Consider the following 72,089-nt stretch of genomic DNA (forward strand, 5'->3'; position numbering starts at 1 on the left):
TTGCACACCTGGATTGTACTGTCTCAGCATGAACCGCCACATCTGTGCAAGGAATCTTGGTTTCACAAGTGCAAGCTAGAAAAACTCACAATAGTTCTTTAAGTAGTTAAACCAGCTTTTAAAACCATTTGACCTAGTTGAAAATCATCAGTAAAGAAGCTAACCTGGTGGGGAAGTGGAAGGCACATCATAAATCCCATTGCTTGTGCTTTAGGCAAGAATCTAAAACCAGACATACAGTCATCTCCAGACACAGAGACAGAGCTTTTCCGTGCTAGCTGTAAGCTGTCCCTCTTCTGGTAGCCAGCCCTATATTCTGGACCCTTTGATAAACTTCATCAGTGAGGTGAACCTGCATCTGAAGAGTTGCTAAAACTAAATAATCTCTATGTTTACACACTTGAGAATTCCTGGTCTAAGCATGGAAAAACCTTGGCTCACCTAGATAGCAGAGGGAGAGAGACATGTAAGTGTATCTTATGAATCTGATAGGACTAACTGATTTTGGCTTACCAGATTTCAAACATGCATCACACAGGTATACCCCACTATGACTCTAAAATTTCATGAGGGCTTAGATTTGATAAGTCAATTAGATATATATACAATCCTATTGAAGCAGAAAGGTAAGAAATACTATCTTTGAGATGTGTTAGAAAATAAATTTGGCTGAAATTCTGAATCCCCCATTCAACTTCCCAAGAAAAATCCCAGAAATAAGTTCAAACATTTAAAATGTCATCAACTCCCTGCTTTGTGAATTTTATCCTTCTATTTTCAACTTTAACTTAAATATAGAGCCAGTGAAATTTTCATTTCAGTGCTCATGTTGGTCAAAAGCCAGTGTGACTCTAAAACTCAGAAGGAAATGCATATTTAAATGCAGTCCAAAAGAATACTTTTCCAAAGCTGTGAAGTTAATTGAACCAGGTTAAAATGGATAGTAATTTCATTGCTAATTTGAATAACTTTAAATTATAAGTCAGTCTTTCAAAAGGTTTTAATATATTGACATATATTTAAAGCAGATTCACAAACATTGGAGAAGAGAATAACAGATATGGACAGGGAAAAAGTTGGATAAACTTTTGTGTGGTGAGCATTGAAGGAATCACACACACACACACACACCACAAATATATACACACATACAAACACATATATGGGGAAGTTAGGACAATGGTATGAGAGGGAGAGATAAGCATATTTATTAACACTAATTGCTATAATCAAATCTTTAGCATAATAATAAGAGATGACTTTTTATTTAAGTTCCAAATGGGTGTTTCTATATTCTAAGTAATGATTCAGATTCCAAATGTCTTCCATGCAATAGCTTTTTCATGTCCTAAGAAACAACTTATTCTTCTGGTCCCAAATATCTCACTCCTATACCCACATATAGAACACATTCACCTTGCCCCAACAGTCAGTCCAACATACAATCTAGTCATTGCCTCCAGCTCAAAGTCCTGAATCTTCATGTGATATATAGTCCTTTCCTTTTCCAACTACTTAAATCCCCTAAATTTTGAATTTTCTTTATTCCTTACTTTCTGTTTATAAATTGTCCAATTCTGGCCTGAGTTCATGGATTTCAAATTAAATATGTCTAAAATGGAAAGTAAAATCCAACGCACATTATCACTCCAATGACTTCTCTAGAACTATAGGCTCAGTGGACTGTCTTCTCACTCATGGCAGATAACAGTCTAATGAAGATTGTGGCACTGCATATGATGGTTTTCATCTCTTCAGCCTCCAGTTTATCTCCTTGTTGTTCTCTACTCAATTATAAAGCCAATTATGAAGATAGATATATACATATACATGCATGTATACATACAGACAGACATACTTAAAGATGTATGTGCATTGGTTGTTTCCTAGCTCTGTCTGCTGAGGAAGCCTTGAATCAATATAGATACATTGCTATATGATATAATGAGCAAACCTAGCACATAGATATTGGTTTTTAAATATCATTCTTCAGAGCTCCATGGAGAAAGTGTTGACATGAGGGATGGGGCAAGGAAAATATACTGTAATTTTGAAACACTGTCTTACTCCAGAAAGTTATGATATTCTCCAAGAATGATAGGGGCATGTCACAAGGGACATAAGGAAATAATATATACACCTTTAAGGAGCTTCTAGTGGAGAATTGTGAGTCAAGCTTAGCATTAAAATAAATCAAAATAGTAATGGATTATAACCCTTTTAGTAAAATAAAATTCTGTGCATCCAAACAGAAATGAATAAATAAATAAAAGGGAGAACATGAAGCTCTACCCTAGAGTAGAACACCAACTATTCAGTTTAAAAGGAATGATAGAATTAGAAAATCAACTGTTTTGCAGTCCTTATTGTAGTAATTAATTATAATGCATCATCAGTGGATATTTGGTGAGGATAGTATATGCAATCAGAAGAGCATAGCATCCTTTCTGTTGTATTATTATCAAACATGCACATAATTAAGGAAACATCAGATAAAAACAAATTGATAGACATTTGATAACTTACTGGAGTGTACTATTCAAAAACATCAGACATCAAAAACATCAAAAAAGGTGTGAATTGTTTACAATTGAAAGAAAAGGGATGTGCAAACTAAATGGAGCACATGATGTTGGATTGAATCATACTTTAAAAGGACATTATTAGAACAATCAAGGGCATTTGAATGTAGGTTGTGAATTTAATGATAATATGAGATTAATGCTAATTTCCTAATAGTGATATTTATATTCTGTTTATGTAGTATAATTTCCTTGTACTTAGAAAATATACACTGAAGCACTAGAGTATGGTAGGCTTCATGTCTGCAACTTCTTACCTGCTTCCAAATGTTAAAAATCGGAGAATCTAGGTTAAAGGTAGAATCTGTGTACTATTCTGTAATCTCATGTGTACTTGTAAGCATTTAAAATAAAAAGTCAAAAGCTTAGAAATTCAAACCTATGGAAATTTATCCAAATAAATTAATTTTTTGATAGGAAGCCAAATAAGATAGTACCTAAGTTAAAAGTTAATTTTGCAGTAGATACTGGAAGTGTTACTGGATTTTTCAGAGCAGCTCTATTGTGTTGCAAAATTCCTAGGGGAACCACTCGAGTAGATAATGTTATAAATGTTATACTTTGGAGTTAAACACAGCAGAGACTATATAGCTCTACCCAAAAAGAGCACTGAAGAAGGAAGACTTAAGAGAAGCCTTATGCAACACGTTCAGCTTGGCACAGGTCTCTCTTGACAAGTCTCAGAAAGAGCTATTTTTTATTGAATATCTACCTTGTACTAAACAACTATTTACTCCATTTAAAGCACATTTGAGTAAAGCACTCTCAAAAACAAATAAGAATTTATCTAATAAAGGAGGAAATAAAGAATCGAGAGGTTATGAGACTTAAAAAAAGTCAGAGGCTAATAAGTGTCAAAAATAGCATGGCATTCCCCTTTGAAGAAGTGAGACACCGATCAAGAATGTCTGGGTTAAAGATCCTAGGACCTGTCACTTAAAAATGATGTGATCTTGAACAAAACTCCAAACTACTGGATCTTAATTTCCCTGGTAATTAATCTGGATAACAATAATATCTACTTTACAGGTAGAGTTGTTCTGAAGAATTAAATGAGGTTATATATGTCAAGTACAAAATCCATAACCTGACATAGTGTGATAACTAAGTATTGATATTTTACTTTTAACATTATAATTATTACTATAGTCAGTGTTCCTACTATATGAAAACTTGTCTATCTAGCATCCACTTTCTGTGAAAAGAGAGAGAATTGAAGCAAGCATATCACCAATGATGAAATTACATCAACAAGTGGATTTTTAAAACTCGTGGTATGAATTGAGAAAAGTAGAAGCTGACCTAAATCAAACAGAGTGTGAAAATCTGAGAAGGGTGGCAAAAACATGGTTTGACAGATATACTGTGGTCAGATTATGCCAATATCTGAGATGTAGGACATATGAATTTTGGAAAAAAAACAATTATTGGAGAGTTTAGCTTCACATCAGTATGCAGGATGTTTTGGTATAGAGGAAAAAAGAATTGTCTCTGTCCTATATGGATAAAGACTAGTAACACAATACTTAATAAAAGCTAAGTTGTATTGAAAGTAAATATAATAATGTATTACAAAATCAAACTAATTGGAAGTGAATCAGAATAATAAAATAGAGAAGTGTCATAACTATAGAATAAATATATTTTGTTAAATTTAAGTTTATAGCAGCAACATATTAGCTTCAAATAAATGATTTCACATAGATGCCCTGCAGGAAGTGATTTTAATTGATATATGTGTATTACATAATCAATAGAAGTCCATTGTTTCATAAAAATAATTGATGTGCTACAAGTATTGTAAATTTGTTCTGCAAGGCATTTTTAATTGTTTCCTTTGGATTCCTTACCTATTAATTTACTTACTCATTTTATCAGATGAGTTACAAAGAAAAATATTCAGGAAAGCAAACACAGGTGTTTAACAATTATTCATTTAATTATTTCAATACAGTTTCATTTCAAATAGCTAGAGATGGCAATGCAATAGTCATTTTTATTTTGTTTTTCATCATTTTTCCTCTCCAATTTCTGCTGGCACAGTGCAAAGTCCAAAAATGTTAGGACAGGGGAAAAGGGAGAAAAAGTAAAGGTTAGAAATAATGAGCAAAATGGACAGTCACTCCTAAATAATTGAGAGTGAACTATATATCACTGTTGAAGTGAGGGGTAATATCATTATCCCTACAATCCTGAAAAAATATACATGGGATATTTAAAGGTATTGCTACTCTTATTTATTAAAGCATGGACTGCTGGTCTCTAGAAAAACATAGTTAAATTTGGGGTTTTAATGAAGGTTTAGATGGGAATGAAACTTACCAAACCTTGCATGTGAAACTTCACTTGACCCAAAGCACTACTACTAATTCTGCAAAGTCAATGAAAGGCAAGAGCAGGGAAAGAATACATTGCTGAACCTTAATGTGGTCCATTAGTTTTGACATTTCTCTGCTTTCCTATTTCAATATTCATTTTGAATTAGATGTCATGTCAAAAGTATTTGCTAGTTAAAAGATAGGGCAGTGGTCATATTCCCAAAAAGGACCATAAAAAAGTTAGGAGAAAAAAATATCTAACGTAATGACATAGAGCTGTTATAATAAAAATAGAGTCTTTTGGTAAAAAAATTAAAAAAAAATAGTTTTTCCATTACAAATTGGTGAGTCAGTAATATGTGTTTCTAAAGTATGGTTTTGGTGTCTTAAATATGGTGAAATTGTGATGTTCCCAAGTCTTAGTCTTTTCACTCTGCTGCATTCTCAGAAAAATGAAGTGGACCAAATTCCATAGCTCCAACCATCAATGCAAATGCAAGTTTGCCAGGGCATTTTCAACTGTCCTTACACCTATTCATAAACATTTGAATTCTGATCAGCATTGACATTACCACCTTTGTATGTGTATGTTTGTTTTTGTATGCCTGTGCCAGAGTACCTCCAGTTAAGATGATATAATTTATATAAAATACTAAGTCATTCCACACAGTTTACATCCAGTGTTGAACAGGTTTTCCTGTCATGTTTAATAAGAAATATTTAAAAAAATCTCCTGAACTATGAACGTATTTTGAAAATGGGAATTAGATACAGAGGGAATTTGCCTCAATCTGTGTTAAAAATTATTGAACAAAGCAATGGATATGATTTTGAAGAAGTGCTAAGAAATTCAATCTTAGAAAACAGCTTTTATAAACTCGGAAAGAAGTGAGATAAAAGAGCTCTGCTTCTAAGAATGTTTGCTATTTACTTTGTCATTTATTGAAACCCAACTCTTTTTGAAAGATTCTGCTCAATCTATGAACCCCATTCCATCCTACTTCAGCCCATTCCCTACTTTGTAATCCAGATACTGGGCTAGGCTTTGGAGTAAAAAGGCAAGGATAAACCCTTCTTTAAGGAAAAAAATGTAAAGTATTCTGAAAAGGAAACACTACAAAGAAGTTGGGTAAATGTGGTGATATTGGATACAGTGTGTCATGGAAGCATTGGAGCAAATATGTGGCACTGGGAGAACGATGGAAAACGTCAATGAGGGATGGCAGATCTGAAGCTTGGTGGGCAAGTAAAAGTCAAAAGAAGGGAAAGAGTGAACAACTCGAGACAGAATGTCCTGTGTGAAGAAATATATAGTTGTGAGAAAGTATGGTTTGTCGGAGACATTTAAAATGATTTTTCTTGGCTGAATGATGGAGTGTTTGTACATATATAATCTCAATGTGATTTACAAAATAACCTCATCACTCAGGAAGATTGTTATCTCAGTAATTGCTCTTATCTGAAGAGAGCTGCCTTCTCCAATGTTATACCCCTTTCCAGGAGTAGCTCACATACAATGACTAGTTGATGATGGATACAGACAGGATAAGTAACTTACCCAAGTTCACAAAGATACCAAATGGGAGAATAACATCATATTGTCAGATTCAAAGACCAAGAAATTTTCTTTCCCCATGTGGCCTCTGCTCTATATAAGCCTTTCAAGTCAAAGTGGGTGTTATTAAGGACTGATAGACTTATGCATGTTCACCGAATACAATTCTGAGATCCCCATCATTTCTATGTGCTTTCTTGCTGACAGCATGAATTCTTAGCTTGAGGGCACTGATCCATTAAACCAGATGTTATGACTAAAGTAGTAAACACTAACAGTCATGACTTGAATCCCTTGTGCAGTACTTGCATAGGTCAATGATAGTAAAAAGAGCTAATGCCAGTGAAGGTTATCTTTCATGATTCACTTAATAAAACTGTGCTTGCAGCAGCACTTTGCCCCTCAGTCAAGGGCACTTCACCACTGGACTCCAAATCTGAGGAAAGGTTTGTATAAGTCATAAAAGAGCAGATATATCAGATTTAACTTTGTATGCAAAGGAGCATCTTAATTAGTCAAGTAATATGAGTGAATAGCAAATCCTAAAATATTCATGATCTGCCCAATGGAATCATTCAGTTTGGAAATTTTAATATTGTGACATATTTATTTGATATATTCATTACATCCATATTTAAAATATTGAGTAAACTAACAAACACCCCCAAAGGTATTTAGCCTTTAAAATACTCTCTAATACTAACACTTAAAATTTTAAATTATGTTTTCTTAGGCATCTGACCTTAGAAAATACTACTTGTGTCATTATCATCCTTGAAACAAAATTGCATTGTTGAAAGCTTTGCTCTTATTGTTTGTGAAGAATGTGGAACATATACTGCAACTATCACTGGCCTTGTAGATGCTACTTACATAAATTGTCCTTGTTTTCATGCTGAGTTTGATTCTGGTGAGAGCTCTTCTTTAGAAGAGATAAGACTATCACATAATTAAATCAGTTATAGTTTCCTTGGCAGTGAAGTTGTATTTGCTATCAATCAACAAAAATGTATGCAGTTTGGACTGACCTTCATGGGAATTATACAAGGGCATGTGCTGGAAATGTACATCTTTGATTTATAGGTGCACATTGTCATATATAATATATCTTATATCTACATAATGCATTAAACAATTTTTTACCTAAATAACAATATCAAATAGCATTTACTGAAATGTTTGCAATGTGTTAGGCCCTAAATATTCTATATAAATTAACTTGTCTGATCATCACCGCAAATATGTGAAGTTGATACCATAATTTCCCTGTTTTATAGATAAGATCAAATCTATCTTGGGAAGGTTATGCAACTTGCCCTAATAACTAATAAGAGATGGAGTGGGAGTTGAATTATGGCATTCTCTCACTAGAGCCAGATCCTAACCCCCTATATTATGGTGCTCTATGGACCCTCTCATCTGAGATCAGGAGACTCAATTCTCATATTGTCTCTAATAAATTGATCTGTAGTTTCCTTGAACAAGTCATATAGACGATAAGGACTCAGGTCCATAGGATGTTAAACAAGGGCTTTCAACTGGATACTTTTACCATGTATTTTTTTCTCTTCCAATATTCTACATTTCATAAGCATATAAAGTTCTCTAATCATGTAATAATATGTATCTATAGCTAAGTATGCCACCAAAGTCACTATATTTCTAACCATATGTGCCAGTTTGAACATATTATGTCCCCCAGAAAAAGCCATGTACTTTGATGCAATTTTGTGGGGCAGATGTTTTAGTGCTGATTAGATTGGAATCCTTTGATTGGAGGATCCACCCAACTGTAGGTGAGACTTACCCAACTGTAGGTGAGAACTCTGATGAGATAATTTCCATGGAGGCATGGCCCCACCCATTCAGGGTGGGTCTTGATTACTGGAGCAGTATGTAAGCTCAAACAGGAGCCACCTTGCCAAAGCCAAGAGGGACTCTTTGAAGAATGCACAGGAGCTGCAGATGAGAGACAGTTTGAGGACAGCTGCTGAAAGCAGACTTTTGTTCCAGGGAAGCTAAGAGAGGAAAAACACTCCAAGAGCAACTAAGAGTGACATTTTTGAGGAACTGCAGCCTAGAGAGGAATGTCCTGGGAGAAAGCCATTTTGAAACCAGAACTTTGGAGCAGATGCCAGCCACATGCCTGCCCAGCTAATAGAGGTTTTCCACACACCATTGGCCATCTTCCGGTGAAGATACCCAATTGCTGATGTGTTACCTTGGATACTTTATGGCCTTAAGACTGTAACTGTGCAACCAAATAAACCCCCTTTATAAAAGCCAATCCATCTCTGATGTTTTGTATTCTGGCAGCATTAGCAAACTAGACCAGATTTTGGTACCAGAGAAGTGGGGTGCTTTTGCTGCTGAATTTGCAAACACCAAACATGTTGGAATGGCTTTTTAAATGGATAAGGGGAAGATTCTGGAAGAATTGTGAGGAGCTTGATAGAAAAGGCCTAAACTGCTTTGAAGACACTGTTTGTGGAAATATGGACTCTAAAGATACTTCTGATGAGACCTTGAACAGAAATGATGAGTGTGTTGTTGTGAACTGGAAGGAACATGATCCTTGTTTTAAAATGGCAGAGACTTTGGCAAAATTGAATCCTGGTGTCAGATGGAAGGAAGAATTTGAAAGCAACAACCTGGAATATTTAGCTGAGGAGATCTCCAGACTATGTGTGGAGGATGTACTCTGGCTTCTCCTTGCAGCTTATAGTAAAATGCGAGCAGAGAGAGATAAACTTAGAACTGAACTCTTGGGTTCAAAGAAACAAGAAGCTGATGTCTTGGAAAATTATGAGCTTCCAGGGGGTGGAATCCCAGAAGCTACAGCCCAATGTGAGGATGTAACCAAACATGGAACCCAGCCGCCATTTCAGTACAAGCCAAGATTGGAAAAGGAGTTAAGCAGAAAGGATTTGTGGAAAGTCCTATTGTCTGATGGCTTCGATCCCTGTGTGCCTCATGAGAAACCAACAGAATTTTTGCGAGATCTTTATAGACAGAGCCACTGCTGGTCTGGACTGGAGGAGACAGACAAGGAACAAATTGAAGGAAAAATTTCTTCAAAGACAGTGCCATGGAGGTTGAGGTCTGGAGTCAAGAGGCCTTGGACTGGGAGAGCGGAGTGGCTCACACACATGGAAAGGTTGAGTTTGCCCCAGAGGTTGAGGGTGGGCCTTCCACCTAAATGCTCTGGAAGAGTTTTGCCACCCCAAGCCCCAAAGAGGGTGAAGCACATTCCCTGGGAATTGGGGAGAGCCTGGCTGCCACCCCACTGTTCTGAAGGGGTTGAGCGTGTGCCCTGGAGATGGAAGGGAATCTGGGAGCTGCCCCAATGTTTGAGGAGGGTGGGGCCGAGAAGGTGGTCTCCCCAATGTGTGGATATGTTGGAGCACTCACCCAAGCATTTGGAGAGAAAACGGCTGCCAAAAAGGCCCTTGGGAAGGGTTAGGCTCCCGCTCTCTCAAGCCCCAAGGATGCAACATTGTTCTGTAAATGACTTTCAGACTTTGAAATCTAATGGAGTTTGTCCTGTGGGTTTTAGGAACTGTTTTGCTCCTGTTAACCCTGTTTTCCTTACTGTTTCTCCTTATGGCAATGGAAATGTTTATCCTATCAATGTCCCTCCTTTGTATATTGGAAGGATATAATTTGTTCTAAGTTCACAGATCCAAAGCTAAAGGAGAATTATGCCTTAGGGCCCACAATGCTTGTAATTGATTTGATGGGATCTTGTACTTAACTTTTGTTACTGAAATGATTTAAGTTTTTGTGATATTGTGATGGGATGAATGTATTTTGTATTTTGAAAGAATATGTTTTTCTGGGGTCCAGGGGGTGGAATGTGCCAGTTTGAAGGTATTATGTCCCACAAAAAAAGCCATGTACTTTGATGAAATCTTGTGGGGCAGATGTTTTAGTGCTGATTAATTGGAATCCTTTGAGTATTTCCATGGAGATGTGACCCACCCAACTGTAGGTGAAAATTCCGATGAGATAACTTCCATGGAGGCATGTGTTCTAGTTTGCTAATGCTGCCAGAATGCAAAATACCAGAGATGGATCGGCTTTTATAAAAGGGGGTTTATTTGGTTACACAGTTACAGTCCTAAGGCCATGAAGTGTCCAAGATAACACATCAGCAATCAGGTACCTTCACCGGAGGATGGCCGATGGTGTCCAGAAAACCTCTGTCAGCTGGAAAGGCACGTGGCTGGCATCTGCTCCAAAGTTCTCGTTTCAAAACGGCTTTCTCCCAGGAAGTTCCTCTCTAGGCTTCAGCTTCTCTCCAAAATGTCACTCTCAGTTGCTTTTGGGGTGTTTGTCCTCTCTTAGCTTCTCTAGAGCAAAAGTCTGCTTTCAAAGGCTGTCTCCAAAATGTCTGTGTAAGCTGAAGCTCCTCTCTCAGTTCCAGTGCGTTCTTCAAAGTGTCCCTCTTGGCTGTAGCTCCTCTTCAAACATCACTCACAGCTGCACTGAGCTCCTTCTGATATGTCAGCTCATTTATATGGCTCCACTGATCAACTTAGACCCACCCTGAATGGGTGGAGCAACACCTCCATGGAAATTATTCAATCAGAGTCATCACCCACAGCTGGGTGGGGCACATTCTAAAGAAACACTCAAAGAATTACAATCTAATCAACACTGATAACATCTGCCCACACAAGATTACATCAAAGATAATGGCTTTTGGGGGACACAATATATTCAAACTGGCACAGCATGGCCCCACTCATTCAGGGTGGGTCTTGATTACTGGAGCAGTATGTAAGCTCAGACAGAAGGAGCAAGCTTGTCAAAGCCAAGAGGGGCTCTTTGAAGAATGCACAGGATCTACAGATGAGAGACAGTTTGAGGACGGCTGTTGAAAGCAGACTTTTGCTCCAGGGAAGCTAAGAGAGGAAAAACACTCCAAGAGCAGCTAAGAGTTACATTTTTGAGGAACTCCAGCCTAAAGAGGAACGTCCTGGGAGAAAGCCATTTTGAAACCAGAACTTTGGAGCAGATGCCAGCCACGTGCCTTCCCAGCTGACAGAGGGTTTCTGGACTCCATTGGCTATCCTCCAGTGAAGGTATCCAACTGCTGATGTGTTACCTTGGACACTTTATGGCCTTAAGACTGTAACTTTGTAACCAAATAAACCCCCTTTTATAAAAGCCAATCCCTCTCTGTTGTTTTGCATTCCCGCAGCATTAGCAAACTAGAACATTGTGTAACACCTGAGACTCAGAGCCAGAGTTCAACAGCTGTGAATGTCAGCATTACCCCATACAATGTTAAAGAAGCTGAGAAAGGGATTAGACTTCAATTAGAAATGGACTTGATTAGAACTAAGGTATACCAGACTAAAAGGAAAAGGATGATATTGACTGTGTTTTAAAACCTTAACTTTTGTATGAGACCAAAGGAAAAAAAAAATGTTTATTTGGTGAAAAGTCTGTTTTCATACACACTATATAATTTAACTTGTATGGTCAGTTTATTCAAACACTGTAATTACATGGAACCTTGAATAAGCAGTGAGATCCTGTTGGTTTGTACAGGTTGGTGTGAAACGCTGACATACCAGAGTAATTTGGACAGAAAATAAAAAGTGTTTACAAAGCCCCCTTGAAGGACTGACAGAAAATGTGGAAATATTAAACTTCCCCACCTGGGAAATTCCTGAGATTTTCACAAGCATTAGGTACTACCACCGTAGCAGGCCATGCCCTTGATCTTGGGGCTTGCCCTTACGAAGCTTGTTACTGTAAAGCAGAGGCTAAGCCTACTTATAATTGTGCAAAAGGGTCACCCCCAGAGAACTTCTTTTGTTGTTTAGATGTGCCCTCTGTCTCTAAGCCCACTTGGTAGGTAAAATCACTACCCTCCTCCCACGTGGGACCTGACTCCCAGGGGTGTAAATCACCCTGGCAATGCAGAATATAACTCATGGGGTAAAGCCTGGATCTGCCATTGTGGGACTGAGAAACTCTTCTTGGCAGAAAGGGGGAAGCGAAATGAAACACAATAAAGTTTCAGTGACTGAGAGATTTCAAATGGAGTCAGTCATTCAGGAGTTTACTCTTATGCATTATATATTTAACTGTTTTTAGTTTTTAGTCTATTAGAATAGCTAGAAAGAAAAAGACAATTTTTATAAGCCATGTAAAATAGAACAGGAAATGTTTTATTTCACTGCAAGAGAAGAAACTTCAACTCATGCTCTTGTAATATGGCTTGTGAACTGTTGTTTGAATTAATCATATGACAGGAAAATTCAAACAATGGATGGGTCATTTAAAAAACAATGTTCAAGGTAGATTAACTTAAAAAAGGAGTTTGTAATGGTTAGTGCCTGATCACAAAATAATTGTTTTATTCATGGAAGAAATCTAAATAAAGAAGAGATGTGACAATTTTTGAAAATTTTAAAGAGATTAAATTTAAAGCCAAAAGAGATTGACAATATGGAGGGAAAAAAAAAAGCCTCCCTTCTGAATGAACTTTGCCTTCAGCCTTGTTAGCTCAAGAGCCACCTTTGCATTCTTTTTGACACTGTCATTTAACTGCAACAAATCATATTTGTCTGATAGTACTGCTTGACACGACCCATACGTAACTGCCAGGAGGCCTGGCTGCAGCTGTTGCCCCCCTATACCACAGCTGTGCTGTGTCATTTGAATTTGTGCTTCAATGCATCTTTAAAACATTTCTTCTGTGTAACCTGATTAGAGTTGTGTCCCTTCTGCTCACTCGACTGCTGATGCTTAAGAATCCTATCGTTGGAATCAGTCCACACATTTTAATTCCAGTAGAATTATTTTTCAGAAAGAAATACTTATGAAAATAGATTTTGCTTACAGCCTCATTCTGTTAGCCCCCATCATTTTTTAGCCAATATCCAAGCTCCTCTCTCCGTTTACTTCTGCTTAAAAATAGCCTAATTGCCAATAAAAACCCATCCTCTTAAGAAACTTTTCTCCATTATTTCTTTACTATACTCATCGTCTACCCTTATACACTCTGTAATATTTTAATTCACAATATTTGTATGGTCTTTAAAAGTATTCTTAGAGTGTTTCATGCACAGAGTGAATATATTCTCAAGCAGGCTGTAAAGTCCTTTAAGACAGATGAAATCATTCTCAAAATAGTTGGAGAGTTGGATATTTGGGGGGAACTCAGGAAATGATTTTGTCTAATATGTATCACCCACCTTTTCTATATATGAACTGATATAACTCCACAAGTTATTTTTACATTTATTATATTATATGCACTTGTTTAGTCTGGTAACCAAGTTGACCCTTACCTAATACATTAATGTTATCTCTGTGTTGTAGTAATGAGTGGCAGAACTAAATCTGATAGATATACACAGGAGACCAAATGGGTCAAATAATTTTTGGATAATGGTTCCTTAATAAAGTTATCATGCATTACATGGAAGATTCATATTTCATAGAAAACAGTATCTCAATTGAAAAACATCATGTCTCAACTCCAGTTTCACAATTCCTTATGTATTGGCCATTCTCTCTCATTCTTGCAAATAATAGTCCTTGTTTCCTTGGCCACCACCTGTATTTTTTTATTTCATTAGAAATTATTCTTATTTCTATTATGCTGAGAAATTTAATATATATATGTTTCAATTCACTCATTAAATTATGTTTCAATTCACTCATTAAATTATATTTTTGTAGGCTAACAAAGTGTTCTAATTCCTTGTGAAATAGCATATCATGAAATAGAGTATATATGTTCTTGGTAGCTAAAATAAGATTGTGTATGTCATGCCTGCTCTTTATGAGGTGTTGAAGTGATTTTTCAAATCTGCTGTTCTTTGAATTTTTTTTTTACTTTTTTTTTAATCTAATTTGAAGTTCTAGAAGATTGTTTTAAAGCATATATTTCAATGGCATCCTGAAATGAGAAAACAGGTTTAGAGAGCTTAAGTGACATACATAAACAAATAACACAATTAGTAACTATTAAAGGCAATGAAATAAGCAAAACCTTAATACCCATTGTAATATGATTACTTGTAGCTTAATATAGAAATAACAGTCTTAGTACCAGATGGCTATATCTTGAAAATCCCTTGGTAGAATAACTGAATAATGGTAAAATATGTTGGGGATTGAAACATGTCCCCCAAAAAAGACTTACTCCTGGTCCCATAGGACATTTGAAGTTATTATTAGGTAAGGTGTGGATTCATTGTAAATAGAATCTTCAGTGACTCTACTTAGATGAGGCCAAATGTAATCGATCAGTGTAGGTCATAATCTGTATGATTGGAGTTTAAATAAGCAGTAGAAATTCTGACAGCCAAAAAAGGCCAGAAGTCAGAATAAGCCAGAGAATGAGGCAGATTGCCATGTGGCAGAGGTGGATATGCCAGCCAAGCAACTACAAATATTGTAGCAAGCCTGCACCACAACACTGGATGAAACCATGTCCTGTGGACACTTTGATTTTCAATTTCTGGTCTCTAAAACAAGGAGCCAATGAATTCCTATTATTTAAGCAACCAATCAGTGGTCTTTACCATAGCAGCCCTGGAAAAGTAAGACATGCTGGAAAATATCTATTGAGTAGGGGAAAAGAGTGCATTATTATTTAGTCTTGAGGAGTCTGGGAAAGGACACATTGTGGAAGACCCCACAGGAGCGACATCTAGAGAAACAGTACTTCCCTTAAGGACTGCCAGTGACCTATCATAAATTAGGCTTAAGGCATTTATTGGAGCAAGTATAAGGTGGATAATTATTGTAACTGTGTGGATTAAAAAAGAAAGGGGAATGACAAATGCTTGGTTTGTCAAGAATAATGAGGTATGATTGAACATAACATTTTCTAAAATCCAGATAACTGAAAAATTGGAAAAGATCATAGCATTTGAGTTAAATTAGGTGAGTTGCTGACATTTAAGTTCTACCTGCAGTTCAAAGAATGGGTCAATCTACTAATAAAGACTGTATGCACAGAACAAAACTGTGGGGTAAATTCAAGCAAGCAACTCCATATTTGCTTTTCAAATTAATATTATCCACAAGGTGGTAGATATTTTCTTTCTTGAACACATAACAGGCATTAAAGTCATCCTGGAAAAAAAGAAACCAAAGATAAGTGGAATATAAATGCAGTAAAATAGTTGGCATAGGATTGGTGTCACAAATACGTAAAGAACAATTAGAATCAATAAAAAGGTTTTTAAAAACCCAGTCTAAATAAAATAAACCCATCTTTGGAAATGAAATCTGTATGACAAGTGAAAAAATAAAAACATGCTGGTTCTTTCTTCTATTTGGAGTAATGCCAATCAAAATGAACATACAATTGGCTAAAATTAATATCTTTTAACTCCAAGAACACATTTTCCAAGAATCAAATTCCAGAGATACTTAAAACAAGTTCCCAGAAAGGATGTTTATAGTAGCACTTTTTAAAATATTTAAAAGTGGAAGGAATATATCCCCTAGGAGCAAAATACATAAAGAGCTTTGTAATTTGTTCATAAGATGGAAAATTACATAGCAGTAAAGTGAACAAATTAGAGTTTCAGGCCTCAGAGTGGATTCATTTCCCAAGTAAGATGTTGGGAAAAAAACTAATTGTGAAAAGAATATATAATTATAATATATAAAATTCAAAAGATAAAATATATTGTACTGCTTATATTTGTATACATAGAAAATAAATGTTTTAAGACCTGAGAGAAATGATAGACACCAACTTCAGTAAAGTAATTATTTTGGAGATTGTAAGAGATGACAGTGGGTATCTTATCTGTGGATATTTTATTTCTATTTAAAAGGTATTGTAAAAATTTGTCAATATGTTACCATTTAGTTACCGTTGGTGGTAAGGTAGGCAGCAAATCACTAAATAAAAACACAAAGTTAGATTATGATAAATTCATTGAGAGAAAGTAAACAGAGCAAAGGGATAGAGTAATGTAATAGGTGGCTGCTATTTAAACAGGGAGTAGGAAGGTGGCATTTAGGCACTTACCAGAGTGGACTGGATATTTTGGGAAGAGCTTTTCAGTCAGGGGAAAGATGAAAGCTTTGCTTGAGGAACATCAAGTGTAGATATGTGAGCAAGCATGACACTAAGGCAAATAAAGACCTCTTACCTATAAGGGTTTGAGATTTTGTTCAAAATGTTTCTCTTTAAGTGAGTTTTAGTACTTTTTAACTTTCAAAAAAATATTCCATGTAAGTTATCAAATATGTGGGCAAATGTTTCTTCATAGTATTCCCTTGTCTTTTTTATATGAATTACTGCTTTTTCCAAAATTTCAAAATCTTATGCAAAAATATAAAGAATAAAACCAAACATTATCTCCAAATAAGTATTTCATTCTTAAGTTCTGTGCAAAGATTTGGCCAATAGCTTGATAGACAACCAAAACAAAACAAAACAAAAAAGAAACCTATTCTTTTTAACTTTTTTTTTCTTTGTTAGAAAAGTTGTTGGTTTACAGGACAGTCATGCATAAAAATACAGGATTCCCATTTACCACCCCATTCTTAACATCTTGCATTGGTGTGGAACATTTGTTACAATTGATGACAGCACATTTGTATAATTGTACTGTTAACTATATACATGGTTTAACTTAGAGTTCACTTTTTGTGTAGTGTAGGTCCATGGATTTTCTTTAAATCTTTATTCTGTTACCATATACACAATTTAATATTTCCCCTTTTAATCACATTCACATATGTATGTCAGTGCTGTTAATTACATTCACAATGTGCTACCATCTCCACCATCCTCTACTTAAACATTTTGATTGTTCTAAATAGGGATGTTGTACATTTTAAGCCTTAACTACATATTCCCTACACCCAAATTATCACCTGGTGATCTATATCTAGTTTCTGACTCTGTGAGTTTTGTTATTCTAATCATTTCAAATTCTAACTATTTCATATCAGTGAGATGACACAATATTTGTCCTTTCACATATGACTCTTTCACTCAATATGATGTCTTCAAGGTTCATTCATGTTGTCGCATGTATCAGGATATCATTCCATTTTATGAGTGAATAATATTCCATTGTATGTATATACCACATTTTATTTATCCATTCATCAGTTGATGGACACTTGGATTGCTTCCATTTTTTACCAGTTGTGAATATTACCACTGTGAACAACATTTTGCATTCATACACAAGTATCTGTTCAGTTCACTGCTTTCAATTCTTTTGGGTATATACCTAATAGTGCTGTGGTAGTCTGAAGATGTATGTATCCCAGAAAAGCATGTTCTTAAAGATAATCCATTCCTGTGGATGTAGACCTATAGTGGATGGGACTTTTGTTCAGGTTATTTCAGTTGACACATGCCCCAGGTGGGTCTTAATCCTCTAACTGAAGTCTTTTATAAGAAGATAAAAGAGAGAAGACACAGAAAAAAAAAAAAGGAGCTTAGAGAGAAAAGTCAGTGAAGCTTACACAGAAGGACATACATATGTTAAGAGAGATAGGAGCTAAAAGAGAGAAACATGCAGAAGCTCAGAAAGGAAGCCACTGAAGCCAGAAACTGGAAGCAATGAAACTGTGGAGAGAAGGGAGAGAACAGCAGAGGCACCATGTACTTTCCCATGTGAAGGAGTAGCTGAGGATGTCATCAACTATCTTCAGAGTCCAGGAATTATCCTGTTGATGCCTTCATTTGGACATTTTCACAGCCTCAAAACTGTGAAATTGTAAGTTAAATCCCCATTATAGCAGCCAACCCATTTCTAGTATATTGCATTCTTTCAGCTTTAGCAAATTAAAATAAGTGCACTTTCCAGGTCATATAGTAATTCTATATATAGCTTTCTGAGGAACTGCCAGTCTTCCACAGCAGCTGCAAAATTTTATGTTCCCACCCCCAAAGAATGAGTATTCCTCTTTCTCCACATCCTCTCCAACACCTATTTTCCATTTTTTTTTTTTTTAGTAGCAGACATCCTAATGGGTGTGAAATATTTTCTAGTCATCGTTCCAGTTTACATTTCCCTGATAGCTAATGATGTTGAACATCTTTTCATGTGCTTTCTGTCCATTTGTATACATTCTTTGGAGAGATGCCTATTCAAATCGTTTGTTCATTTTAAAATCAGTTTGTTTGTTCTTTTATTGTTAAATTGAAAGATTTCTTTACATATTTGGGATATTAAACCATTATCTGATATGTGGCTTCCAAATATTTTCTCCCATTGTGAAGGTTGTCATTTTATTTTCATTATAAAATCCTTTGCGGCACAAACATTTTTAATTTTAGTATGTTCCCATTTATCTATTTTTTTTTTCTCTTTTGTTGCTTGTGCTTGAGGTTTAAAGTCTAGGGATCCATTGCCTAACACAAGATCCTGAATATGCTTCCCTTAATTTTCCTGTACAAATTTCATAGTACTGACCCTTATATTTAGGTATTTCATCCATTTTGAGTTGATTGTTTATGAGGTAGGGGTAATCCTAATTTTTTTTGTGCAAATGGAGGTCCGGTTTTCCCAACACCATTTCTTGAAGAGACTATTCTTTCTCAACTGAATGGTCTTTGCCCCCTTGTCAAAAATCAGTTGATGTTAAACATAAGGGTTAATTTTGAGCCCTCAATTTGATTCCATTGATCTATATATCTGTCCTTGTGCCAGTACCACACAGTTCTGATTACTGTGGCTTTGTAAGAAGTTTTAAGGTCAAGGAATGTGACTACTCTGATATTAGTGTTCTTTTTCAAGATAGCTTTAGCTACTTCCAGCTTCTTACTTTTCCATATAAATTTGATGATTGGCTTTTCCATTTCTGCAATAAAAGTTGTTGGAATTTTGACTGAGATAGCATTTAATGTACTAAGAGTTTTGAGTGGGATTGACATCATAATGATATTTAGTCTTCCAATCCATGACCACGGAATGACCTTCCATTTCTTTAGGTCCTCTTTGATTTATTTTAGCAATGATTTTTTTAGTTTTCTGTTTTTTTTAGTGTACTTAGTTTTAGTTTTTAGGTACTTCCCATGATTGGTTAGATTTATTCCTATACATGTGATTCTTTTAGTTGCTGTTGTGATGGAATTTTTTAAAATTTCTTCTTCCAATTGTTCAGTGCTTATGTATATAAACATTAATAAGTTTTGATTGCTGATCTTGTACCCCACCAAATTTCTGAATCTATTTATTAGCTTTAGTAACTTTGTTTTTGATTTTTAGGATTTTCTGTATATAGGATCATGTCATCTGCAAATATGGAAAGTTTTTCTTCTTCCTTTCCAGTGTGGATCCCTTTTGTTTTTTCTTGTCTCATTGCACTGGGAAGAACCTCTAGGTCAATTTTGAATAGCAGAGGTGACAGTGGACATCTTTTCTTGTTCCTGATTTTTTAGGGAAATATTTCAGTCTATCACCATTCAGTAGAAGTTTAGCTGTGGGTTTTTCACATATGCCTCTGCCAGTTTGGATATATTATGTCCCCCAGAAAAAAACCATGCATCTTTGATGCAATCTTTTGGGGAAAGATGTATCAGTGTTGATTAGGTTGGAACCTTCTGATTGTTTCCATGGAGATGTTACCCACCCAGTGAATGACACCTTTGAGTAGGGTGTGACCTCTTGATTGAATGTTTCCATGGAAATATCATACCACCCATTCAGGGTGGGTCTTGATTAGTTCACTGAGTCGTATAAAAAGAGCTCACAAACAGAGGGACCTGAGAGCAACTAAGAGTGAATTTTGAAGAGGAGCTGAAGCTAAGAGAGGACAAAATGCCTCAAGAACCACATTTTGCAGAATGCCATTTTGAGATGCAACCTGGGAGCAAGTGGATGCCAGCCATGTGCCTTCTGAGCTAACAAAGGCTTTCCAGATGCCAATGGCCATCCTTCAGTGAATGTACCCTATGGTTGATGCCTTGCCTTGGACAGTTTATGGCCTTAAGACTGTAACTTTGAAACCAAATAAACCCCCTTCATAAAAGCCAATCCATTTCTGGTGTTTTGCAAAATGGCAGCATCAGCAAACTGGAACATGCCCTTTATCATGTAGAGTAAGTTTCCTTGTATTCCCAGAATATAAAGAAAAAGTCATGCATCTTTGATGCAATCTTTTGGGGAAAGATTGGGAAAGTTTTATATCAAGGAGTGCTAGATTTTATCATAGGCCTTTTCTGCATCAATTGAGATGATCATGTATTTTTCCCTTCATTCTGTTAATGTGATGTATTACATTAATTTATATTAATTTATCTTCTTATGTTAAACCATCCCTGCATACCAAGGATAAATCCCAATTGAGCATGGTGTATAATCATTTTAATACACCAATGGGTTTGGTTTGCTATTATTTTGGTGATTATTTTTGCATCTATATTCATAAGAGATATTGATCTTTAGTTTTCTGTTATTGTGGTATCTAATTGTTTGATATGAAGGTTATGTTGGTCTCATATAATGAATTAAGGGAGTGTTACCTCCTCTTTAATTATTTGGGAGAGTTTGAGAAGAATTGGAATTAAGTCTTTTTGTAATGTTTGGTAGAATTCATCTGTGAAGCCATTTGGTTCTGGTTTTTTCTTTGTTGGAAAGTTTTTGATTAGTGATTCCATCTCTTCACTAGTAATTGTTTTGTCAAGAGCTCCTGTTTCTCCTTGAGTCAATGTAGATGTTTATATGATTCTAAGAATTTGCCCATTTCAACTAGGTTAGTCACTTTACTGGCATTCATTAATTCATAGTATCTTCTTATAGTCCTCTTTATTTCAGCAGGGACAGTAGTATTGTCCCCCATTTCACTTCTGATTTTCATTATTTGTATCCTCTCTCTTTTTTTCTACATCAGTCTAGTTAAAAGTTTTTCAATTTTTTTTAATTTTCAAAGGAACAACTTTTGGTTTTGTTGATTCCCTCTATTGTTTTTCCTTGTTGTTTTCTGTTTCATTTATTGCCACTCTAATCTTAGTTAGTTCCTTACTTCTGCTTGCATTGGTTTAGTGTGTTCTTCTTTATCTAGTTCATCTAATTTTGTGGTTAGTTCTCTGATCTGAAGTCTTTCTTCTTTTTTAATGTGAGCACTTAAAGCCTAGATTTCCCTTACAGCACTGCCTCTCTGCATCCCATAAGTTTTGGTTTGCTGTATTTTCATTTTAATTTAACTCAATATATTTCCTAACTTCTCTTCTGATTTCCTCTTTAACCCATTAGTTGTTTAAGAGTATGTTGTTTAATTGCCAATATTTGTGAGGTCTCCATTACTCCCTTTGTTACTGATTTCTAGCTTAATTCCATTAAGGTTAGAGAACATACATTGTATGATTTCAATATTTTTTAAGTTGTTGAGACTTGTTTTGTGACCTAGCATATGGTCTATCCTTAAGAATTATCCACATGTACTCAAGAAGAATGTATATTCTGTTTTTGTTGGTAGAGGTATTCTATATATGTCTGTTAGGTCAAGTTAGCTGAGAGTATTGTTCAAGCCTTGTATTTCCTTATTGATCTGCTGACTAGGTATTCTATCTATTATTGAAAATGCTGTGCTAAGATCTCTTATTAATATAGAACCACCAATATCTCCCTTCATATCTGTCAGTGTTTCATCATATATTTTGGGGTTCTGCTGTTTGGTGCATATATATTTATAATTGTTATATCTTCTTGTGAATTGTCCCCTTTATCAGCATACAAGAACTGCCCCATGTAACTGATTTGACTTAAAGTATATTTTATCTGAAATTGGTATAACTACCTCAGCTTGTTTATGACTTCTATTTAGTTGGTAAAATTTTCCTACCCTTTCACTTTCAGCCTACTGGTATCTTTGAAAATAAGGTGAGTTTCTTGAAAGCTTATAGTTGGGACAGCCTTTCTTATCCATTCTGACAATAATTTGCCTTTTGACTGGAGAGTTTAATCCATTTAAAGTCACTACTGATAATACAGGACTTTCTTCTACCATTTTGCTATTTTGTCTTTTTATGTCATACCTTTTTGTCACTCAATTTTTGCATTAATGCCTACTTTGATATTTATTTGATTTCTGTGTTGTACCATACTATTGAGACCCTTCTCTTTTCTACCTGGATATATTTTTCATATATTGTCCTTGTGGTTATTATGGGATTAAAATTTAAAGTCCTAAGTATATGAGAATACTATTTGATTTTTCACCAACTTAACTTCAACATCATACACATATACTTTTCAAATACCTCCCTGTTGGTCCACCATTTTTTGTACTTGCTACCACTTATATCTTTCTAAATTTTATGCCCCAAACCACAGATTTATCATAACTCTTTTATGTATTTGCATATTAGCAATTGGAGTGAGTAAGAAGTAGAATTGCATATGAAACAATACGCTAGAATAATACTGGCATTTATAATTACCCAAATTGTTACCTTTACCACAGGTCTTTATTTCTTTATGCCACTTTGAAACACTGTCCAGTGTCCTTTCATTTCAGTCTGAAGAATGCCTGTTAACATTGTGTGCAGGGCAGGTGTAGAGGTTTGAACTCACTCACCTTTTGTTTATTTGGGAATTTCTTAATTCCTCTCTCATTTTTGAAAGAAAATCTCACTGTATATACAATTCTTGATTAGCATTTTTTTTTTCTTTCAGCAATTAAAAAAATTCAATCCACAGCTTTATTGCATCCATGGTTTCTGATGAGAAGTCAGCCCTCAATAGTTGGGACTCCCTTGTTTATAACATATTGATTTTCACTTGCAACTTTCAAAACTCTCTCCTCATCCTTTGCATTTGATAGTGTGATCAATATATGACAGGGTATATTTTTCTTCATGTTTGTCTTGTATGGTGTTCTCTGAGCTTCTTGGTTGTGCATATTCATGTCTTTTGCTGAGTTTAGAAAGTTCTCTTTCTTTATTTCTTTGAATATTCCTTCTGCCCCTTTCTCTCTTTCTTCTCCTTCTGGAACTCCTATAATACATGTATTTGTGCTCTTGTTGGTGTCCCAGAGGTGTCTTAGGCTATTTTCACTTTTTCTAATTATTTTTTTCTTTCTGTTTCTCAGCTTGTTTCATTTCAAGTGTCTTGTTTTCAACTTCACTAATTTTTTCTTCTGCCAGCTCCAATATGCTCTTGAAACCCTCCTGTGAATTTTTCACTTCAATTATTGTGGTCTTCAACTGTTTAAGTTCTATTTGGTTCCTTCTATCTCATTAATAAGATTCTCATATTACTCATTCATTGTTTTCTGATATACATTATTTCTTTCTTTGTATTTCCTTCATATCCTTGTGCATCTTTAAGATCATTTTTCTAAATACCTATGTTGGCATGTCCAAATTCTGGTATTAATTGCTGGTGTTTTGTGTATTTTTATCCTCATCCTTTGGATGAGCCATCATTTCCAGTTTCTTTGTCATTTAGTATTTTGTTGCATATTGCACTTTTTAATATTTTTAAATGTTAACTCTGTGATTTATTACCTGAGATTTACCTTGATTTTGTAATCATCTGGTGATAAGGCAGAAATTTTCTTAAGTTTCAGCCCTTCTAAAAGTTGCCCAAGGTAAATGCAGTGTGCAGTATTTTCCCTTTGTTTCTAAGCCTTTCTTGTCTTGGGCTTTTGCTTGTTAGTTGCACTGAAGTTCCTCTGTTTACTAGAATTTAATTGTCCTGTCTGCTTCCTGGGAGACAGTCCTCCCTCTCCTGAGTGTTTGAAGCTGGCAAGCTTTTTCTCCAGTTTGTCTACATCTATAGTTTTTTACACTTTGTTCATTGTCTCAAGCTGATTTTGCCTGTAAAGCAAATCCTGGAAGGAGGGGCACGCCAGAGAGGACTTTCCTATGTCAGTCTTTCCAAGTCAAAACAGGAGCAAGGTCCCCTGAATGGGATACAGACTTGCTCCAGTGCTCGGGGAGGCTATCAACAAGGGTACCCAGAGGTTTTTCCATGTCTCCCCAAAGCTTAGTTTTCTTGGTCTGTCCAACAAATGCAGATGTTCAACTAACTGCCCCCACAGCCCTGGGAAAGTATAACATCATTAAATCTCCTCTGCCTCAGCTGTTCAGGATGCATTGACACAATGTCTGCTGCTGCCTTTGTCCTGGATGGGTTGAAACAATGGCTCTCCTAAGAGCTTGGCCCCTAGTGATCTTAAGTTACTGATCAAAAGTTATGATCAGTGATTGACTATGCCCACCCCTGGTCTTGAGAGAGAGGATATTTATGTTCCTTTATGTCACCAGCAAGTCAGCCAAGAGTTGGACCCCATAGCAGCCTGTTGTGAGTGTGGGGAATGTGGACTGGTAGTTATCACATGGAGATAGCAGTTTACAGTTATTTACTATAATTTATCAGCCCCTTCCTCCTGCTCTTCCCTGGATGCAGTATAGTGTTTTTCTGGTCTCTGTCATTTAAAAACAGCATTGTTCCAGACAGTTGCTGTCTGTTTAATAACTGTTCTGATGGAATGACTGAGTCCTGGAGCTTTCTAATCTCCCATCTTCCCACAGTCCTCCCCCTTTTGTTTTTTATTTTTAATGTCTATGGAATCAGTGATGACATATCTTTCATTTCTGATATTAGTAACGTATGTCTTCTCTCTCCCTCTCCCTCCCTCTCTCTCTCTCTCTCTCTCTCTCTCTCTCTCTCTCTCTCTCTCTCTCTCTCTCTCTCTTTTTTTCCTTTTGGCCTGGGTAGAAGTTTATCATTTTTATTGATTTTTCCAAAGAATCCATTTTTCATCTTATTTGTTTTCTCTGCTGTTTTCCTGTTTTCAATAGCATTGATTTTTGCTTAAATTTTTATAGTTTTTTTCTTCTGCTTGTTTTAGATTCATTTTGATCTACTTTCTTTAGTTTCCTATGGTTGAATTTTAAGTTATGGGTTTTAGATCTTCTTTTCTCTTATAAGTATTTAATGCCTTTAATTTTCCTCAAAGTACAGCTTTAGCATTATTCCACAAATGATGTGATTTCATTTATATTTAGTTCAAAATAGTTTGTAAAATTTTTCTTGAGACTTTTTTGACCTATGGATTATTTAGATATATATTATTTAGTTTCCAAATATTTGGGAGGATTTCCTGCTATCTTTATGCTTCTAATTTCTTGTTTCATTCAATTGTGGTTTGATAATTTAACTTTATATGATTTATATTCTTTTAAATTTGTTAAGGTGGTTTTATGACCCAGAATGTAGTTTATCTTGGTGAAGGCTCCATGTGAGCTTGAGAATACTTTTTAATATGACTTTATTTGATGGAGTATTTTATAAAATAAATTAAATCAAGGTGATTGATAGTGCTATTCTGGTCATCCATATCCTTACCAATTTTCTGTTTCCGTAATTTATCAATTACTGAAAAAATTATTTTGACATCTATCCAGTTTGAATGTATTATGTCCTCCCAAATGCCATTATCTTTGATGTAATCTTGTGTGGGCAGACCTATCAGTGTTAATTAGATTGTTATTCTTTCAGTGTTTCCATGGAGATGTGCCCCATCCAACTGTGGGTGATGACTCTGATTGGATAATTTCCATGGAGGTGTTGGCCTGCCCATTCAAGGTGGGTCTAAATTAAATCATTGGAGCCATATAAATGAACTGGAAAACAGAAGGAACTCAGTGCAGCTGTGAGTGACATTTTGAAGAGGAGGTACAGCCAAGAGGGACACTTTGAAGAAAGCTCAGGAGCTGCAGATTAGAGACAATTTGAAGATGGCCACTGGAAGCAGACTAAGAGTGACATTTTTGAGGAACTGCAGCCTAGAGAGGAACATCCTGGAAGAAAGCCATTTTGAAACCAGAACTTTGGAGCAGACATCAGCCACATGCCTTCCCAGCTAACAGAGGTTTTCCAGATGCCATCGGCCATCCTCCAGTGAAGGTACCCTACTGTTGATGGACACTTTATGGCCTTAAGACTGTAACTTTGTAACCAAATAAACCCCCTTTATAAAAGCCAGTCCATTTCTGGTGTTTTGCATTCTGGCAGCATTAGCAAACTAGAGCAACATCTCTAACTATAATCGTAGTGTTTTCTATTTCTCCTTACAATTCTCAGTTTTTCCTTCATGTATTTTGAAACTATTTTGTTAGGCACATACAGATTTAGCATTTCTATGTCTTCTTGAGGAATTAACCTCTTTATCTTTATGTAATCCCCATTTTTATCACTGATAATCCTTGCTTTGAAGTCTATTTTGTCTGAAATTAACATAGCCCTGTGTTGGTTTGTATTTATTATGTCCCCCAGAAAAAGCCATATTCTTTAATGCAGTCTTGTGTGGGCAGATGTATTAGTGTTAATTAGGTTCGAATCTTCTGCTTGAGTGCTTCCATGGAGATGTGACACATACAACTGTGAGTGACACCTTTGAGTAGGGTGTGACCTCTTGATTGAATGTTTCCATGGAAACATGGCTCCACCCATTCAGAGTGGGTCATGATTAGTTCACTGTGTCCTATAAAAATAGCTCATAGAAGGACCTGAGAGCATCTGAGAGTGATATTTTGAAGAGAAGCTGCAGCTAAGAGAAGACAAAACACCCCAAGAGCACCATTTTGGAGAATACCATTTGGAAATGCAACTTGGGAGCAAGCAGACATGAGCCATATTCCTTCTGAACTAACAGAGGTTTTGGGGATGCTGATGGCCACCCTTCAGTGAAGGTACCCTACGGTTGATGTCTTATCTTGGGCACTTTACAGCCTTAAGATGTGATTTTGTAACCAAATAAACCTCCTTCATAAAAGCCTATCCATTTCTGGTGTTTTGCACAATGACAGCTTTAGCAAACCCGAACACACCCTAACAGTTTTCTTTTGGTTGGTTTTACCATGGTATACCTTTCTCCATTTCTCCTTCATTATTGGAAGATAATTTTCCTTAGGATTGAATTCTAGGTTGTTGATTTTCTTTTATCAACCCCTAAAACATTTAACTACACTCTTTTCTTGCTTGCATGGTCTTTGAGAAATCTCTTGGAATTCTTATCCTTGTACTTTTATACATAACAGGATTTTTCTTTTCTTGTTATCTTAATGATTTTCTCTTTGTCTTTGTATTTTTTATAGTTTGGATATGATATTCCTAAGTGATTTTTCATTTTCATTTTTTAAAAAATTTGTTATTTATCCTTTTGGTACTCTCTGAGATTCCAGGATCTGTGTTTTAATGTCTTTAATAATTTTGGAATTTCTTGACTACTATTACTTCAAATATTTCTTGTTTTCTGGTCTATTTTTCTTCTCTTTCTGGTAATATATTTAAACAAACTTAATGCTTTTTTATATTCCCCACAGTTCATGATGTTTTGTTCTTTTTTTCTTCTTTGTCTTCCATTTTGGGAAATTTTTATTGATTTATCTTCAAGACTGGTGTTTTTTTTCCTTTGCCATGTTCTTTATTTCTATTATTTTGTTTTTGAGTTCTAGCATTTCCTTTGAATCTTTCTGAATTTTCATTTCTCTGTTTACATTACCCACATTTTCTTGCTTATTGAATGCTTTTTCCATTAGAGTCCTTACTGTATTAACACAGTGATTTTAATTACCTATTTGGTAGTTCCATTATTTGTGTCATCTCTATGTCTAGTTCTGATGATTATTTTGTCCTGTCAGACAATGTTTTCTTTCTTTTTTGCATGTCATGTGATGTCAGACATGACATATCAGATATTAGGAACTAAGGTAGAGTTCAAGGATTTATGCCTACTGGCTAGGTCTTGGGCTGTGTTGAATGTTTGTTGTAGCTTCAAATACTCTATTGTCCTTGACCTTTTGTTGGTTATATGGCTCATGGAGACTAGGCTCTTGGAGAGTCTGCGTCTTGCAGCAAATTCAATTTTAGTATACTGTTCATATATTGGAACCAACTTCATGTAATGTTAGTGTTTGGAAGAACAAGAGCCTTCTAAAATTCTAAGTAAGTCCCAGTCATTAGGTAGGCCTGTGTTTCAGGGATGAGTCCTTAACACTACTGTCTTTCCTCCAGAAGTTAAACATTTTAACTCCTGTGTTCTACCCCTTCCCTATCTACTGTGTTACCAGTGTAGTTTCTTAGATTAGAATTCAGGATTGCATTCTGGTAAAGTTCCTTCCCTATAGTGAAGGCCTTTTTTATGGAGAAGGCTCTGTGGATTGTTTCACAATTGTTACTTTTGTGTTCTCACTCTCAAGATCATGAAATGGTCTTTCTCAGACTCACCATAAAAAACTCCAGGAGGAAAAATCCACACAAATGTGCTCCCCCACCAAAAACGAAAAACAAAAACAAAAACAAAAACAAACAAACAGCAACAACAAAAAGAAAGCTGTGAAAATCCAGGAATCTCTTGCTTTCTCACTAATTCACACTCAGACTTCAGCAATCTATAAAAATGACCATTTAATTCTTCCTACAAGTTGATGGCTCCAGTGGTTTCTGATACAGGCAAGCAGATCTCCATTGAAGCATCACTTTGTACATTCTTTTTTCTCAGTACCTTTGGATGACAATTTGCCCTGTCACTTCAGTTCCTGATAGGTCCAAGAAAAATCATTGATTTTCAGCTCTACATCTTAAGGTATTAGGCTCAATTATTTGTTATTTATTAAAATGAAAATGAGGTACTTTTTGAAACTATATTGTTCAAAGTAAGATTGAGGTGATCATGGGGCAATGGCTCATGAAGATGGGGAGGAGTAGGTGATATTGAATACTAAGAAGTTAAATGAAAGGAGTTTGGGGGTGCCAAGGGGATACATTAACAATCTCACATTTATACCTCCATTCATCCCTGGCAATGTGAAATGTGACACAATAATTAACAAGCATAATCTAATTAATCTGATTTATAATTGAAAAATAGCTCAAGTAATCAAATTATGTTAAAATACCTTTATAAGTGCAAAGGTTGTCTTATGATTTGCCAGAAAAATAAAGGTAGAGATAAGGCTAGTGTCAGAGCTTTCAGTTGGGGCATTGGGTCAATAGAGGTAAGTTAAAACCAAAAGAGTTAGGCAAATCAAATAACACATAAAACCAAAAACAAACAAACAAACAAACAAACAAACAAAAAAGTCACTAGGGAAGCAGATCTGAAGAGAGGTAGAAATAAAATAGAAAAAATATTGAGAATAGATCATGAAACAGTAAGGAAAATGGGAGATGATTAGGAAGATCCAATGTATCAGGGACAAAGCCATGAATCTGAGCTCCTGACAGAATGCAACTAATATTGGATGGTGCTGTTCCTGGCCTGTGATGAAAGTTAAAAGAAACACAAGAGCCCAAATGTCATCAAACAAGTCTCTGATGCTCAATATTAAAAATGAAAAGGGTAACCAAATTTGGGTGAGACAATTCCAATTTATATTCATTTCCTGAGTACTACCCAATTTAAGACGTATCACTATTTTCTATGTTTTAATTCAATACCATTAAAATAATCATTGTAATATTTTACATTAAAGAAAACTACATGGTTTGTTATAATTCCACTTTTTACCTTTATCTTTTACCATGTACTGTGGGAGAAAGGGTTCTCATTTTAGTGTAGTTAAAACAGTGGTGATTCAATGTCACTAATACTTTTCTAACTAGAACAGTAAATAGAGTATTGCTGACAAAATAGAATTGTTTGAATATGAGTGGCTATGAAAAGCTAATTCTTTCATTTATAGATAGTGGTGGGAGAAATCCTTAATGTGGCCAAAGAAAACTCTTAACACTTACATCTGCTGACCTTTTAGGCCACTTGGTGTTTAAGTCAGTTGTTCCATGACAAAATGTTACAGCCTGAGATGTCATGCTGCCTTCTTGTCACCAGTTAAGACAGTTGGTAGGAAATGTATGTAGAATATAGTTTATAGTTCATGTGTATATATATATATGAAATAAGTGTTGGAATTTATGATAGATCTCTCTTATACTGTATAGAAAATTATTCAGCTATTTCTGCTACATGACTTGGAATTTATAAAATATAAATATACAACTATTTTCATTTGGCAACACTTTAAAAATTGTAATGATTATTTTATATCAATTAGCTCAAATAATGAATACATATAGTTAATGGAAAGTTTAGAAGTGAATTTCTATTTCTAGTACAGTTTGCTATGAGCAAGTCAATTGAATAGTTTATTTGTTAACATTGTCATCTATTATGCAAAATGTGGTGATATCACCAATAACACAAAAATAGGAAGACACACATCTGCTAAAGAAACATCAAAAATATCTCCAAAGTCAGTATCTTCAAAAAAAGATAATGAAGATGTCCATTTGCTATAAATTAAATTTGCTCATTTTCAGTTCCAAGTTTTCTTGTACATATAGGAAAAGTGAGATAATAGTTATTAATGCATTGGCTCTGTTAACAGAAGAAAATCAAAACAGTTAAATAATGTCATAGGTTGTCATCAATTACCTCAAATATGAAGTCCTTAAGTTAATTCCAATAATGGTACAATTTTTTTCATATAATTTATAAATTAAAATAAAGCCTTTACAAATTGATTCTGTTGAAATAACTGACATTATTGTGAAAGTCATTATAAATTCAGTTGGATAGGTCAACATTGAAGATAAAATTATGTGTTTTTTCAGATTACTGCAAATGCAAATTTGAGTGAAGTTTAGTATCTCAGTTAATATTCTTACTGATTAAAGCATCTGTGGAGAAGAAATGTACTTTGAATTGGTAACAGTGAAAATATTATTCATAATTAGAATCTATAGTTGTCAAATTTTATATGTTTTTAAACATTCACAAAATAAGAGAAGTATATATATTTTCTCATGACAAGACTGATGTTGAATACAAAACATGCCTCAAAGTGGCAATATTCAATTTCTCTCTTCACTGAATATCAACTAAAGTTGTTTGAGTCTCATTTCATAAATCAGCATAAGTTCCCTACTATGAAATTGAACCTTCTTATAAATGAGCCCTGTTCATTTTGGTTATAGTTACAAAGTATTTGGAAATAGTTAATCAAAGGAATGATGAATCAATTAATAAAAAAAAAATCAGGTTTGAAGGTTTGTGGAAACTGGAATTAATTAAGACAAGTTCCACAAGCAGATGGATATGGAAATCTATTCTATCAAAATAAGGAAGGACCCAAACAAATTAAATAATGCTATGAATCAATAGTATACAGTATTTGATTTTAAAGTTTTACAATACATTTTTGGAACATCTTAACATTTGAAAACACTCTTTTGATGGATTACCTGTTGTCAATTTGATAACATTATACACTGTATCACATTGAAAAATATATTCTTCAGAATATGGTTAAAGTATGTGACAATATACTAAACATATTTTTCTTCTTATGTTATTGTTGAGACATCAACAAAAAGACTATTATTTTTACTTTAATATATGTGGATATTATTACTTCTACAAATATTTTTGAAATTAATTTTTGAATAGATTTTTTTTCACTCCCAATAAAATAAAACTAATTTGTCATTCAATAAATGAATATACAAAAATTTTGAATTTTAAATATTTTACTTCCCCCTCTCATGGTCAAATATTTGAACAATAAATAATATATGCTACTCTTTCTTCTTGTTAAGTTTCTTTCTGGCTACTCTGGCCTTCTATCTATTTCTCTAATTCTCAAAGTTCCAGTTTGATATTTGATGTATAGTTTATGTTGTTGGAATGTTTTTTCTGAATGCTTCCCTCTTTGGTTTTCCAGCATGTACTCTACTCAACCATAAAATCCCACATTATATGCCATATATTATATGCCATTTATTTCTAGAAGCCTTTCCTTAACCCCCTCAAAGGGTGAGGACATTCTGCATTCAGGTTACCCTGGAATTTTTTTCCAATTATAGTATTGCTCATTGTTTTCTATGTAATTTCCACAATTATTGACCCAATAAATGTCTATTTTAATGGATTATCGACAGAATGAAGGCATGACTATTACCTGTATTTTTCTTAATTCAATCACCAACATCTAGCATGGTTCTTCATACATTTGCAACAAATATTCGTTAAGTAAATGAAGGCATTTGAATTCTAAAGTATGAGCCAGACTAGTGAAGAGAGATGAATCAGTGTTCCAGAGAGAAAGAAGAACTGATGTCAAAGTTTCTGAAATGTGCACATCCAAAGATCTGGAGATATATTCCAGAGAGCATGCCTGAAGGTAGGCTGGAGTGTTAGTAAGGGACTCATTATTGATTTAATCCCATGCTAAGGAATTTGGATTTATCCTGAAGACAAAGAGGACTTAGTGACAAATTTTACAAGTTGGTAAATATTGTGTTTTAGAAAGATCTTAAGGTAACATGTGTATTAGAAAGTCTAAGATTTGAGCCACTGACAGGTGTTAGAAACTGAAAGGCACTGTATGGTAAAGATATGTAGAAAGGCCAAGATTATCCATGTGCTTCTGAACACATTTCTTTTCTTCTTGTAGGGATTTAAGGATTCCAGAGACCTGCATCATAAAACAATAAAAAGAGAATCAAAATATAAAATAAAAATAAAGATATACTTCCTTTGACACTTTTGGTGGTGTGGAACTGTATATATCACAGAAAATAATGTTCTTAAAGCTAATCCATTCTTGTGAGTGTAAACAGATTATAAGTAAGACCGTTTGATGTGGTTACATCAATTAAGGTATGGCCCAGAGTGGATCTTAATCCTCTTACCGGAGTCCTTCATATCAGAATGAAATTCAGGCATAGAGAGAGAAAGTCACGGGAAGCAAGAAGCTGAAATCAACAAAATCTGAAAGCAAAGAGAGAAACCAGCAGATGCTGCCATGTGCCTGGCCATGTGACAGAGGAGTCAAAGATTGCCAGAAGCCAGGCTTTAGGAAGAAAGCATTGTCTTAATGGCACTTTGATTTGGACATTTTTATTAGCCTCAAAACTGAAACCTAATAAATTCCAATTTTTAAAAGCCAACCCATTTTATGGTATGTTTTATCAGCAGCCTGGGAAACTAAAGCAATCCTAAATACCCGTTTATCTACAGACCTATTTCTCTCATCCAATTAACAGTCAATTTCATGCAAGATAATTATGTATTCTCACCATGCATTTTTCCATCAACTGATTTCAGTATGGTTCCACTAATGAAAATGCAGCTATCAAAGTCAGTAGCAATATCCTTATGCCAAATCCAATGAAAAGTTTTAATCCTCAACCTACTTCATTCAGGGCCTTTTGAAATTCTGAAAATCTTTACCATGGGACATGCAAAGGCAATTTTGCAAAGGCAAACTGCTGAAATTTCTGTTTCTCCTTTTAAGTCCTTCAAATGATTTGATGTCCCTTCTCCCATTGTGGATGGTAATGTCCTCTGTAGAGGACATCAACATACTGATGATGTAAATCCACAAAATATCCTCATAGAAACAATCAGGTCGGTGCTTGTTTGATCAAACAACTGGTTACCATAACCTAATCAAGTTGATGAATGAACTTAACCAGCAAAGTCAACATGGCACCCATGCACATTCTAAAACCATACTTAATCTCTAAAAAAGAAATAGCAATCATATTTTCATCTGACAATACTCAACTGACCTGTTTACAATTGGAAACAGACTTTTTCCCTAGAAGAGGATGCAAGTTCTTGAGTAATATCCACTCATACTTAGTGTCTTATAACTTCAACGCTATGACATAAAATTAATATAATTTATGTTATATGATACAGTGATATGCAAACATACTCATAAATATATAAGGAAGAAATATTCATAACCGTTACCATCCTCATTTCTGTAACTTGTCATGTGGTCAAAGCTCACATTTATAACTACCTTCTTCCACTATACATGCCATATTTCCTTTAATTTCAGCAAGCATCTCAGCTGGCCATGGTTCTTTACCTGGTGGGGTAAACAAACCTTCATTCCTGAAGTTTCTGAGCCATTAGTAGTCCTGCCTGGATTGGGCTGTTACACTTTTCCATTGACTTTAATCACAGGGCATGATAATACAAGGAGGTGTCCTAAGGGATCACCTGTATCCCAGTCAAACTCTCCTTTACCTCCACCATGTTGTAGCAGTCCTTTTGTGGGGCCTGGCCTCCTGGGTTTGTGGTGAGCCTGATCACCATACCAGTGCTCAGAGAGTGTGTGGCCTGTGCCCAGGTATTTGCAGAGAGTTCAAAAACCATCTGTATGCTTGGAGAGGTTAGGGCATACACCCCCAAGTTCAGGGAAAGCATGACAACTGTTCCAGTGGTTGCAAGGGGTTGGGCTGCTACTCCATCAGGTCCAGAAGAGAAAGCATTAATTCACAGATTACTCTCAAACCTTGAAATTTAATGCAATTTGCCCTACTGAGTTTCAGAATTTCTTGGGACCCATGACCCCTGTTTTCCTGCCAATTTCTCCCTCTAGAATGGGAATGTCTATCTTGTCTGTGACCTTTCATTCTATGTTGGAAGCAGACAGCTTGTCTAGATTTCACAGGTCCACAAAGGAGAATTGTGCCTCAGGATAGACCACACACCTAACTGATTTTGAAGGACTGTACTTGGCACTATTTCTAAAATGACAAAACTTTGCAGATGGAATGACAGTATGAATGTATTTTGCATGTGGAAAGAACATGTATTTTGGGGTTCAGAGTGTGGACAGTAGTGATTTGGAGCTATGTACTCCAGAAGAAAAACATGTTCTTAATCTTAATCCATCCCTGTGAGTGTGAGCCATTGTAAATAAAATATTTGATGAGGTTATGTCAGATAATTTGTGGCCCATGATGAGTCTTAATTCTATTACCAAAGTCTTATTGGGAAGGCTACAGAGAGAGCAGCCAGAATCTGAAAAGTCAATAGAACCTAAAAGAGAAGGGAGAAGCCAGGAGAGGTCACCATGAGAATTACTATGAAACAGGAGAATGCAGGACCAGGGATCACACAACCTCAGAATACTAGTTTTCAGGAAGAAAGCATCACCTTGATGATAACTTGATTGAGGCTTCTCCTAGCCTCGTAAGTGTTAGCCAATAAATTCACATTGTTTAAGCCAATCCATTGTATGGTATTTGCTTTAGCAATGGAGTAACTAAAACACCACCCAAGGAAACTAAAAGTTTCAAGAAGTTGGGGAAGGTCCACACTGTCAATTGCCATAATGAATGAATTTACTCCATTGGTAAACAGGGATGGGTCTGTTGAAGATGAGCAGGGGGATATACAGAAGGTGGATGAATTATTTTAGAAGCTTAGCTCTGGGTGTCAGTAATGGATATGGAGAAACTAGAGTTAATGAAAGACATATCATTATTATTACTACTAATAGTAGTATTACTGTTACTATTACAATAATACCATTAACATTATAGTAATACTATTGTAATAATAATATTGTAAATTTTATTTCTTGTCAAACAGAAAAGAAAAGATAGGATGGTAGTTGAAGGAATTCTCTGAGCAAGTAGAAGCAAATAGGGTGAGAGAAGAGATATAGTAACAGGCCTTCAGTGAGAGAAGGAACTCTGCTTCTGCTGGACTCTAAGCAAGGAAGCGTATTGATAGATATAGATAGTATTTTAAGATATATAAGGAAGTGATGTACAATTTCCCAGTATGCTAATTTCTAAGAGAAATACAGTATGAATATATGTTCTGAGATAAGTGTTATGTTGAATCATGAGAAGGCTGAGAGCTAAAAATATTTATGGAGAAAAGGAATTAATTAGGAACACATGAGAATTTCAAGTCACTGTTGAGATTTCACTGGAATTCAAAGTGTTTCATGTGCTTTTTAGTAGCATTAATCAGCCTTTTGCACACAAAAGTGAAGACATATGATGCTGCTGAGCACAGGCAAATGTTTTTCTACAGGGAAATAATAATAGAGTAAACATGGCTAAATTATGTATCACCAGGTCTAGGAAGGATAAAGAAAGACAAGAATAAAAAGCCTCCTTTTGCAAAGAAAAAATAGGTTAAGGAAAAAGCAATTTTATTCTCATCTGAAATCAGGATTTATGTGGAATGAGTGAACTAAAGAAGGCAAACTATAGAAACATGTCAAGAGTTGGATACTGAAGTTTATAATTTCTAAATTAAAGTAAACTCTGGGGGGGTGGGTTGAGAGGAGATTCCTGAAATATGGTAAAGATAGAAATCACTATATTTATAGAGGTCAAAACAAAAGAGACAATCATGTTACAAATATTATTCATATGGACATAACATGACCAGCTGATATATTTTATCAAATGGCAAACTTATTGATGAAAACGGACTAGTGTCCATAAATTAGTAGTTCACAGAGATCAGAATAAGTATAGCCTTACATCTACATTTAATTAGCATCCAGAAGTGTGAAAATTTTAGAGATGAATAAAAGCTTGCAGATAGGTACATGGAGACACTAAAGTGCCTCTGCTTAGTAGGACCTTGTACAAAGCAGTTTTCTTGTGATAGAGGAAGTGCTGAACTAGACAAGAAGATAAACAGAATATGCTAAGGAGAGGTTAACATGCATGGCAAAATTTTATCATAGAGTTTGTTTATCATACACTTGGTTAATGATACACAAGAATAATAATGGAAAAGGATTCAAATCAAGGAAAATGAAATGAAGCAGCAATAGGTTGAGAGAATGGCAGAGAACAGATGATTCTAAGTGATGCTTTTGTCTGTCAAGACCAAGCTCAATAGAAAGGTAAGGTTTGGAGGATGAAGTTAGCCTCAGGCTTCTAAAAGAAACTCTAAAGTAGGCTGATGTTAATGTTCTTATTGCTATTATTGGATACCTGGATATATAATATTTTTTTCACTTTGGCAGAAAGTAACAAATGGAATGCTTATGAGACATATCCTGTCTTTCAGAAAATTCTGACCTAGATTTAGATGAAGAGTTTTGTTGGTATTTTGGCTTTTACCTTTCATTGTATGGGACCTCAGGGTCTTCTATCTGGGTTTATTTTTATGTCCTCAAGTGAGTAAACAGCAAAATGTGTAGGTTCCTATGAGACTCACCTGCTTTTGCAAATATAGGCTACTCTAAGTGGCCAGAAGGATTTAGGAAAGAATAAGAATATATGGTTATTTTACAAATAAAAATAAATGTCTTTGACCTAAAATTTTGTTCTCCACTGTAAATCAATATGAGTTTTCACTAGAGATATAAACCAGGACTTAATTATGCAGGAGATTATTGGCTATGATGAAAATAAAATAAAATAAAATAAAATAAAATAAAATAAAACATATTCTTTAAGATCTGAGAAAATATTTTCTATGTGCTTTTAAGGAAATGTGTGACATAATGAGATATAAATTTTGAAAACATCAAGTACCACAATTACATGGAAACTTGAGTAGATGGTGAGCTCTGGTTTGTTTCTATAGGTTAGAGTGAAGCCCCAATACATCCTAGAGTAATTTGAGCAGAGGATAGAAAAGTATTTGAAAACCTCCTTGGGGTACTGGGGAAAATTAGAAATATTAAATTTACCAACCTGGGGGAATTCCTGATATTCTTGCAACCACTGGGGACTACCAATTTAGTAGGCTGAGCCCTCCATCTTGGGGCTTACCATTATGAAGCTAGTTATTGCAAAGGAGAAGCTAAGCCTACTTAAGATTGTGCCTAAGAGTCACCCCCAGAGAACTTTTGTTGCTCAGATGTGGCCTTTCTCTTTAAGCCAACTTGGCAGGTGGACCTGCTGCCCTCCACCCTAGGTGGGACATGACTCCCAGTGGTGTAAATCTCCCTGGCAATGTGGGACATGACTTCTGGGGATGAGTCTCAACCTGGCATCATGGGACTGAGAAAGCCTTGACCAAAAGGGTGAAAAGAAATGAAAACAGAATGAAGTTTCAGGGGCTGAGAGATTCAAATGGAGTTAAGAGGTCATTCTGGAGGTTATTCTTACACATTATAAATATACCCCTTTTTAGTGTTTAGTGTATTCAAATAGATAGAAGGAAATACCTGAAACTGTTGAACTGCAACCCAGTAGTCTTGATTCCCATAGATGAGTGGATAACCATATAGCTTACATGGTATGCCCCTGTGAATGTGAAAATCTTGTGGCTCATACTCCCTTTATCCAGTGTATGGATGGATGGGTAGTATAATGGGAACAAAAAAAGTGAATGAATCATGGAGGGTAGTGGTGGGAGAGACTGGTTGCCTGGGGTATTCTTTTTTTTTTTTGCTTTTATTTTTATTCCTATTTTTATTTTTTTTAACTTTTGTTATTTTCTTGGAGTAATGAAAATGTTCAAAGGTTAACTGTGGTGATGAATGCACAGCAATATGATGATACTGTGAACAACTGATTGTACGCTTAGGATGATTGTATGGTATGTGACTATACCTCAATAAAATTGCAAGGAAAAATTTTAAAAACAAAATTTGAGTTGTTACCTGGAGAATAGATACTTTGAAGATATGCAAAAGTGAATTTAGGAGACTGTTTAGGAGCTTTTACATATTTGTAGATCAAGTGTGCATATGCATATACATTTAAGATATGATGAGAACTTCAACTAGGATGTTCACAATGGAGATGGAAGGGAGGAACTGATTGAACAATTTTAACAAAACTTTATAATTTACTGGTTATTGGAGATAAAAGAAAAGAAATCAGGAGTCATTTCCTCTGTAAAGCTTGCCAGGACCTTCTAATCTAGATTTCTGCCCATTTATGTGCATTCTTTCTTGACATTTTCATATGGACATAACATGACCAGTTGAGTTTTCCCTGCAGGTTTTAGTAACTGTTTTGGTCCCTTAAACCCTGTTTTCCTTAGTCTTTCTCCTTATGGCAATAGGAATGTTTATCCTTTGAATATCCCTCCCTTGTACATTGGAAGCAGATAACTAGTTCTAAGTTCAACAGTTCCAGAGCAAGAGGGGAATTTTGCCTTAAGACACACCACACCTGTAACTGATTTTTGGTTGGATCTTGTACTTACCTATTGTTACTGAAATGATATAAGTTTCAGTGATGTGATGGAATGAATGTATATTTTATTTAGAAAAATATGGTTTTCTGGGGTCCAGGGGGTGAAATGTGTCAGTTTGAATATATTATGTCCCCCAGAAAAAGCCATATTCTTTAAAACATTGTTGTAGGGGCAGATGTATTAGTGTTGATTAACTTGGAATCTTTGGGTTAGGTTGTGTCCATGGAAATGTGACCCACCCAACTGTAGGTTATAACTCTGATTAGATAACTTCCATAGAGGCATGGCCCCACACATTCAGCATGGGCCTTGATTAGTTTACTTGAGCACTATATAAGCTTAGACAGAAGGAGCGAGCTTGCTGCAGCCATAAGGGATGCTTTGAAGAAAGCACAGGAGCTCAGAGAGGAGCTGAAATTCAACCTAGGAGCAGGCAGTTGCCAGCCACATGCCTTCTCACCTAACAGAGGTTTTCTGGATGCTATAGGCCATCCTTCAGTGAAGGTTCCTATTGTTGATGACTTATCTAGGACCCTTTATGGCCTTAAGACTGTAACTTTGTAACCATATAAACTCCCATTATAAAACCAATCCATTTCTGGTGTTTTGCAAAAGGGCAGCATTAGCAACTGAGAACATAATGTATCTTAGTTTAATTTCTGTATTTTCAATGTCAAACACAGTGCCTAAAACATTTTTTGTTAAAAAAATGTAAACAATTTTTATAGGATTATGGTGGTAGACATTTTGTAAACTCTGGGTAACCCTTGGCTTTCTGGTTCCTAATAAAAGACACCTTATTCCTTGCTTTGCCTGTGTTCCTGGGCAACTCTGTTTTAGACAGTCTGAATATACAGAAAATGAGAACAATTGTTTTAACCACACATGAATAGCTTAAGTTAAATTGACTCAGAAAAACTGTGGTCTTTGGTAGCTCATGTTTTGGGGTGGTTTGACTCAAATAATAATGATGATGGCTAACAGAAATGCCTTTATTGCAAAGAGTTCTAGATTCATATTCAATAAACTTTGGTCTGATGCTGACTAGTTGTGAGTTATTGGATTAAATGAGGTGATATTTGCATTGAAAAATGTCATTTTCTTTGCACTTCCCCATACATAAGTGTTCCAGTTTGCTGATGCTGCCAGGATGCAAGGTACCAGAAATGCATTGGCTTTTATAAAAGAGGGTTTATTTGGTTACATGGTTACAGTCTTAAGCCTATACAGTGTCCAAGGTAATGCATCAACAATTAGGTACCTTCACTGGAGGATGGCCAATGGCATCCAGAAAACCTCTGTTAGCTGAGAATGCACATGGCTGGCATCTGCTCCAGAGTTCTGGTTTCAATATGGCTTTCTGCCAGGACATTCCTCTCTGGGATGCAGCTCCTCAAAAATGTCACTCTCACTTTCTCTTGGGGCATTTGTCCTCTCTTAGCTTCTCCACAGCAAATGTCTGCTTTCAAGGGCCATCTCCAAAATGTCTCTGTAAGCTGCAGCTCCTTTCTCAGTTCCTGTGCATCCTTCAAAGTGTCCCTCTTGGCTTTAACAAGCTTGCTCCTTCTGTCTGAGCTTATATAGTGCTCTAATAAACTAATCAAGGCCCATTATAAATGGGCAAGGCCACACCTCCATGGAAATTTTCCAATCAGAGTTATCACATACAGTTGGGTGGGTTGCATCTCCATGGAAACATTCAATCAGAGAATTGCAATCTAATCACACTAATGCCTCTGCCTACACAAGATTGTATCAAAGGTAGTGTCATTTTGTAGGACATAATACATTCAAAGTGGCACATTCCACCCCCTGGACTGCAAAACGACATGATCTTTCCATATACAAATACATTCATCCCATTTCAATATCACAAAACTTAAATCATTTCAGTAACAATAGTTAAATACAAGATTCCATCAGAATCAGTTTCAGGTATGGTCTGTTGTAAGGTGTAATTCCCCTCTAGCTGTGGACTTGTGAAACTTAGAACAAGTTATGTACTGCCAATATACAAAGGAGGGACAGACATAGGATAAACATTCCCATTGCCATAAGGAAAAACTGAAAAGAAAACAGGGTTAACAGGACCAAAACAGTTCCTAAAACCTGCAGGGCAAACTCCATTAGACTTCAAAGTCTGAGAGTCATTTATAGAACTTTGCTTTTCCTTGGGGCTTCAGACAGTGGGAGTCCCATTTCCAAAGGCTTATGCAGCAGCCCTTTTCTCAACAAACACTGGGGTGAGTGCTCCAACATATCCACATATTGGGAAGACAGCCTTCTTCTTGGACCCACTCTCCTCAAACACTGGGGTGCCATCCAGACTCTGCTTCTCTGGGGCAAAGGCTCTACTTTTTCTGAACTGTGGGGTGATGGCCAGGATCTCCCAAATCCCTGGGGAATGTGCGCCACCCACTCTGAGGCCTAGGGTGGCAACACTCTTCCTGAGCATCAAGATGGAATGCCTGCCCTCAACCTCCAGGGCAAACTCACCCTTTCCACATGTGTAGGCTGCTCCCTTCTCCCTGCCCAAGACATTTTGACTTTAGACTTCAATCTCTGTGGATCTGTCTTTGAAGAAATATTTCCTTCAATTTGTCCCTTCTCCAGTCCAGACCAGCAATGTCTCTGTCTAAATATATCTCACAAAAAGCTTGTTGGCTTTGAATGAAGCACATAGGGATCAAAGCTATCAGGCAATAGGACTTTCCACAAATCCTTTCTGGATAACTCCATCTCCAATCTTGGCTTGTACTGAAATGGTGGTTGTGTTCCATGTTTGGTTAAATCCTCATGTGGGGCTGTAACTTCTGGGGTTCCACTCCCTGGAAGCCCAGAAGTTTCCAAACCATCAGTTTCTGGTTTCTTTGAACCCAAGAGTTCAGTTCTAAGTTTATCTCTCTCCACTCGCATTTTACTATAAGCCGAAAGGAGAAGCCATGCTATATCTACATTTATCTTCAAAATCTCATCAGCCAAGTATCCCAGCTTGTCGCTCTCAAATTTTTCCTCCATCTGACACCATGACTCAATTTTGCCAAATTCTGTGCCATTTTAAAATGAGGATTGCCTTTCTTCCAGTTTGCAACAACACATTCATCATTTCTGCTCAAGGCTTCATTAAAAGTATCATTAGAGTCCATAATTCCAAAAACAGTTTAGGCCTTTTCTATCAATCTCCTTACAATTCTTCCAGAATCTTCCCCTTATCCATTTAAAAAGTCATTCCAACATGTTTAGTATTTGCAATCTCAGAAGCTCCCAACTCCTTGTACCAAAATCTGTTCCTGTTTTCAAATGCTGCCAGGATGCAGAATACCAGAAATGGATTGACTTTTATAAAAGGGGGTTTAATTGGTTTCACATTTACAGTCTTAAGCCTATACAGTGTCCAAGGTAATGCATCAGCTGGGTACCTTCACTGGAGGATGGCCAATGGCATCCAGAAAACCTCTGTTAGCTGGGAAGGCACATGGCTGGCATCTGCTCCAGAGTTCTGGTTTCAATATGGCTTTCTTCCAGGACATTCCCTTCTGGGCTGCAGCTCCTCAAAAATGTCACTCTCAGTTGCTCTTGGGGCATTTGTCCTCTCTTAGCTTCTCCATAGCAAATGTCTGCTTTCCAGGGCCATCTCCAAAATATCTCTGTAAGCTGTAGCTCCTCGCTCAGCCCCTGTGTATTCTTCAAAGTGTCCCTCTTGGCTGTGGCAAGCTTGCTCCTTCTGTCTGAGCTTGTATGGTTCTTTAGTAAACTAACCAAAGCCCATGCTGAATGGGCAGGGCCACACATCCATGGAAATTATCCAGTCAGAATTATTACCTACAATTGGGTAGGTTGCATCTCCATGGAAACAATCAAGAAATACAATCTAATCAACACTAATGCCTCTGCCCGCACAAGATTGCATCAAAGATATTCACATTTTGGGGGACATAGTACATTCTAACTGGCACAATAATCAATTGTTCTGTCTCTCTCATTACTTTTCCTATTCCACCCATTCCTTTGGTTACATTCCACAGAGAGTTGCCAACACCTCCCAAACATTAATGAGATAATCTATTTAATACAGCCAGAGGAGTGAATTTAAAATCTTGGAAAGCAGCCAGTTCACCAGGTTTGAAGCAATATTTCCTGCATTGAAAATCTGCTCTACTGGGGCACGTGAAGAAGTGAAAACAGCAGGCCCCTTAGTAATGTTCAGAGTGCGGGGGTTCAGAGATCCCACCTCAGGCAGGATAGCTGCCAGATGTGTTTTTTCATTTTGTTTTGTTTTGTTATTTTTTAATTATTTTTTAATTTTATTTTGAAATAATTTCAAACTTACAGGAACAGTTGCAAAAACAATACAGACCCCATACACAGAACTCCAGCATATCCCGACCCCACTATCCTGATACCTGATCCACCAACTTTGACATCCTGTCACACCACTTCTTTCTTTCCCTCCCTCCCTCCCTCCCTATCATCCATCATCTATTGCTCTGTCTTCTGAACATATGAGAGCAAGCTGCACACATCCTTGAACAAATAACATAATTCACATATACATTTCCCATGCACAAGAACATTCTTTTATGAAATCCCATTAAGCGCAGTTAAGAAGTTCAAGAAATTCAGCATTGATACAAAGCTTACATTCTATATTTCCTTTTTTTTTTTTTTTTTTTCTTATGTCCTAACTGTGTCCCTTTGAGCCTCCTCTCCTCCATCCTCACATCCCATCCAGGATCATCCTTGTCATTCAATTGTCATTATCTATTTAGCTTGTCTTTTTTTTTTTTTTTCACTTGTGGAAACATACATACAGCCTAAATTTTCCCATTCCAACCCCTCCTTAGCATTCCATTAGAGGGTTTAGAATGTTGCAATATTATCACCTTCCCACCATCTGTTACTAGAAATTTCCCTTCACCCCAGACAGAAACCCTACACTCATTTCTTGACTCCCCTTTGCCCCTTCCCCCACTTCTCATAAACCATACTCTACTTTTCATCTCTTAGGTCGTATTCTCTGGTACTGTCTTTATGTTTACTGTGGGCTTAAATTTAACCTCTTAAATCTATAACAATCTTGTTTTTCTTTGATACCAACTTAACTTTAATAGGACACATAAACTATGTTCCTATACTCCGCCTTTCCCCCACCTTTATGTAGATCTTGTAAAAAATTACATATCTTACACTGAGTCCAAAACCACTGATTTATCATTACCCCTTATGTATTTTAGATCCTGTAGGAAGTAAATAGTGGAGATACAAATCAAAAATACAGTCATATTGGTATTTATATTTACCATTTGATCTTTCCTGGAAATCTTTATTTCCCCTTGTGGTTTCAGTCAATTGTTTAGTGCCCCTTCCTTTCAGCCTGCTCAATTCCCTTTAGCATTTCTTATAGGACTGATCTACTAGTGATGAAGTCCCTCAGCTTTTGATTATCCAGGAATGTTTTCATCTCCCCCCTCATTTTTACCCTCCAGTTGTTTGTGAATTTTCTAAGTTTCTGATGGTTATTGACTTCTATTTGCATTCCATTGTGGTCAGAGGATGTGCTTTGAATAAATTCAATTTAAAAAAAAATTTATTGAGGCTTATTTTATATTCCAGCACATGGTCTATTCTGCAGAAAGATCCATGATCACTAAGGAAGAATGTGTGTCCTGGTGATTTGGGATGTAGTGTTTTATATATGTCTGTTAAATTTCTCTGTCTCTCTCTCTCCTTTCTTTGTTTCTCTGTCGGTAGGATTCCCTTTAGTATCTGAAGTATGGCAGGTCTTTTATTAGCAAAATCTGTCAGCATTTGTTTGTCTGTGAAAAATTTAAGCTCTCCCTCAAATTTGAAGGAGAGTTTTGCTAGGTAAAGTATTCTTAGTTGGAAATTTTTCTCTCTCAGAATTTTAAATATGTCATGCCATTGCCTTCTTGCCTCCATGGTGGCTGCTAAGTAGTCACTACTTAGTCTTATGTTGTTTCCTTTGTATGCAGTGAATTGCTTTTCTCTTGCTGCTTTCAAAATTTCTCCTTCTCTTCAGTATTTGACACTGATCAGAATATGTCTTGGAGTGGGTTTATTTGGATTTATTCTATTTGGAGTTCATGGAACATTTATGCTTTGTGTATTTATATTTTGTAGAAGGTTTGGGAAGTTTTCCCCAACAATTTCTTTGAATACTCTTTCTAGACCTTTACTCTTCTCTTCCCCCTTCTGGGACAGCAATGAGTCTTAAATTTGGATGTTTCATTTTATCTATCATATCTCTGAGATCCATTTTGATTTTTTCGATTTTTTCCCCATTCTTTCTTTTGTCCTTTCATTTTCCATTCTGTGGTCCTTGAGGATGCTGAGTCATTGTTCAACTTCCTCTAATCTTGTGTTATGAGTATCCAGAGTCTTTTTAATTTGGCTAGCAGTTTCTTTTATTTCCATAAGATTTTCTATTTTTTTATTTACTCTTGCAATTTCTTCTTTATGCTCTTCTAGGGTTTTCTTTATGTCCTTTATGTCCTGTGCCATACTCTTCTTCATGTCCTTTATATCCTGTGCCATGCTTTCATTGTTTGTCTTTAGGTCTTTGATTAATTGCACCAAGTACTATGTCTCTTCTGATATTTTGATTTGGGTGTTTGGGTTCTCCATATCATCTGGTTTTATCATATGCTTTAGTATTTTCTGTTGTTTTTGGCCTCTTGGCATTTGCTTTACTTGACAGGGTTCTTTCAGGATAGAAAAAAAATACCGATCTCTAATTTGTCAGCTCTACAACTTGGTGGCATACACTTTCTCTAACTAACCAGCAGATGGCATCCGCAAGTCACCTATTCCCCTAAACTCAGTTCTCCCCAACTTTGTCTTTCTGGTGTGTGGGGATCTGATTCTTGTGGGGTTCAATTGGTGCACTAAGTTTGGGTGTGTTGTTGGTGCTGTCTGCCCTGAATGTGGGGCATGTGTCTGGGTGGTTAGGGAGGCAGGGCAGCTTGAATAATCAAACCTCCCAAGAGTTCCCAGAGATCTAAGGCTGTTGCAAGAGTCTAAGCCTTCATTTCAGTCTTGCCACTGACCCACAAGTCCTTGGTATTGGCATAGTGTCCCTGGGATTTCCAAGTGGGCCCCCCTTCTCATCTGTGCTTTTCCAGAACCTCTGCTGAGGGAAGGTTGTGCCATGTCACTAGTGCATGCCAGCCCTCCAGGGGAGCCCTGGGCCACAGGGCCATGCAGGGGCATACCCAGCCTGCTGGTAAAGATGGTTGAATGGGGTGTGTTAACTTCCTCCTGCCTTTCCAGCTCTGGGGCAATTAGCTGTAGGTGCACTAAAGGTCACTCTCCACGGCTGATATTGTGGTGTGTCTGTAGTGCTGCGGGAAACACTTCCCATCACACTGGGACCCTTGGCACGGCTCTGGGCTATAGCTCCCGCCCCGGGCAGGAGTGTCCCCAGCCCATTAGGGATACGGCTGCAAGGGGCACAGTTTCTTTCTCCTTTTGGTTCCCCTCTGCCACCGTGGCCCTGAGACAATCAGCAGAAGGCTACCCTCCATGCCACACACTGAGATGTTGGCCCAGCCCACTCCTGCTGTGCTTCACTGCGTGGTTCTCACCATCATAACTGCAGCCACTCCCAGTTTTTTTTTTTTTTTTGAAAGAACTAGTCCATCTCCAAATGCCAACCCATGGTTTCCCCACACCATAGCATGGCTGCCAGCTGGCTCACTTACTCGTTTCAGAATGCAGACTCCCGGTTTCACCAAATGCATGGTCCCTGTGGATTTAGCAGACCTTGTTTGGCTGGTGCATTGCTGGAACTGGTGTTCTGGGTCACTTTCTGGCTTTTATCTAGTATTTTTCATGGAGGTGTTTTTTTGCCCTGTCTCACCTAGCTGCCATCTTAGGTTCTCCTGTTGGATGTGTTTTTAAAGGTCCCAATGTACTTCTAAACATATGGCAAAGCTGTGGAATGCTGGGAAAAAGAAACAGCAGCAGAGCTACTTTCAGTGCACCAGTTAGAAATCCCATAACTTCCACATAATCTGAAAGGCTCAGAACAAACAATATTAGGCTAAGCAAAGCAAATGTAAAAAGTAATAGTTCCTATTTATTGAGGAATGTCAATGTGCTAGTTACTTCATTTTTTTCTTTCTGATTTGTTTTTATATACTTTAACTTAACTGTCTCTGTTATGAGTTCTGTGGACTAATCACAAAACAAGGAATGATCTTTTAAATAATCATATATGCAACAGGAAAGACAGTTAGCAATCTACCATATAAAATTAGGCTGCAATTTATGACAAGAAGTAGATACAGCTGTAAATATAATGGTCCATCTAATAAAAGTCTTATGTTTACATATTAGAGCTTCAATTTCAACCATGTTTATTTTGGCTGATTTTTCTTTTTTTTTTTTTTTTGTTTTTTTTTTTTTTAGTTTAATTCTTTCTGCAACCTGATTAGATTCTCCATCAGTAAAAACTGAAGTTATGCCTTGGAGTGAAATAAAGAGAAGTTCGAACACTTTTTGATAGTACTTGAATTTATATGGTCATGGAAGCTAAGTAACCAATGTTTGACTTAGTTCCAGGGCTGATTTGATACCTTTCTGGTTGATGATAAAACATAAGAGGTCTTGTTTTTTGTTTGTTTTTTTTTTTTCTTTTTTTTCAGTAGAAACTCTGTCATGATGTTTTAGAGCTTATGAATTCATCAGACATTCATCCAAGAGAACTAGGAAATCCTTATATAGCCCCCATCTGATTTTATGGACTTAAGTAGATCAACATTAGGCCCCGATCTTGTATAAACTCATATGGATGTAAACATTGCTCTGCTTTTCATATGGCCAATCTTGTTTCTTCTTTGGAGCAGGGAGTAAACATAAATCTATATTCTTTTCCGACATACAAAGCAAATGTAAGTTTTTTTTTCCATTTTTCTGAAGTCACACATCTGCTATCTAATCTAGAGAGAAATATCTCTTGACTTAGTAGAAATGCTCTCTTTCCAGGAAAACTAGGAAAACAAACAAACAAACAAACAAAAAAACTCTAAGAAATCCAAATTCATGATTTTTGTTAATGAAATCTATTCCAGAAACCAATAAGTAACACTAAAACTATGCATTCTAAGTATATGTCTTGAAAACTATGAGGAATATAGGGTGTAAGTTCTGGAACAATATATAGTCTTAAACTTGATATTTGTGCCAGTTTGAAATGGTTATGTATCCCAAGAAATCCATGCCCTTTTGAATTCCATTCTTGTGGGGGCAGATCTATTGTGAGTGGTCTATTTTTATTAGGTTTTTCCATGGAGAGGTGACCCTGCCCATTCAAGGTGGGACTTAATTAGTTTACTGGAGTCCTTAAGAGAGCTCAGGGAGGGAGAGAGAGCTCAGTACCAACACAGACCCAGACATTTGGAGATGTTATGCTAGGAGAGGAAGCCCAGAGTTTGTTCTGGAGAAGCTAAGTGAGAACCCACAGATGCTTAAGGAGAACCACTGGAATCAGAAGCTGAAAGCAATGCAACCTGGGAGCAAAGAATCAGTAGACACAAGCCACATGCCTTCTCAGCTGACAGAGGTGTTCCAGACACCATCAGTCTTTTCCTTAGAGAAGGTGTCTACCCCTTAGTGCCTTAATTTGGACATTTCCATGGTCTTAGAATTGTAAATTTGTGAGCTAATAAGACCCCACCATAAAAGCCAATCCTTTCTAATATATTGCTTTTCCAGATAATTTAGCATACCAGAACAATACCTTATAACTTAAATACTACAGCGTGAAGCTAATACAACTTAATGTTATATGATAAGAGGATAAAGGGGCTAAGATAGGGAAGAAAACAGAGATTTGCTTTATGTACATATACAAACATACTTATAAATAAAACAAGGAAGAAATATTCATAACCATAACTATCCTCAATTCTATAGCTGGTCACGTGGTTGTAGTTCATATTTATCATTACCTTCTTCCACACCCATTTCATATTCCCTTTACCCTCAGCATGCACCTCAGCTGGTCATTGTTCTTTGCCTGATGGGGTGACCTAAACCTTCATTCCTGAAGTCTACAGTCTATTGGTAGTTCTGCCTGTACTAGATTGATGCAGTTTTGCATTGTATTTAACCACTTAACCACAGGGCATCATAATACTAAGAGAAGTCCAAATCAAGGCATCAAGTGATGCTTTCTTTGCAAAGATCAGCTGCCATGATCCTGGACTTCTCTGTCACTTGGCAAGGACATGACAGGGTCTACCAGTCTCTTGCTCCTCTTCTGGGTTTTGTTGCTTTCAGCTTCTGGCTTCTGTAACTTTTTCTCTAAGCTTCTGTGGCTTTCTCTGTGGGCTTCTGTGTCTTTATCTTTCTCTGTGTGAAAAACAGAATTTCATTCTCTTATAAATGTCTTCAGTAAGAGGATCAAGATCTACCCTGAATGAAGTGTCAAGATCTACCCTGAATGAAGTGTGTCACATTTTAATTTAAGATCCTACTCATCAAAGATCCTACTTACAATAGATCCACATTCATAGGTATGGATTCACTTTAAGAAAATATTTTTTCTGTAGTCCATAAAGGCTCCACACCATCACACTCCACCCTCTGGACCCCAGAAAGACATGTTCTTTCCATGTGCAAACTACATTCATTCCATCACAATATCTCAAAAGGCTTAAATCACTTCAGTAACAATATTAAGTACCAAGGAAGGACAATCATAGGGAAAACATTCTCATTTTCATAGGGAGAAAGTGGAAAGAAAACTGGGGTCACAGGTCCCAAACAATTCAGAAAACTTACCAGACATACTTCATTAGAATTCAAAGTCTGAGAGTCATCTCTAGAAACATGCCTTCTCCTCAGTGCTTGATACAGTGGTAGCCCCAACCCTTCCAAGTGCTTGTGCAGTGACCATGCTCTCGGCTCCACCCTTATCAAGCCTCTGGTGATGGTTGAACTCTAGGGTTCACCCTCCTGAACACTGGGGTGGTGGCCATAACCTAGGTCCACCCTCAACCTTGAAGTTGTTGGCAAGCTCTCTGCAGTCTTTCAGGCACAGGACAGGCTCAACCCCCTCAGAAAAGTAGATTGATGGCCAGACTCTCCCCAATCCATGGAAAATGTGCTCCATACTCTGTGAAGACTGGGATGGCAGCCCTTTTCTTGAACAACAGGGTGGAAGGTCCACCCTCTGCAAGCTACAGGACATAACCAGCCTTTCTGCATATGTAGGTGGAAATGTATAGCTTCCTCTCTTGGCCCCCCAAAAATGTCATGACTCCAGACATCAGCATATGGTTCTGTCTTTGAAGTCATTTTTCCTTATATCTGTCCTTTTTCTGTCTCTTTTAATCTGGGTTGGCAGTGGTTCCGTTCATACAGAACTCACAAAAGTACTTTTTGGTTTTGCACATAGCACACAGGGGAACTGACCATCAGACATTAAGACTTTCCACAAATCCTTTTTGGATAACTGCATTTCCAATCCTGATTCACTGAAATTGCTGAATGGTTCCATGTTCAGTGAAATCCTCACATGGAGAACTATTCTCTGGAAACTCATTTTCTGGAAGCTCATAATTTTCCAAAACATCAGTTTCTTGTTTCTTTGCACCCAAGGGTTCAGTTCTCAGCTTATTCTCTTCCTCTCATATTTTACTATAAGCTTCAAGGAGAAGCAGGTTGCACTTTCCCCATTTAGCTTGGAAATCTCCTCACCTAAATATCCAAGCTCATCACTCTCAAATTCTGCCTTCCATCTAACATCAAGACTCAATTTTCCCAAATTCTCTGTCACTTTAAAACAAGGATTGCCTTTCTTCCTGTTATAAATGACACATTTATCATTTCTGTCCAATGTCCCCTTGGAAAAAAACTTTAGTGTCTGTATTTCTACCAACAGTCTCTTCAAAGCAATTTAGGCCTTTTCTATCATGCGTCTCACAGTTTTCCAGAATCTTCCCCTTAACAATTTATAATGCCTTTCCAATATTTTTGGTATTTGCAATCTCAGAACCCCCCTTTTCTAGGGTCCATAAACCCTCCAAACCATCACAGATTGGAAATTGACTTACAGCATACACAGCCTCCTGGAGGACAGTACTTAAGCTCTGCAAATTATTGCCACCTAGTTGTTGCCATAGTGGAGTCTTCAAGGTGCCATTTCACTGTTCTATCGTGCTATCTGCTTCAGGATGATGGGGAACATTGTAAGACCAGTCAATTGTGTGGGCATGTGTCCATTCCCACACATAATTTGCTGTGAAGTAGGTTTCTTGATCAGAAGCCATGCTGTGTGGAATACCGTGATGATGGATAAGGCATTCTGTAATTACATGGAAGCATTCCATGCAGCAAAGGCAAACCCATATCTGGAGTATGTGTCTATACCTGTTAGAACAAAACACAGCCCATTCCATAATGGAAGTGGTCCAATGTAATCAACCTGCCACCAGGTAGCAGGCTGAATACCCCAGGGAATTGTGCCATATCAGAGACTAGGAGGTTGGTCTCCACTGCTGGTAGATTGGGCACACAGCAGTGGCTATAGCCAAGTCTGCCTTTGTGAATGGAAGTCCATGTTGCTGAGCCCATGCATAACCTCCATTCCTTCCAACATCATCACTTCATTCATGAGCCCATTGGGCAATGACAGGAGTGGCTGGGAAAAAATGCTGAATGGTATTCACTGAACAAGTCATCTTCTCCGTTTAATTACTAAAAACTCCCTCAGCCTAAGTCACACTCTGATGAGCATTCATTTGGAACACAAATACCTTCATGGTTTTTGCCCACTCAGAAAGGTCCATCTACATATCTCTTCTCCAGACCTCTTTGTAACCAATTTTCCAATCAAGTTCCTTCCAAGTCTCTGACCATACAGCCAAATTTGACAGCCCATGGAACAGTATACAAATGAACCTCTGGACATTTCTCCTTCCAAGTAAGAACAAACACATGCACTGCTTGAAGTTCCAACCACTGGGAGGCTTTCCCTTCACTACTGTCTTTCAGGAATGTCCCAGAAAGGGACTGTAATTGCTGCAGCTGTCCACTTTTGGGTGGTACCTGTATATCATGCAGAACCATTGTAAATCAGGTGTGAATTTTCTCTTCCTCAGTTACTGAGCATAAAGAACTCCCCAAGAGGACATATATGTGGGCTGGAAAAGAGAAGGTAATGTGGCAGGAGTAGAGACCATGGGCAGTTGGTACTTATTTGTGCTTTGAGGATCTGCTCAAGCCTTGTCTTTTATATACCACTTCCATTTTATGATGGAGTACTGCTGTGCTTGCCCAACTTCATGGCTTGGTGGTCAGAAAATACCCCATTCATAATAAGCAACACAAGTTTCATGGTAACTTGGTGGAACATGGTCAAGCATTTGTCTCTACTAAGGCCCAGTAGCAGGCCAAAAGATGTTTCTCAAAAGGAGAGTAGTTATCTTCAGATGATATCAAGGCTTTGCTCCAAAATCCTAAGGCTCTGCATTGTGATTCTCTTACAGGGACCTGCAAAAGGCTCCAGACAGCATCTCTATTTCCTACTGACACTTCCAGAACCATTGGGTCTGCTAGATCATATGAACCAACTGGCAGAGCATCTTGTACAGTAGCCTGGACCTGTCACAGAGCTTCTACTTGTTTTTCTCTTCTCAAAATTAACATCTTTCTGGGTAACTTGGTAAATGAGCTGGAGTAGCACACCCAAATAAGGAATATGTTGTCTCTAAAATCCAAAGAGGCCAATTAGGCATTGTGCCTTCTTTTTTTAGTTGTAGTAGAGGCCAGATGCAATCTTATCCTTCCCCTTAGAAGGTGTGTCAGTGTGGATCTATTATATCCCCCAGAAAAGCCATGTTCTTTAATGCAACCTTGTGACGGCAGGCATTATTAATCTTTTTGATTAGAGTGTGACTTTTTGACTGGGTTGTTTCCACAGAGATGTGATTCACCGAACTGTAGTGAGACATTTTTATTAGTTCATTTCCTTGTAGGTGTGAACCCTCCCATTCAGGTGGGTCTTGATTGGTTCACTGGACTACTTAAGAGGTAGTTGTGGATTTCGTTGTTTTTAAAAAATTCTTAATATTATATAGGCTTTATTTTAGTTTTCGTTAAGAAAAAAGGCTTACTAACCAGAGCAATCTTAGGAAATACCCCTTCTGAGAAAAGTAGTAATATAATACTTTTGACAGCTCCATGATTTCCTTTTGGCTGACCCTGAATTAATGATATCTTATGTTTAAGAAGGATCATCAGTCTTGGAGCTTCTCAATGACAATCTCAGTGTCAATGTCTTTATCACAGTGAATATATATCTGAAGCACTTGCTGCCCTTATGCTGAATTAAGAGATCCTGGTGTATTACACAAATAACCACTAATAGGGAACTAAGGCATCCATTTTCTAAAGAAATCAAGAGAATTAAGCTCAATCTATATAAGAAAAGTAATGAAATTAGTGGGGAAAAAAAAACTTACAAAGGCAAAGGGTTGATATATTTATTTTTAAATCATAGAAAGCCAGAGTATTTGTTACCCTATAGCATAATCCAGAAACACTTTCCTTGAAGCATTCCACAGTTAAATCATTTCTCAAAAATCAATATTTATAATTTTGATAAGTATAAGATATTATTTCTAACAATGTTTTAAATTTTAAATTTGTATTGCCAAGTCTTAATCATAATACTAAAGAAGAAATCTATAGATTATGACATTTTAAGTAATTTAAAACCAAGAGGCATTATTTATTTATCCCTAAATATTTCCATAGAATTCAATTATCGGAAAGTTTGAATATAATCCTTGACAATTATTCAAAATATATTAGATAATTGGATTTTTTTAAAGTCAACTTCTATGATTAATTGAAATATCTTTTCAGAAAACAAATCTAGAAATGCTATTTCCGATTTTGCTTTAGGATGGCATGGGGCATTGGAAAGAAAAGTGCTTTGGAATCATCAAGTAAGAGCTCAAGTGATATGTCTAATACTTTATAACTAGGCACCCTTGAGAAAAATTATTTAACTTCTCTTGTGTCGATTTCCTTATAGCTTAAACTGGCAAATAATATGTCTTAAGAGTTGTTCTGAAGATTAGAAAAAATATAATCACAGTCCTTGGGATAATGTATGTGCCGAATAAGAGGAACTACAATTAAACTGACTGCCTATTTTGGAGGATCCCTGGCAGAAGATATTCCCTTACCACTCTCAGATTGGTTTGAGATCACAACTGTGAGTGTCTTACTTTGAAACAATTATAACAAAGTGAGTTCCTTACTTTGCAAATCAATCTTCCAAATTTAGTTGTTCTACACAATTATATCTGGTTTGGATATAAGATTTCTGGTCAATTTCAGTTCATTCCTTGATGTTCAGAAAGACACAAAAACAAACCTTGTGTTGCATAACAAAGATAGTTTGTTATTTCTCTTCTTCAACCTTAATTACTATGATTTTCATAGTAATAGAAAATCTTTAAGTTCCAAAATGGTAGCTGAAACTTAAATGAATTCTATTGATGTGTGATCTCAATGTTTTGATTGGATTTCACATATTGAGGGTACAATCATATTTCAATCTTGTAAAAAAAGAAAGCATCCTTTGATGCAAAATAAATTCTTACAACTAACATATTTTCACATATTAAAATATGTTTAATTATTCAAATTATAATGACAACTTCAAGTGAGCATATGTTCAAACCTTTATCTGTATTTATTTATTTTTAATTTGAGTAATCATGTAATTGCATTTCATTTAATCCAACACTAGTTGTGTCTACTATGTGCTTTGCTAGGGGCTGGGTAAAAATAGAAAAAAAAAACTTCTCTCAGAAACAGTATACTTTATACATTAATAGGGAATTATATAATTTGAACTATATTTTCATCTTCAAAAGTATGTATTAATACTCTACTCCTTTGTATTCACTGGATTTTCTCTTCTCATCTTGTCTCATCTATGTTCATGGTTTTGTTTATCAACTATGAGCTATGAATACCAAAATTATAATTCTGACTCAGACTTCTGTTAGCTCACATGCAAATGACTATTAATCTCTCTGCTTGATTATCACTTCCTTGTCTCAAATCAAAGTTGCCTTAAATCTGATCATTGTCTAGTATTACTTACCTCAATAAATGGGGCATCCATCCCTCCATTAAGCCAAACACTTAGATGTCATTCTTGACAACTTTCACTCCTCAATATCTAAGGATCACTGAATCCCTGTCAACCATAGCTTCCATACTTCTCCTAAATCTGTAACCCACTGTCACTAGTCTCTAGGATACAGGACCACCTCTTGTGATTTCACTACACACATGGATTTTTAAATACTCCCATACACACACACACATGCATATATATATATATATATATATATATATATATATATATGTATATACATACACACACACACATATACAACAACACACATTTTGCAATTCCAGTGTATCATCTTTTTCCTGCCAGGACAGATTAATACTTACCTCAGAGGAATTTTGTCAAGACTAATATGTCAATATGAAGGAACACAGAGAACAGTGCTGTTAATATGAAAAACAGCATAAATTTTAACCATTTTTAATATTTCATTTGTAGGTCATATATTTATATCACAGCATTTTAGGCCTATGCTTATGCAATAGCTTTTAGAAAAGATCTTTATCTTGCTTTTGAAATATAAATGCTTTTTATTCATGTTTACAAAAGCATATGCACATAAATAAATAAATAGATGCCCACACACATTTGTATAATGCACACCCTCTAATATTCTTCAACTGTAACACTTCACTAGTGATTTGCTCTCTATAAATTTGACTTAATTATATAAAGCAATAAACTATCATGGCAACATTAAGAAAATTAATGAGACATATTCAATTTAGTAGACCTTATGATATGTGGCATATTTATAATGTGATATAATTGCTAACAACATGTTGCCTATAGCTTGCTATTTTGTTTCCAATTCTGATTTCACTGAGTTCTTTCCTATTTATTCATTTATTTATTTCAACTGAGGGTTGAACCATGAAGAAAATGTTTGGAGAACAACTTATTTAGACCAGGATGCTAGCCCATTTTTGGAACACCTTAATAAATTTATTTTTTTAATTCATAGGAAAAAAATGGATTCTGTTTGCTAAAAAATTCATCGTTTATTGCCTTAGTTCTAGTTGAGGTCCCTACAGACACATCCAACAAGGCATGTTTAGATAGCAAGTGATCATCTGTGTGATGTTCTGTGATTTGTCAAAGTGGTTCAGATCTCTTTAGATCATATATTACAGACATAAGAGTTAATACGACCTGAGGCCAACAGGAAACGAATTTTTTGTTCATCCCACATTAATGGAAACTGTTTCTGGCCTCTTTTATAATTGGAATGGAGGAGTAAGCACCTCCTAAATAAATTGCTGCATTATAAGTAAGATATCTGGCTCAACAGTTGCAATCTTGTAATCATAGAGCTCATGGTAGACTGCAATCCTTCTCCATGTGAGTTTTGTAGGCATCACACTAGTGAAACAAATCAAAATATGACAGAGAGAACCATCCCTACTTTATTAAGATTTTAATGGCGGCACTAATCACTGCTCTCACACCTATGATGCAAGATGGTTTTCAATTTATTATCTTGACTGGGGAGGCATCATATTTCAGAGGTTTCCATTTGACATTTTTCACTATGATAACTCTTACACTACATTCCAATCATCCAATGCTCAGTTGACTTCAATGTGTCAATATATCTATTCCAATTATATTATTCAGGACCAGTGATCCTACTCATAATGAGACTTTAGCCAGTAATCTATTTATAAAGTTAACCCCCATAGGGGCTCCATTAAAACAGGGGCATGGCAATAATGTAGATCTCAGGTTATTAATGTCAACTTTGACCCTGTCTTATAGTCCTTGAAATGTTTGGATATTTCCCTTTAGTCAGTGTTCAAACACTGTAGCAAATGAATTGCCATTTTTTTGTTTCAGTGGCTTCAGGGCCTTTACTTCTATAGTTCCTAACACCTCTTCAGTCATTATGCTCCAGAATGAAAAATAGCTCAGGCCCAGTAACTGCGCAAAGGATTGTGGCTTTTTATTGGAGTGATTTCATTCTTCCCTTCATTTGATTGTAGATCTTATGAAGCATGCTTTTTGATTACCCATCTATTTTGTCTACAGGGATGACATACTCTATTAGCCATCTGCACAACTCCCATGTATCAAGTCCCCATTTGATGCTCCTACAATTTGACTTGTCATTACAGTAATTGAGGCTGTCCATCTTCTGGAGATTAAATGTGGCCACCAGGCCCCTATTACTTCAGGGCCAATCATTGCAGTGTCTATTAATGAGCTCCATTTTGTGACTGTCTCTCTTACCTTCATATCTGGCCAGCAGAAAAGAGCCACCACTGAACTTCTTGGTAACATGAGTGCCCTTCTCTTCAGTGTCATTCCTGATGTACTTAGTGAGGGGTCTGCCTTCTGCACCACCCTGTAAAGCATAACCAAATGATGGTGGTTCTTTTGGTCTTACATAATACACCATCCAACATCCCCACTTTTCTTTAACCTCTTATTCCTAGCTCTGTTGTGTGCCAGAACACCTCACACATTTCCACCTCACTCAGCATTGGCCATCATTTTCTTCCAGTTTCTAAGGGTCAGCTGGCAGTGAGTTCATCCCATCCCCTGGAGTTTCCACCATGTTAAAATAAACCCAAGTCAATGAAATCTGCTGTCCAATTTTACATTTTGTCCACTCTGATAAAATACTTTTAAAAGCAAATCCCGGGATAACTTTCCCGGCTCCTGCCAGTACACATTAGCTAATTTTGTACCTCTTTTTTGGTTTATCATCGTATCAGGCTTAGCATGTTCCTAGCCAGGTTATGATGGGATTAACCTTAGTTATAGGTAGGTGCATTTTCTGAGGGGGTAGAGGGCACCTGTTTCCCAATGGCAGACAAGTCTCTGCAGCATCTTCCAGAATAATATAATATTAAGACGTACTATGGAAGGATGGGCTACTTTGGCAAATTCTGAATCTGTTGAGCTAATATCCTCAGGGGTTACATGCAGATGTCCCTAACCCATGTGGTTGGGTTACAGGTTTTCCTCACACAATCCCAGGCTAGCATAACAGACCTGAGCATTAAAATGTCTCTGGAAGTCTGCGACTCTTATCACATCTTCAATCTGAAACAGCAGTTTTTGCTCTTTACCAAAATGGCCTTTTGACTCTCATATATTGCCTTTAACTATTCATTAACCATCAATGGTTTCTTATTATCCCTTTTCAATGATTCAATTCAAATTGGCAGTAACTAGACAATTTTGCTATTTTGTTAAGATATTGTCCACTCAAATATTCAGATACCTGAATCATTTCACCTTCAAGAATGAGGTGTCCACTGAGACGTTTCCCCCAGGCAACCACAAGGTAAACCTTTCCCCATTGGGCTGCCCCCTTGTGTCAAGTTCCTTTGGTGCCCCTTCTACCATTCAGGGTGGCATCATTTTGTCCACCAGGCAATGAATGATCAAGTCCCAATTCTTCCTTTTGCCACCTATTTATTTTAACATGCTAGTACCGTTTCCATTAGTTTATGACCATTGAGTGACAGATGCTAAGATAGACAGTCAAGAATTTTTGTAGATGGGAGCAGTAAGAGGGGGGCAGAGTCTTCCTACCACACAGCTGGCCTGGCACTCTGGAAGGAGAGAGGGAAGGAAGGAGGCTTGAGGAGGAAGAGTCTCAGATTGTGACATGGTTCCAACAAAGACTTAGGCAAGCTGAAAGGGAGTTCTTGAGCCAAAGTTGACTGTTGGAAATGAGCCTGCCTACGTATCTCAGTTATTGGCTGAGAGCAGCCTGGGCAAAGTGTGACCTCAATGGAAATGTGGTATTGGATCTGGAGGTACAGCAGGTGGAACCCACAGTAAAGTGTACTCCCCACAGCAGATATGAGTGGCACATTACCACAGTTATCACATATATGCACACAAGCTTTCCCATTTTTCTTCTAATTTTATAGGCTTCCTATGCATCCCTGCTTGAAGGTATTAAGTAATTTGTGCATTGAGATTTAGGTGAAAGAATGGCTGATGTGGCTATGGAGAGGAGGAAATGGAAACCTGCAGAGAGAAGAGCTTAGGAAGGAGAGAAAAGTAGTCGTCCCAAACACGTTTCTCTTACATCACAATATTTCCTAGGATCAACCTTGCCTATTTCTGAAAGTGATACACCTGTTTAAAATGTGACCCAGAAGAGCAATTTGTCATCCTGGAATATTTTATATGAGAATTGGGATAGAAGGACAACACACAGTATGAGAAAATCATCAGATTCAATCTCTGTGTGAAAGAGAAATATATATGCATTTTTCCCTTAGGAACCATAGAGCCCTTAGTCTTTTACACTTTACCCTTGTTTTCCTTATTTCACTCTCTCAGAACCTTTCATTTATTTCAACTTTCTATTTGCTGCTTCTTTCTTTTGTCTTTTTAATGATTTTTTTTTCAATCTACCTTCGTATTTTCTATATCCTTTTGGAATAGAAAGCAAGAACAGTACAATATATTAATTCTGGCAAATGGAACCATAAGATTCAAGCATTTGGAAATTTGCCCTGATGTTTACAAAATGCAGAGCTGTGACTGATTGCTGACCTTTGGGATTGTGTCTGTGTTCCCATATTCGGTGCCTAAGTGGTTGTGGAGAATAGTTTTTATACTCTGTGTGAAAAAGAAAGAAAATTCTTGATACCAGAGACTGCATCATGCGAATACACTTCTGATTCCAACTTTGAACTATGAAAATAGTTTTGTTGAGGATAGTTTCTGACTTTGGGGCAAAACAACTTTTTGGAACTTGTCACTGTCTAGAATTCTTAGGAGAAACATATCACTAAGGTCACATTTCTTACCTTTATTGAAATATATTTCACTTGAAGCTGAAACCATACCTCTAATGAAAAACCAAGAATTTTAATGTGTGGATTTTAAAATAGACTTTTTCTTTACTAGAAAGAGAAAGTATGTTTAGTGAGCCTGTGTATTTCTGAATGTCAGTTTTTGTTCCTTTGCTCATGACTGACAGCTTGGATGGGTCTACACTTCCTGGGTCATGACCCTTTCTCCCCCAAAATTGATGGGCACAATTCCCCAGTCTGTTCATATTTAATCTGAAGGAAGTAAATTCTAAAACCATCCCTAGTTTTGCAACTTTATTAATAATGTTATTCCAGAATAAGCACTCAGAATTTTTCCTTAACTATTAGAATCATGTGTGTGTATATATTAATATTAAATATCTATCTATATTTATATACACACTCTACTATATATCAAAATGTTGATTTATTTTAAAGGATTTTCCACTAGTGTTTAGTGAGATGTTTGAATTATATGCTCCAGAATTTTTTAATCTAAGTAAGAATTACATCTATATAATTCTATAGTTTTCTTGAATTCTATTCTATTGGCCACCCCACTAACCATGCTTTATTTTTCTTTTCACCATGTAACTCCATCTAACATATTGTATCTCTTTTGTTTATTTGTTCTGTCCTAGTTTGCTGATGCTGCGGAATGCAAAACACCAGAGATGGATTGGCTTTTATAAAAAGGGGGTTTATTTGTCTACACAGTTACAGTCTCAAGGCCATAAAGTGTCCAAGGTAACACAGCAGCAATCAGGTACCTTCACTGGAGGATGGCAAATGGCGTCCGGAAAACCTCTGTTAGCTGGGAAGGCACGTGGCTGGTGCGTGCTCCAAACTTCTGGTTTCAAAACGGCTTTCTCCCAGGACGTTCCTCTCTAGCAAGCTTGCTCCTCTTCAAAACGTCACTCACAGCTGCACTCTGTTCCATCTCTGAGTCAGCATGTTTATATGGCTCCACTGATCAAGGCCCACCCTTAATGGGTGGGGCCACGCCTCCATGGAAATATCCCATCAGTTATCATCTACAGTTGGGTGGGGTGCATCTCCATGCAAACAACCTAATTCAAACATTCCAACTTAATCCCCACTATTATGTCTGCCCCACAAGATTGCATCAAAGAATATGGCTTTTTCTGGGGGACATAATACATTCAAACCGGCACATGTTCATTTTTATTATGCTCTCTTTTGTCAATATTAATAAGTGTCACAAGATTAGAAGCATTATTGTTGATTTTTTAAAATAATGTTCACATACCTAGAACATTACCTAGTACATAGTGGACAATAAATATATGCAGAATGAGTAAATTTTATCAAAACAGATTTTGTAGGCAAACTAGCTATATTCAAATCTTTATTCTGCAGTTTAATTACCATAACTTTAAGAAACAACAAAATGTCTTTGTGCTCCATATTTCTCATCTGTAAAATAGGAATATTATAAATATCTACTTCACAGAAAAGCAGAGAGGATCAATCTTATAAGACATGTAATATACTAACCCAGTTCTCAATAAATATGGCTATGATCCCTATTATACATCAGAACTATTGGTGCTGTTCTCATACAGAATCTTCTTTCTTTAAACATGTTCCCTTCTTTGTCCTTTTTCTTCCTAGCTGTAGCAGAAATTCTCAAACATGCTTTTAAGTTACTGAATTACATTTTCAAAAGTAGCCAATCTATTTTTGTCCCTCTCTACATTAAGGTTAATTCCTTATTCATACATTTTAATCTTCATAATTCAATGTTCTATTATTAAGGGAACAGTTTCTTATTAAAACGTGTTAAGAAACTTACAAATTTTGCTTCTCTGAGTTCCGGAAATAACTGTTTTGCATTATAAGAGATATTATTAGAATGGCACCCCATCTTTTGGACTAAAGAGGTATTTATTTATTTATTTATTTATTGCATGATTTCTATTTTCTCATTTTAAAGAAAGCTTTGACCCATGCTTCTTCAATAGAAAGTCAATGATGCTTCTATTGGAGAGTGTGGGAATCTGAATCTCTTGTGCCCAATGAAAAGCTGAACAGAAAGTTTGCTATGGTTTTATTTTGTAGTTTAGCAAGTAAGAAACCTGGAGAGTTACATGAAAGGGTCAGAGTTAGAGACAGTCCCATCAGAGAATTTGTCTCTGAGGTGGAAATCTCTTTTCCCTTGTTTGGTGTAGCACATGGGCATAAGCTAGGGCAGGGCTGTGCTTTTTGTTGCACGCATTTCCTTCACTTGAACCAGGCTGCACTGCTGCAAGTTACTCCTTACACCTGGACTATGTAAATGCTTAGGATGGATGCCACAGTACTAAATTCAGGCAACTGCAGCATACTGGTCTTTTTGATTTCTTCTGGAATCCTTTTTCACTTTTCATGCTAAGCATTTAGTTCAGATGTAGCCAACACACATTGCTGATTCCTTCTACCTAGTCTAGTCTGATTTAGTCAAAATTAACACGAATGTGATGTAACTCTTGATTCTTTGTCCCATCAAATCTCTTCTTCTCCTAATCTTTCTTATTTCAGGAAATGGCACTATCAAGTACACAGTTGATTAAGCCTTTATTTCCTATCCCCACTTATACAGTCATCAAGTACTGTGGCTCTGCTGTCAAAATAAAGTTTAAAATTTCTCCTCCAACACTATCACCCTAGTTCCACTGTCATCTTTTACTTATATTACAGCAGTGGGATCTTAGCTTATCTTTGTATTTCTGGTTTTTTCTCTTTTAATCTGTTCTCAATATAGCAGCCAGCTATCTGTTTAAACTGCTGTAAAGAAAACATTACATCAATTCATTAATTAACTCCATGTCTAATAATTTCCCATTACCCTAATTCTAAACACTTTATCAAGGCCAACATGAATCTGCATGATACGTTTTTGCCACTCTTGCCCCAGATCACCCTAAGATCTTTCTCCAATCATCACATTCTTCCTGTATGTCACCTTTGCAGAAAGATGTTCCTTGACCACCTCATCTAGGTTAAGTCCCACCCAATTCAGTTACTGTGTTTCCCTTTATTCTGCTTTATCTTCTTCTCAGTATTTAGTATTATCCAAAATGTTAAGTTGTTCACTTATTCCTGAGTCTGTCATTCATCTGATTGCATTGAGTCGATCATGTACTAGTAGTCAGTGTTCTGGGAAACAGATGACACTTCCAAACTGAGCAATTTGAAGAGAGTTTTGGTGTAGGTAAATGAACAAAGGACAGTACATATCCTAAGGCTAGTCAGAGCTGGAGTATTTACCATTTCTGAATCTGAAGGAACAAAGAGAAGAGTAGAAATGGTTTTCATAATGGAAAGAGTAGGCATACAGAAAAGGTCACCGAGGTTGAACCATGGAAACTTATAATGTGTAAGGTTCTGTTCTAAATGCTTTACATATATTAACTAATTTAATTCTCTCTATAACTATATGAAACAGATATTTTTAATATCTCTTCTTTTTTCTAGTATTTATTAAAAGTGATTTTAAACACCTCATATGGTCATAACTTTTCTTCCTAGAAAATAATAATTGATAATATCGAAACATTAACGACAAGAAACAAGAAAAATATTTTAGTTTCAAAAACTATTTCTGCTTCCATTTTCTGAGGCATATTTCCATATTGCATTTTATGTCAGAATAAATATCTTTAGACTTAAGATTTTAAGAAAATAACTTATTAGACAGATCAAGTTCAAACAGTGCATGTCTAACTTTCTATTTTATATTACAATTTATATATCTAATAGCTATAACAAATGAAAAAAAAAAAAGATAAATGGATTTCCCTTACCCTGAAAAACTTGTTCATTTATTCTTTTCTGTTAGACCCACCCAATGGCTTAAACCAAAATTCCTGGGTTCATTTATAACTGCATTAATAAAGATAATAAATCTAAGGCACAGAAAGAAGAATGACTTATTCCAAAATTATACTACTTTAGCAAAAAAGGTAGGATTCGAATTTGACAAATTATATAATTTTGGACACTGCCATTTCTTTAAAAACCCATTGATTCATTTATCACTGAAAAAATCCAAAGTGCCATAGTATGTATGTATGTATGTATGTATGTATGTATCATCTATCTCTATCATCTATGTATCTATCATCACTAATAAATTTTAAGAAATTTATCTTGCATAGTCCTTCTAGGGTTGTATTAGGATTCTTCAGGGAAATAGAACCAACAGCATATATACACATAGATATGCATACACCCACACATATATATGTCTATGTATATGTAAATATCAAGAGAGTTGCTATAGGAATTGGCTTATGCAAGCATGGGGATTGATACACCCGAACTTCTTAGGGCAGGCCACAAACTTGAAACACTGATGAATGTGTTAATGAATTTCCCAAGATAAACTTGCTGGCTGAAGTAGAGTAGAAATTCTTCTTTCTGACTACTTAGATCATCAGTTCTCCCTTTAAGTCCTTCAGTTTATTGGATAAGACTTCTCTCATTGCTGAAGGAAATCTCCTTTATTAATTTTAGATGAAATCAGCCATAGACTCAGTCAAATGACCAATGATTTAAATCAATGAAGTAACCTCACAGTAACAATCCGGCCAGTGCTTGCTTGTCAACCATTGCCTTGATGACACCTTGGTTTGGACTTCTCTTATCCTCTAAACTGTGAGCCAATAATTCCCATTGTTTAACCAACCCATTTCAGATTTATTTATCATTGAGGAAACAAAAACACTTGGTGTTCAGGAATTTTTTAGGTCATATCTATATTTGCTACTTTTCCATCATCTATTTGGAAGTTTGCATATGCTCAACCTGTAAATTTAGGTCTTTCTCCAGCCCATAAAGATTGCATTTACTTTTTTAGTTAATTTTTTACTTTCCTCTCTTTAATCTTTTGATGGCCATTTTAGATTCATACATTAAATCTCTGTCTTTCTTTCCATCCTGGCACTAATTTTGGTGCCAATTGCTAACAATTGTATGTTACTTCTATATGAACAATTGGCATGTACTGGATTACAATTGTTTTAAATTTCAATTTTAAAATCATTATTTTAGCTACAAAAGAGCACTGTGCTATCTTTGAAACACCTAAAGCATTTGTATTATGTTTTTATTGAATATACATAAAACACACACACACACACACACACACACACACACACACACACATACACATTTGACTTTGCTATGCAGTTATTCCCTTTCTTTTAAATGACTTTTTTTGTGGAGACAGGGAAGGTTCCCTGGCTCAGTAAGTTATACAGCGGGGGGCCACTTCCTAGCCCTGGAAGTCTGAAGGCGGGCACCAGGCTGGGGGAAGGCCAGAAGCTTTGCATGCCTGAAGGCAGGCAGCAATTTAGATAAGGGAATAGTTGCTGGGCTCCTTCCATGCTCCTGTCTCCTGCTCCTGACGTTTCCCGTCTAGCCCCAAAGAAACTGTCCCTTGAGATTAAAGACATGTAATCACACCTTATGGCTTTAGAAAAAATGTACCCTCCCTGAAATACCTGAAAACAGTCACATAGGAGACTACCTTGTATGCTATAAAAACCTGTAGAAATGAGTAGAATAAAACTTTCTTTTGCATGAACACAGAGGACAGAGTAGGCTCCCTTCTTCACATTTTTCTCTTTAGCCACTGTCTTTCCTCAATCTCCCCACCCATCCACCTCCATTAAAAAGGGTATTAATGTTTAATTTGTCAGTTCATCAGAGTTCAGGTTTAGATTTAAAGTAAAGAGGATATAAATCTTTATAAGTTAGGAGGCAAAATTGTCACTTCAATTGTGGCCCAACTTTTGGGAGCAGATAGTCTCCCACTAATCTTTTAAAGCAAGCCACAGAAGCTTCCCTACTTTCTTTTAAATAATAAAACTCATTTACCAGATAAAGTAAGACTCAGCCTGCCTGTTCATCTTTTCATGTCTTGGGGTTAAGGGGTATCTACATACATATAGAGTTTTCATGTCTATCTTTTGCTAAGTGACACACAAAGATCAGAGTGTCAAGTTTATCCTAGATATATTAATTACTGTCCCTTGGTTTTCATTACTATCCTGCTATAATTAGTACAACCTGTGATGGAGAAGGGGCTTTAGCAGTGTCTACTGAGATTTCAATAAAGACTTCAGCTTATTAGCCTCCAGCTGCCTTTCATTATTTATCTCAGGAGACATGTGGGGGTTGAAGTAAGGGAGCCCATTTAGTTGACTGAATTATTAGAACATACTTCCCATTTTTACCTCTTTATGTAATGTTGCATATATCTGCTTTAACCCATGTTTTTTTGATTAATTAAAGTTTAATTCAATTAAATATTCTTATTCCCAAGTTATTTGTGGTGACTTTTACTACCCCCCTCCCATAATGTATAGTAAGATATTGAAATTTGCTTTAGCATTTGTGCCAGTTTGGATATTTTATGTCCCCCAGAAAAGCCATGTTCTTTTAATCCAATCTTGTTCAGTGGAACTTTTGATTGAGTGTATCCACGGAGATGTGGCTCACCCAATTGTGGGTGATATCTTTGATTAAATTATTCCCATGAAAATGTGGACCCCAGCCATTCAGGGTGGGTCTTAATTAGATAACAGGAGTCCTTTAAAGAGAGCTCACACAGAAAGCAGAGAAGACAAAATGTCCCAGGAGAAGCTGAGAGCCCACACAGTTGATGCTTGGAGATACTTGGAGATGCAGACAGAAGGATGTTTGGAGATGAAGCCCAGAGTTTTCCCCAGGGAACCTAAGAGAGTACCCCCAGACACTTAAAGAAAAACACCCTGGGATAAAGAAGCAAGGACATGCAGGAGCTGAAAGAGGAAAGCAAAGGAAGAAGCCCAAAGACATTTTGGAGAAAGCCATTTTGAAACAATCCAGGAGCAAAGGACCAGCAGACACCAGCCACGGGCCATCCCAGCTGTCAGAAGTGTTCCTGACGCCATCAACCTTCCTTCCGTGGTGATATCCTCTCGTTGATGCCTTAGTTTGGACAGATTTATGGATTTAGAACTTTAAATTTCTAACCAAATAAATTCCCTTTATAGAAGCCAATCCATTTCTGGTATTTTGCATAATGGCAGCATCAACAAATTGGAACAGCATTGTTAATCTCTCCTATATAGTTTAAAGATACTTCTTTATTTCATTCATGAACATTACTTTTTATCTTGTTTAGGACTGGCTTAATTTGAGTATAATTTGGCAATCTGGCTAGTGTAGAATGTTAATGAAAAGTTTTAGGACTTTGAAATTAAATAAATCTTAAAATAAAATCAAAACTTGGGTTTTTATATAAATAATAGTTAATGTTTATGCTTTGCAGTTTCTCTATTTGATAAAAATAATAGAATCTTACATGATCATTATAAAATTAAATAAGATGTGTGAATTATTACTGTATCTATAATAGTGACTCAAATAACAGTACTATAATTATTAAGGAAAACATTTAATAATGTATTTTTATTGCCTAAAACTAAGCTTTTTTCAAAATAAAAACTACTGAAAAGTAATACTCACATAAATCTTGCTGAAAAAAAATGTAGAAAGCAAGAAAAAAATGAAGCTGGGAAAACATCCATACAGATTAACTGATTTAATTAACTATTCTATGTCTTGTTCATTCACTGTATCAGGAAATTAAAAATGTATATGATAATCATAAAACATATTTTAAATTACATATAATTAGATCTCTCCAAATTACATACATAGTTTTATATCTTCAATGACTTTTAAATCATAATCAGAAAAATTTAGGAGTAAAATGCATGGGAAATTCAATTTTTTTGAACAGAAAAGAAAAGAGATAACACAGGGCAGTTAGTCATTTAGTTCAAATGATCATTTCATGTTTTATTTTTCTGAAAATCTGTTCTATTCTGTGAATATACTGCTCTGGTAAAAACTGGTATAATACAAACAAATATTTATGCACATACCGTATGACAATTATTAGCAAAATTCACTGGATATCTGGCTAGTGGTACTCTATTATTTAGATGAACTTCATGGAAGCAATGTTTGGCAGTCTACCAATACAAGACATAACACAAGGCAACTTTATTAATGACCTTCCCTGTTTTATTTCAGTGGACTCTAGCTTTTTTATTAATAGAAATTAAATGAAATTGAATCCATCTTTGACATGGTTCAACTTTCTCTTCCACAGTGAGATTTTGCTGCAGTTTTGTTTTGTTTTCTTCAATACAATTAATGTGATTAAATCATTATCTTAGTTTTCCAGGGCTGCTATGTCAAATACCTCACAATGGGTTTGCTTGAACAATGGGAGTTTATTGTCTCATGATTTGTGAGGCTAGAAGTCCAAAATCAAGATCTCAACAAGCCACACTTTCTCCCAGAGGCTCTGGTGTTCTGGAGCTGACTTGCCACAATCCTTGGTGATACTTGGCTTGCATTTCTGCCCCCATCACTTGGTGGTATGTCTCCTTGGTCTCCTCTTATGACTTTCCTTGACATCAGTCTTCTACTGACTGCATCCAAATTTCCTCTGCTTTGTAAGGACTCCAGCATTATGGATTAAGGTCCACACCAATTCAATTTGGCCTTATCTGAATTTCAAATGAGTTCATGCCATAAATAATAATAACATCTGCAAGGTCCTATTTATAAATGGGTTTACACCCACAGGAACACAGATTAAGACTTAAGCAGTCCTTTTTGTAGACATTTTTTCAATCCCCATCAGTGGCTAATTGATTGAGAAGAAGGCTGGCATAAGGACATAATCCACCAATTATAGAAACCTTTTTAATTTACTTCATCTTTAAAAACATAGCAATATTAACTAATTTGAGATTTTATTTCTTATTAATTATGCACCTTCTTCGTGCTGAAGATGATAATGACTTGCAAAATGGCCCAAAAGACAAGAAGCTAAGGGACAAAACAATGAGTAAAAAGTTATCAACACTTTAGAAACCAAATAATGTATGATTAGAGAATCTCAATCTTGATGAAACATTGGACAACAATCCTTGGTTTTCCTAGTGTGGAAGTTTTAATTAAGCATTTATTTATATTTTCTTAAAGAAAATCCAGAACCTCCAATTTCTTAGTCTTCTCAATTTACATGATTAATGAGTTTAAACCTCTTTGTCATAAACTTTTTCAGAGGATTCCTTTCAAGTCTTTCCACTCAAGTTATCTTACCAATTGTTTACTGGATTACCTATACATTAGCATATATGAGATCTTAACAAAGATGGGTTTTAGGCATATCATTTAACTATTATTCATTAATGTATTGTCTTTTACTGAGAATTTAGACATGTACAACCATGAGACTTTCATTCTTTATTCAAGAATCAGCAGACTTTAGATTGATTCCCAAGGCCAAAATTGCCAAATAAATTATTTTGCTCTTTCAAAGATTGCGTTGACATCAGAAGAACATCAAAATGACATATCTGTTGCTCCTGTGAAGATTTAGGCAGACTCTGAAGTCTTGAAAAGTGAATAAACTCAAGCTCATAAAACAAACTTCATACTGTCCATGCTTCTTATGGATTATTGTAAATCATATTTAGGTAACAAACACTTATTGGTCATCTTCACTAAACAGTTCTTTTTGCTCAGTTCAGTTGGATTGTGGACAGCAGCTGATAATATTATTTTAATTGTTCACATTCTACTTAAAGTTTTTTTCATATTTACCTCTGTATAATAAATTTGAAAATTTCCTGCCAAAAAGAACAATTTTGATGTATAAAATTCATGGTAGTTAAGCAGACTACTTATTACTTCTCATTGCAATTTTAAATAGCTCCTCAAACAGTGATGTAAATACTCATTTAGAATATATTAACTTACTCTATCTTTTCTCTATTTTAGAATCCTACCTATATATGATTATCAAGATAAATATAAAGCCACAATGATCATAAAGTGTATGCTTATAGGGAAATTGAATACAGCTAGATATAAAATGTTTGCTTATAGGAAAATTGAATATAGCTAGATATACTTTTAAAGGACTAATATCTTAAATTAACTGAAATTATCCTCCACTTCAAGGAAGAGAAATAGTGTTCTGAAATAAAAATTAATTTGAATCACCAAGCCACAAGGGTGAAATAGAACTTAGAAAAAGATCTTCAGAGGCTGCCTTTTGGAAGAAATGATTATGGAGTATACTCAATGAATGCCAAAGGAAGTGACCCTTTGCAAAATCCTTTGGTTCACATATTTATATTTTAAAGGAATGGAATATGATAAGACATGTTACTGTTTAATGTTATTTTATTATCTCCTTTTGTTGCCTTAGAACAGATAACTGGAACATAAAAAATACTTGTCACCAAAAAGGAGAAAATATCAAATAGCAAAGGAAAAAAGACACTTGAGTGCCTTTGTAAATATTTATTACCTATGTTTTAACTTAATAATGTAAGAATGTTGCAATATAAAATTGATCCCAGAAAAATGGAGATAGGTTTCCTTACATAGGCAGCAATCCTGAAAAACCACTTTGGATCACTCGGGTCTTTCTCAAACAGAAAGTTTGCTTTCTACCACCCCCACCTCCATAAAGTGTTTGTCTTCGACTGAGAAGCCATCTGTTTCCTTTTCTTTAGGTGACAGCAATTTTGAGTTTTGATCTGACCTGGGTGTGGGACCCTTAGTAAGTGTAATTCCTGGATTTTTCAGATGATAGAACTCAATAACACAAACATGTAGAAGGGCAGATGGGACTTGAGACTAGCCATGTTCAAGAAGAGTTTTTCGAAGAATGGGTTAGGGGACAGCATTAGCAGAATAACATAAAATGTTTAATAATATTGTAGCATGCTAGGACACACCTAGTTCAACTATTTAAGGCATTATTCAGATTGAACTTGGGAATACCTAGTTTTAGTCAGTGCTTCCAGTGATTCTCACACATGCTAAAATTTGAAAATCATTAGCCTATATAGCTTCCTAGAGGAAGATTAAATGCCCCTTTTTCATTTGTGCATGCACATGTGCATGTGCATACAAATGTGTGTGTATGTCGATTTCATCATAACTTCCCATTTATAAAATGTGGAATAATATTGTTTATGGTGGAGAAATTATTTCTTTTATTTTTCCCATATCATCTTGTAAAACATGTTCTTAAAATTAATCCATTCCCGTGAATGTAACCTGTTGTAAATAGAATCTTTTAATGAGACTACTTCAGTTAAGATGTGACCCACCTCATTCATGATGGATCTTAATCCTAGTACTGGTGTCCTTTCTAAGAGATTGAAATTCAGACAAAGAGAGCAACCATAGAAGCAAGAAGCTAAAATCAACAAAACCTGGAAAAGAAGGAAGAGACCTGCAGATGCTACCATGTGCTTTGCCATGTGAAAGAAGAGCCAAGGATCTGAGGCAGCTGGTCTTTGGGAAGAAAGCATCGCCTTGATGATGCCTTGATTTGGACATTTTCCCAGACTCTAACCATAAGCAAATAAATTCCAATTGTTTAAGCCAAACCATTTTGTGATAATTTGCTTTAAGCAGCGTAAGAAACAAAAACAAGTATGAACAGTATCCACCATAGTCAATCCTTTGCACAAATCAAATCTACTTCCTTTTTACTTTAAGTTCACTATACACAAGAACAACTTCTCCCAGATTATGGTTTATCACAATTTCTGGAGAATCATATAATAAAGGGGTTAGTGAGACAAAATACTGGCCTCTTTTGTTTTTTAATTCAGTTTTATTGAGATATTTTCACATACCATTCAATCATCTACAGTGTACAATCGTTAGCAG

Source organism: Choloepus didactylus, chromosome 3, assembly GCF_015220235.1.
Source record: "Choloepus didactylus isolate mChoDid1 chromosome 3, mChoDid1.pri, whole genome shotgun sequence".
Classification (NCBI taxonomy): Eukaryota; Metazoa; Chordata; class Mammalia; order Pilosa; family Megalonychidae; genus Choloepus; species Choloepus didactylus.